The 61,275-nt window shown below is 42.3% G+C and overlaps 3 protein-coding genes across 6 annotated transcripts; 1 reads left to right on the top strand and 2 right to left on the bottom strand.

The window, feature by feature from the left end:
• Positions 1–9,569: 9,569 nt before the first annotated feature.
• nfs1 (NFS1 cysteine desulfurase) lies at positions 9,570–20,759 on the bottom strand. Of its 2 annotated transcripts, XM_023837885.2 has the most exons (14): positions 20,642–20,759; positions 20,282–20,432; positions 19,985–20,061; positions 19,761–19,877; positions 19,368–19,451; positions 19,105–19,257; positions 18,318–18,411; positions 18,035–18,169; positions 14,824–14,981; positions 14,578–14,683; positions 13,791–13,872; positions 13,617–13,700; positions 12,097–12,186; positions 9,570–10,710 (listed from the first exon to the last, which is right to left on the bottom strand). In XM_023837885.2, exons 2-14 carry the CDS (start codon positions 20,388–20,390, stop codon positions 10,647–10,649), a joined length of 1,353 nt encoding a protein of 450 aa, XP_023693653.1. In that variant the 5' UTR covers positions 20,391–20,432; positions 20,642–20,759; the 3' UTR covers positions 9,570–10,646. The 2 variants fall into 2 exon arrangements, with proteins under 2 accessions (XP_023693653.1, XP_023693654.1); XM_023837886.2 differs by lacking the exon at positions 20,642–20,759 and having other exon boundaries at positions 20,282–20,635.
• A 1,290-nt stretch (positions 20,760–22,049) lies between these two features.
• LOC111857226 (pyruvate dehydrogenase [acetyl-transferring]-phosphatase 1, mitochondrial) lies at positions 22,050–26,085 on the top strand. 2 transcript variants are annotated; one of them, XM_023837849.2, is made up of 2 exons: positions 22,050–22,103; positions 23,573–26,085. In XM_023837849.2, the coding sequence occupies exon 2, from the start codon at positions 23,652–23,654 to the stop codon at positions 25,206–25,208; it is 1,557 nt and encodes a 518-aa protein (XP_023693617.1). In that variant the 5' UTR covers positions 22,050–22,103; positions 23,573–23,651; the 3' UTR covers positions 25,209–26,085. The 2 variants fall into 2 exon arrangements, with proteins under 2 accessions (XP_023693617.1, XP_023693616.1); XM_023837848.2 differs by having other exon boundaries at positions 22,050–22,122.
• Positions 26,077–36,394, bottom strand: rbm39a (RNA binding motif protein 39a). 2 transcript variants are annotated; one of them, XM_023837846.2, is made up of 18 exons: positions 36,075–36,394; positions 34,911–34,966; positions 34,376–34,438; positions 32,412–32,461; positions 32,139–32,330; positions 31,560–31,625; positions 31,398–31,451; positions 31,156–31,273; positions 30,367–30,519; positions 30,125–30,262; positions 29,970–30,035; positions 29,691–29,895; positions 29,456–29,542; positions 29,038–29,070; positions 28,642–28,762; positions 27,071–27,176; positions 26,912–26,990; positions 26,077–26,821 (listed from the first exon to the last, which is right to left on the bottom strand). In XM_023837846.2, the coding sequence occupies exons 2-18, from the start codon at positions 34,911–34,913 to the stop codon at positions 26,721–26,723; spliced, it is 1,635 nt and encodes a 544-aa protein (XP_023693614.1). In that variant the 5' UTR covers positions 34,914–34,966; positions 36,075–36,394; the 3' UTR covers positions 26,077–26,720. The 2 variants fall into 2 exon arrangements, with proteins under 2 accessions (XP_023693614.1, XP_023693615.1); XM_023837847.2 differs by lacking the exon at positions 34,911–34,966.
• Between the last annotated feature and the right edge of the window lie 24,881 nt (positions 36,395–61,275).

Raw genomic sequence — 61,275 nt, 5'->3', positions numbered from 1 at the left:
TCATTAGGAGCATGCCTCGACATTGTCAGGCATGCCTACAAGCACGTGGGGGCCATACAAACTACTGAGTACATTTTCAAGTTGCTGCAAAATGGACTAGCCTGCCGCATCATTTTTTCAGTTTGATTTTCAGGCTGTCTCTGAATTCAGCCCTATATGATCATTTTCATTTCCGTCAAACGATGTGGCATCCTTTCATTCAACAACAACAACAACAAATTTATTTTTGTATAGCGCATTATCACAACATTACATTGTCCCAAAGCGCTTTACAGCATCCCCACCCAAAGCCCCCAGTGAGTAAGCCATAGGCGACAATGGCAAGGAAAAACTCCCCAGAAGGAAGAAACCTTGGGAGGGACCAGACTCAAAGGGGGAGCCCATCCTCCAGGGGCCGGCAGGGAGTCAAATACAGTTAACACATTCCTAACACATTACCCAGTCAACATACTGTATAGATATCCAGCATGATTGTTTTCAAAATATTTTAGAGCTGTATATATATATATATACAGTATATGTATACATATGTATTTTAACATGCTTTGGTCAAAACTGATATCACAATGTCAAAACTCTTCAGACAGCTTTTCATCGCTTTCACACAAAATGCATTCAATTACCACATTTTACAAAATTTATGAACTCTCTTCTCATTCCTACTAGACCAACTGCAGAACACTATACATTTGCAGCACATTTTTCAAATGCCAACAGACTGTTAAAAACATATTCAGAACAAAATGATGGCAATTTTTGTGCATTTCTGCAGTAAGCATATTGCAATATATAGAAATTTTTAGCAGAATTTTTACAAGAAAATGAAAGAATCATTCCAAAGCCCTACAATATAGAGAGGCTCATTTCCTTTTTGGATGATCTGCATTATCAACTTGTGCCAGCGGAGGAGAGAAGGTGAGGGGCAGGAAACTCCCCTTGGTTAATATGTGGGATAATGTGGCATTTCGTCACTTTGCTGCAGTCACAGACTGGTTTGTTGCATATTCCTGGATCTCAGTACTATTCCTGGCACCATTCATCCCCTTCCTAAAGCCCATAGGGGAGTTTTTCTCTGTGTGGAGATGGAAGGTTCATGACCGCCATCCACATGACCAGGTGGTGTGTAGAGACACTTCCCCTGGAGACTGCCAGGGTTGGATTAGATATTCCAGAAGATACTTTCCAAGACGCATCTCCAAACAAGATATAAGACTGATGCTGATGAGAACTTATGGCCAAATACAATGGAGAGTGAAGTCTATAGTGATTCTACAATACATTTTGTTGATTTTTTCCACAAGTACATTACATTTTATATGCTATGATATAGAAAAAACCTATAATTGAAGCACATTTAATCTGAGAAAAAGGAAACAAACATTAAAGCTATGAAATAAATATATTCATGTGCATTGAAACAAACTTGATAATGAGAGAAAATGTGATTATGGTTTTTTTTTCAATTGCTAAGATGCATTCTGCAATACTGAAGTCACTTTCTCAAAATCCTTCAGTCTACAATACCAACATGCACCTGGGCCAAACAGCTAATCTCTACTCCAAAATGCACTACAGCCACCAAAACCATTAACCAAAAGTTAAACCATGCCTCAAAAGATGCTCATACCACCAAAGCATTAGCACTTGATGTCTGCCTTGAAGAACACTATATCACACACAAAAGAATGGCCTACAAAACACTAACCACAGACAGCGTTGCATAAAATATAAAAAGGTTCATCATTAAAGGATCATTTTTAGAGTAAATCTGGATTTTATTTTTCATACTGTATAGTAAATACAGAATATTCTTTTGGAAAAAAATACTTACTGTCAATACTACAGACAGAAACAAAGAAATACACACCTTTGGTCCATGACTGTAACAATACTATAGCAGTAAATTTCTAATCTATCTGCTTCTATGGATTCGGCCGCAAGTTCTCATCGACATCACATCTGATGTCCTCTCTAGTGATACATCGTGGGTAATATCTCCTGGCATAGCTGATCCATCCTGTCATAAACCTTTCACCTCCATTCAGAAAAGAATTCCTCAATGGGGATTAGGAAAGGGGAGTATGGTGGCAGAAATTATGAGGACATCCTTGGGTGTGCTGCAAACCACTCTGTGACTGCACTGGAGTGCTGGAATGCCACATTATCCCACAGCACAACAAATACCAAAAGATTTGTGCTCTCGTTCTCTCTCATCCTCTGCTGTGTTCATAGCCTTGATAGCAATATGGTAATATGGTAAATTGTACTAATATAGTTTTGAATGTATGTTTAATAGTTTTGACAACAGTATGTAAGGATGTGCAAAATACCTTCGAAAAACATTTTGTTTTAATAGCAGTGGATTTTGAGGCATTTAGTCATTTAATGCATTTTGTATGAAAGCAATGCGAAACGATTGACAGTTTAGCCCACATACACTAATGTTATGCCGATTGTGTGTAGAGTTTTGAGAAAGTGAGTTCAGTATTGCAGAAAGCGCCTTAGCAATTGAAAAAAACTGTACAAAAAAAACGCAAAAGTGTAGTATTCCAGGAAATATTACAGGGGGAAAAAATGTGCATATATACACACACAAATATGTGTGTATTTATATATATATATATATATAGACAGACGCTCCTCTACTTACGAACTTTCAACTTACGAACTTTCAGACATACGAACGAAGAGGACTGTAAGTCCAAACTGAGTTCATTGGGCTCCCATTTCCTGTCCGCAACATCAAAATTTGTTCTACACACCAATTCTGCCTAGTACAAATTCTGGCCGCTACTCCCGCCACGCAGCAGCGTAGCGTGCGTACTCCCAGCATCCCAGCTCTTTGTACTTGCGTATCGGTAAGACATGCTCTATTGAGATCAAAGTTTACTTCGTTTTTATTGCGAAATATTCTGTGCATCCATTATCCATTTTTGTTTTATGTATAATTAGTAATGTGTTTTAGGATAAGAAAACATGTATTGACTTTATATCATACTTACTCATGCATGTAGATTTGAGTACCCTTAAAATGATGTTGAATAACGACTTACGAACATTTCAAGTTACAAACGGCCGTTCGGAACATAACATTCGTAAGTAGAGGAGCGTCTGTATATGTATGTATGTATGTATGTATGTATGTACACACTCACACACACACACACCAGCCACAAGGTCTTATCTACATCACATGTGATGTCCTCCCTAGCAATATATCTTTATTTTTTTTATATAGTGTCAGTTTTACAATATATTTTGGAAGCATTTTGATAGTACTGTAGCAAATAGATGCCATACAGTTTTGAATCTATAATTAACAGTTTTGGGACCAGTATGTAAGCATGTGCAACGTGGCCTCTAAAAGGTTTTATGGTGGTGGATTTTGAGTGAGAAAGGAATCCATGAATTTTGAAGCATTTAGTCATTGACGGCATTTTGTACAAAAGCAATGACAAATGATTCTCTGTTTAAATGTGTGGAGAGTTCTGAGAAAATGACTTCAGTATTGTAGAATGTATTTTAGCAATTGAAAAAAACTGTAATTACACACAAAAATAACTAGTTCGTTTTAATCTACTAAGAACCACAATAAATATTTATACACACTAAACACTGCACGGCATGATTTGGCTGTGGTTTGAGCATGGTTTGGACTTAAGGGATATAGGGAAAAGGTTACACTTTGAGAACCACTGGTCTAAGAAAGTTAAATTTATGTCCATGACTGGAGGTGCTTGCAGGGCTGGTCAATCCTATAAGTGAAACAGACAGGCGTGACTTCATCAGCATTGTAGACACAAAGGCTCGTGCCCCTATAATTACTCATAGCCTTTGTGCTGCCGGCTCAGAGCAAGGCAAGGTATGAGCCAGGCTTAAGTGTGTACACATGGTATGTTTACACATACATTAGGACTGGGAACATCTGTTGTGGAGTATTGTATACCGCCCCCACCTGCATTAACGATTGACCGCTCAGCCAGGGCAGAAGGTGGCAGAAGATGGAGGAGGTGTTGCAGGCCGCTGCAACCACCAGTCTGATTGTGGGTGGTTTCAGAATTTGTGAGAAATCTGAAAAATCACACCATGTGCTTCCTCCTCAACTATCCAAAAAGAAATGAACACTGTCTTCCTGGCTGCATCATTTTCAGCATGGTGTTGCATTTGTGACATTATTAGTTGAAAGAGTTCTAGAATTTGTCACTTCAATTTTTGTATCTTTTAACAAAGGTGAAAAATGGCAGACATGTCCAGGAAAGCTAAGAAAGGTGATTTATATATATATTAAATTAGTCCTCTACATATCAGTGGAGAAGAGCTTCACTAAAAAAAAGAAAAAAGTAACATTCATATCGCATTGAATATTTTACTGCCAATGTATAATCAAAACAATCATTTCCATGTGAAAACAAAAAAAGTGCAGTTGTTCAAAAACGTCTGAAAAAGTATTGTGCATAACAGCACCTACTTTAGGTTTGTACAAGGACCTTCAGAAAAGCAAGACATTTTCTGCCTCACTGATGTATTTCAATGAATTTCCCATGACCTTCTATTCTAGTAGTTCAGGGGCACTCAACAACCACCTCACCCCCAATTGCCAAAATCTAATTCACCTAGTTTTTCCAATTATGATTTCAACACCAAGATGATTGACATATGTTTAACCATTCAGAACATGAGTTCATCCATTAGGCAAGATAAATTCATTTGATTGGCAATTTTCATTGTTGAATGAATACCATGTGCTTTAAGGACACCTGGAACCCATTTATAACATTTCTTAATATTCCATCACAATAACTTTACTAACATATATATATATATAAAAAAAAAATGTGTATATCTCCAGAGTTAACCCCTTTCCCCCCTCCCTCTCTGTACACATATACACACTTACTTGTATAAACTTTTAGTACAAACCCCACACATACACATACATCTGATCAACCTCAGCATCTCTAACTGTAACTGCTTATCTGCCGTGTCCCAGTCTCTCGTAAGTCACTTCGTATTGTCTCGTATTGTCTTGTATTGTCTCTTGTCTGTCTGTCTTTTTGCTTTGTCATCATTGTCGGATCTTGTGGCACTATTTTGCCTCCTGTATGCTTGTTATTTGTTTTATTTTGTTTTATGTTGTATTTCGGGTTTTTGTATGTTATAAATGAGCCCCCCCATCTACCTGGGAAAAAAAAAAGTGAATGTAAACATTTATTCTTTTTTTATGTTGTAATTAAACATAAAGTTGTCCTCCGAAGAGGTGGTGGGCAAAAAAAACAAACCAAAAGAATACCATGAAGCCAGGGCAGGGAGGCTTGGCAGCCCGAACTGCATCTTTCGAGAGAGAGAGAACTTGCAACAAGCTACGGAACCACATTCAAGCAAATACCCCAGGGGAGCCCAAGGGGGGTACAATGAGAACCCCACAAGGACGGATCTAAGGATGTCAACGAACGCAAATGGAAGTATGATCACGAGATGCATCTGCGGCAAGGCCTGTAAGAATGAGCGCAGTCTTAAAATACCTCAGACCAAGATGAAGTGCTTGGTGCGGGTGCCTACAGTGCAGCACATAGGGTCTGACCCTGGTGAGATGCAGGAGTAGCCTGGCCCTGAATCACCCCACAGAGCCCAGCGCCCCCAAGCATATTAAGCTCTGTCATCGGGCCAAGTAGTCCAAAAGTTATGAGTGAAATGGCCCCCAGCCACATCCCCCAGCCAGAGTGGCACTAATTCGGGGAGGATGTGGACATGTGGAAGGGGGATGTGGACAGCCTCCCTCAAGCCATGTCTGCAGTTATTGTGAGTTATAGAGCAGAGTGATTGGAGATGGAGGAGTCCGGCAAAACGCCCTACATTGTGAACTGTAGAGCGGGTAAGATTCATCAGCTGCGACAAAAACTCGGAGCCCTCACAAAACAGTACAAGAATGCAGATGAAGAGGAGAAACCGCCACTTGCTGAGCTCCGGAACACAGTAAGGAGGAAGGTCAGGACCCTGCAGAGAGCAGTGTGGCAGAGGAGAAGGGGCAGGGAGAGAGCCAGGAGAGAGCTACTTTTATAGCCAACCCCAAGGAAGATGCTTGGGAGCAAGAGCACTGGACACCTGACAAGTTCCAAGGAGGAAGTAGATCAGTTCCTCTACCCCACCCAACATGATCCTTTGACAGACCAGGGTTTGGAACAGCAGAGAGCCTTCATTGATCAACCAGGGGTGTAAGCAGTCCCAGGACCAAGTGAAGGTCCTTACAAAGTGTACAAAGTTCAGAGTTACTCCAACTTCCCCGGAAGCTACTGTGAACAATCTGGCATAGTATATATCTATCTTGCTGCTTAGTGTCGAAGGCAGGATCTTCTTCAGCATCCTGTCCCACCGGCTGATAAACTTCCTGCTCAAGAACAACTACGTTGATACCTCAGTGCAACAGGGTGGAACTCCAGGGATGCCAGGGTACCTCGTACACACAGGAATAGTCACTCTGCTTATCAGGGAGGCACGTGAGGGGAAAAGAGATTTGGTTGTGCTGTGGCTAGACCTGGCCAATATATACAAGCCTATACCACACAAATTGGTTGAGTCAGCACTTATTCGGCACCAAGTTCCCAGTAAAATCAATGAGCTCATCTTTCATTATTATAACAGCTTCAGACACCGATCGGAGAAGGGCATTATCACGGGGTGCACTATATCAGTCATCCTCCTTGCCTTAGCCATAAGCATGGTAGTAAAAGCTGCAGAGATGAGTGCAGAGGCCCATCAACTAAGTCCGGTGTGTGACAGCCCCCCTTCAGAGCCTATATGGATGACCTCACAGTCACTACATCCTCTGTACCAGGGAGCATATGGTTACTCCAAGGGCTGGGGAGACTCATTAAGTGGCAGTGGTGGCATAATGGTTAGGGAAGCGCACTCGTAATCGGAAGATTGCAGGTTCAAATCCCCAACCAACAAAACACCACTGAGGTACCCTGAGCAACGTACCACCCCCAAGCACTGCTCCCCGGGTGCTGAATTAGCTGCCCCCTGCTATGTCACGAAAGTCACATATGGGTTAAATGCAGAGGACACATTTCGTTGTTGTGCACTGGGTGCTGTGGTGTGTCAACAATCACAAAAAAAAGTAGGAGAATTTTTTGACCACAGCCTCAGAAATGTGGCAGCCATCTAGACATCCACCAAGGACATCCAGGAAGAGATGAGAGCAGTAATGGATGAGGAAAGAACCAGCAGGATGGCAGGAATGAGGCAGCAGGGAGTTTGGATGAGATGGGAAAGTAAGATGGGAAATGAAGGCTTACTTGGATGGACATCTGGCAAGCAGAGCTCCAGTGCATTAAATTCCTAATCCAAGCTGTATATGACATCTTACACAGCCCTGCAAACCTGTGGGACAAGGCTGATACACCTCTGCTCTGGGAGAGGGACACTCGAACACATTCTGAGCAGCTGTCCGAAGGCCCCAGGGGAGGGTTGTTACTGGTGGCCCCATGACCAGGTGCTGAAGGCAGTTGCTGAGAGTGTCTCCTCAGCCGCAAGAAGAAGCAGACCCACTGTCCCCCAAAGAAGCAGATAACATTTGTCAAGGCAGAAGAGCAGCTGAAACGACAACCTAGAGCCGCTGCAGGTCTACTTTCTACTGCACAGAATTGGCAGAAAATAGTTGATCTAACCAAGCAACTTACGGTTCCGGCACATATCGTGGCAACATCACAGCGGCCAGACATTGTCATTCTCTCAGAGGCTCCAAAGCAGCTTGCCCTGATAGAACTGACTGTGCTCTGGGAAGATTGTATAGAGAAGGCCTTTGAGAGGAACCTGGCCAAGTACCAGGGGCTTCAGGAGGAATGACGGAGACAGGTGTGGCGAAAAATGAAAAACAAGCACAAATTGAATAGAATGTGAACTGAGATCTATTTTCAATAAATCTCGTACAAAATATACCTTTTTTGTCACAGGTTGTACTCCTATAGCCCACTGATAGCAAGGTTTGTTGCTGGGCTTTTTATCCGACTGCCTAGCTGCTTGTTCCCAGGGACGGGTTAGACATTGCTGGTGTTTGTGACTTTCTCTAAGTTATACTGGTTGGCAATGCTTCAGGCGGTGAAATAAGTCTGTAGTAATTCCAGTTTTAGCTGGCCAAGTATTCCGCACAGTTTACAACAGGCCTACACAGCGCCAGTCTGTTACGTGTCGGGCTTTAAATAGCCACAGTACTTCCACACCACCGCCATCTTTTTACCTTGTTTATCCACAATATCTCCCTTTTAAAAGATGCTTTGGCTGCTGAGCTGTTGCCTTTCTCACAGACACTTGAAGTTTCCTTGGAGGGAGCGCTCATCTCTTCCATGATTCACATGCATCAAGGATTAAGGACACCACTACTGAAATATCAATTATTTCGACCTGAATGTTTCACTTTGATTGTGATTTTAATGTTAAAATATCATGTTGTTCATGTTACTTTTAATTTAAATGATAAAATTTGCCCCATGCCTCTGTATGGTATAAATGGCTTTGGAAAATGGATGGATGGATGGATGGATGATAACATTTGCCACTAGCCTCCCTTAAGTTGGGCCAGGATCAGGCTGGGATCATATATTGAAATCAGAAGAAAAAAAGGAAAAATAAAATCAGTGGTATTGCCCATTAATGTGTGTTACAAATCAGTAGCATGCAGCGAGCTCTGCTTACTCAACCAAACATGCTGTGTATTTGTTGGGCAAAGGTTGTCCGTTCATGAAAGACTTTTACATGATTATATTCATAACTGTGATGTGATAAACTGATATGTACCATCAAGCAATATTCCCTATCGGCAGTTTATTGAAGCTCTTCATTCTCTTATGGTTTAAATCTTAAATGACGATAAGTGCCTACTGACAGCTTCACGAAGGGATTTCCAAAAGGGAGACCTTTTGTAGTTGTAGAGTCTCTGCTTTTTGCAGATGATGTGGTTCTGTTGGCTTCATTGGACCGTGACCTTCGGCTCTCACTGGGACAGTTCGCAGCTAAGTGTGAAGCGGCTGGGATGAGAATCAGCACCTCCAATCCGAGACCATGGTCCTCAGCCGGAAAAGGGTGGAGTGCTCTCTCCAGGTCGGGGAGGGAGTCTTTCCCCAAGTGGAGGAGTTTAAGTATCTCGGGGTCTTGTTCACGAGTGAGGGAAGGATGGAGCGGGAGATCGACAGGCGGATCGGTGCGGCGTCAGCAGTGATGCGGGTGCTGCGTCGGTCTGACATGGTGAAGAAGGAGCTGAGCCAAAAGGCAAAGCTCTCGATTTGCCAGTCGATCTACGTTTCTGCTTTTTCTTTTGTTTGTCTTTTTTCACTTGCAGCGCATTTTCATTTTGTTTCTGCTTATTCTTTTGTTTGTGTTTTGTCTCTAGGGGCCACCGTATCTAGGACCCCCGCGACCTCGACTAGACAAGCGGTTTCAGAAAATTGGATGGATAGAGGGTGCTCCAATTTAGACATCATGGTAATAACTTATATAATCAAGATACTGCTCGAGAGAGACTGGATTATACTTCAAACGTTGATTAAAAACAAATGCAGTTTTGAAAAATCCCATGAGTTTTCCAAAACTTTCAGATTTTATTTTCCATACCTTTTCCGGAAAATGTGATTTCTTAATTTTATGATTTTATGTATGAACCCTGCTTTAAGTGATAGTTACAAATATTACATTGTTTCTGACACCATCCGTAAACCCAAAGACTGAACATAAAAATGACTTGCAATCACTGAATTTTGCCGCTTGTATATACAGACTTTCATATATGAAGCAATATTCTCAATAGATTATTCAGACATTTACATAAATCATGGTGAATGCAGGGCTCTTCACTGCCCTGCCCTAGCAGTGCTATGTGAACAGCAGAGAAGCATATGAATAATGGTCATGACCTTGATCATCAATCAAATGCTGTACATATATATGCTATATACACAAAAGTTAAGAGCTGACAACTAAATTGGTGTAAATGTGTGAAATGTAATCAGTGAAGCAGGATGAAGCACTGCACCTCCATTAACAAATGGAGCTAAAAAATAAGGCATAAGTCAAGCAACTGCACTTAATCTCAACCCTTTTCTCAGAAAGTGTTTGAAAATGAGTGATTTAACTCCAAAACAGTCTAAAGAATTCATTCTAATTAAGGCATCAAGTGAATATAATCATTTACTGCAATATAAAAATCCCAGCTTTCCAAAAGTAATACAGACAAACTTATTTCATGTAGAATGCATTAGGAAGGCGGCAAACAGCACCTCCGTGGCTCCAAGATGCAGCCATTTGAATGTTTCCCTAAGACTGGTGCTTGTGTGTGAAGTCATTCGGTGGCCTTGCACTTGGGGTAGACCAAAGCCTTTTGTTCTGTCCTCTGTCCAGCGATGGCAGTCACAGTGCTAATGAGCTGGCCCTTCTACTACATTTATCGTGCAATGGATAAATCTGTCCAACATAAAAGAGATACCACACCCAGGTAATGTATACAGCTCCTCAAATAAAAACGTTGTGCGTGTTTTGCATTTCCTACAGGGAAATACCTCTGGAAAAATATCCTTGTTACTCAGACATAGGATTATAACAAGTTCAAGCACACATAAAACACATTCCCGCTAAGATTGTTGTTCCCACAATCCTTTTCAGTGCTGTGTCCATTTGATGCTCTTCAGGTCAATTCCTTCCTGCACCATTTCCCACAGGGGGCTGTATAGGGGGAAGGAAAAAAAAAGTTTAATGGACCTTATAGATTTCCAGAAAAGCTATTTGTCGAAAGATTTATGTGCAAGCAACGGAATTACAGAAATCAAGTAAAATTTGAGGTTTACATAGTGACCTCTGGAATACAGTATAAACTAACAGGCGGACCGCGGTCCGGACCCAGAAGCTGTCTCATACGGACCTGGATTGACAGCCAAAACAGAAAGTTATGATTTAAAACCTGACAGGATGCTTCTATTTTAACCGGCGTAACTTTTATAGTCTTTTCGGTAGTGGTTTAGCACTAGAACTGCCGTTTCCCACGCCAATGAACATCAAACGCCTTTAACCGCAAAGCAAGACGTAGTTCGGCTTATGCAGGCCTTTCTTTGCGCTGAAGTGCCGTTAGTGTTAGTAGCAGCATCGAAGGTAACACCCGCAACCAAAATGCCGTAATGTTCCTAAGAGAGTGGTTGCTTAATAACAGCAGCGAAGGTAACACCCGCAACCAAAATGCCGTAATATTCCTTAGAGAGTGGCTGATCTGTCCTCAAATTGTAAAGCCGAAAAGTTTTCAAACACAGTATATATTATATAACATGTTGGATAAATAGACGCAATTTACTGGTGATTTGATGTTCGTTGAAGTTTCTGCTTTTTAACATATGTGTAAAGTAATGTTATCTGTTATATAAAACAACTTGGGTGAAACAAAAAATGTACATTTTCAGGGTTGCCAAATCTCAAGCATCTGACATGACACTCACGCTTTCAGACTCACGCTGGAAATCTTACGGCAAATCTATATTATTCCATTATAAAACCTAAAATTAGCTACGTCAAAGGTGTATTTACATGGTTAAATACAAAAGCAGACTATTTACAAGGTAAGAACTGTTACATATTTGTGCAGACTTTAAACATGCACAATGTTCACATTTTATTTATTTTCTCTTATTTTGAAATGCAGCCCTACTTTAATAAATGCACTAACCCGTGTATCTCTGAATGACAATAAAGTAACTATTCTATTCTAAATGAGAGAACATTATACACATCTACAGTCATGCATACATGTTCAGTTCTATGTCATGTGACAATAAATAATGTCAAAAAGTTTCTGAATTGTACTGAATTAATTAGATTTGACAGTCAGGTATTGATTACATGCAAGGTTGATAAAAGTAATAGGCTACTTAAATATATATCACACTAAATAGTTAGACATTATGAGCCTCCAGACCTTTGCTTCAAGAAATTTTCTCTAACTGGACCTCTTTAGATTTTAGTTGAATACCCCTGCTCTATTCTTTAATTAGCAAAAGTCTAAATGCACACGTGTATCAAAACATATCCCTCGTGACACAGTTTACACAAAGGCTCAGCTCTGACCTCATCTCCCTCAGACGCTTGACCTGCCGGATGCACTTCTCTGCTGTGTAGTCGACTTCCTCCTCCGTGGTAAATCTTCCAATACCAAACCTTAAGATACACAGAAGCATTATATTTTAAAAAAGCATTTCTTACTGGAATTTGAAATGTCACTGCAAAAAGACTACAAACTTCTTCCAACAATAATGTAACGGGGGAAAAAAACAGAATAAAATACACGACAACATGTTCCCTAGATGGCTCCCTCCCCACTTCTCCAAAACATCTTTATTAAAAGCCCATCTTTGTGTGACTTGTCTTAATGTAATTAGGCTCACCAGCTCTGCATCTGTGGCTCTCTTCATCAACAGCCACTAAGTGAAATCAGCCATTGTCTTTGCTATCATTATGCAACATTGTTGCAATTTTGGTGTGATTTGTCTCAAAATGAAATAAGACCCAGATCATTACCTAATTCTCAAATTTGATAGATCCCCCCCCAAAAAAAAACACTGGTCAAGTGTTCTTCTCATATAGAATTAAATTCCCCCATGATAAATTCCACCAACCGGGTCACACAGTTCAGGAATAACTTTGCACCCTACAGTTTGAGAACCAGTGACCTACATACACAATGTTCATGGAAAGTTCAATTAAATACTATTAGAGCTACTGTGTTCACAAGATTGAGTCCACTGGTAAAATCTTCCATTTCCGTCCTGTGTCACCTAGTGCTGCCGCTTTAGTTTTGGGGTGATTTGTCTAAAAATGAAATCAGGTGTAAATTTCCATCCATATAATGTAATGGGTTCAAGACTGACTTCAAAGTTCCGCTACTTACATATAAGGCACTCAAAGGTTAAGCACCTGCCTACCTGACAGAACAAATTTATGTTAAACCACATCCTTCAGGCAGGGTTCCTATATTGCGCAATGGTGTGCCAGTTCATGTTCTGGATGATGAATCCTGGTCTGTAAATCAACTCTAAACATATTACTTCAGTTTAGCCTACCCGCAACGTAACACACTAACTATGGCTGCTGGAGCTGCTGTACATGCCATTTTGGTCTACTGTGGTCTACTTGTCCATGAATGTGTCTATGCATGTTCTGACCACCAATGTTCTCTGCCTTCCTTCCCATGTTTTCATACAATTTGTCTCAATATTTACACAGTACTAGATCATCACCCATAGAATGTGTCTGCAAAGGCTGAGCAAGTTTAGAGAAATACTTTGCATTCTCATGCTGACAAGATCAAATGTCTAAGGCAGCCTTGTCTTTATGCAGGGCTGCATCAATTTCGGTGCGTGTTCTCTCAATATTCGATCACTCCCAACGAACATCTTCACCCAAAGTGTCTACAAAGATCTTAGAACATCCATCACATACTTTTTCACACTAACAAGAAAGTGTCTGTGGTAGAGAACTGATCCCAAAACCAGGAAATACAAACAAACATTACTGTCCATAATCAGACTAGAAAGCAAAACTAGTGGTAGTTGTGACTTTCAGAAGATGTTCCATAGCATGGTACAAACCTGATTGAAGAGTGTGCGAGATCCTCATCTGTGCCAATGGCTCTCAGCACGTAGGAGGGCTCCAGCGATGCAGAAGTACAGGCACTGCATGGATGCAAAGGTATATGAGCAACAACACCACCAAAAAAACACCACAAACAAAGTGTGTCGCTGCTACACTGCCATATGACCAACCTGCCAGAGGACAGGGCCACATCCTTCAAGGCCATCAGCAGACTCTCACCTTCCACGTAGGCAAAGGACAAATTTATGCATCCTGCAAAGGGCATGAAAAGCCATTAGCACTGTCTGCTACGGCTTAAGGTGCGGCCACACTAGCGAGAATAAAAATTCTTTTGTCACTCGCTTCCATTCGCGAAAATCAGATTCTTCACTTCCGGTTGCAGAATGATTTCTGACAAAGTTGACCTTAATTGAACTTTGACCTGCAAATTTGCGTAGCTCAACCAATCAGGTCTGGTGTGGGTGAGCTTGACCTTTCAGCTTCACCAGCCATGGACCATGGAGCAACCAATTCTTTTTAACTGCTGATTACCAGAATATAAATGTATTAACAGGAGAGCATTCAAATGGGTCTCAAAAGGTAGAAAGCATATTACAGTGCATGATAGAACATTACTAATTAGCATGCTTCATATCTTGCTTACTGAGCTAGAAGGCTAATATTACATCATGCATTTATTCCACTGTTTGCTACTAATTTCACCAATACTGACTGGCAAGATACAAGGAAAAAAAAATAGTAGTTTTCAAATATATATTTTAAAGGCAAACTTATAAACATTACTCCATAACATCATTGCACCAACAATGTCTTAAAACAAAACGTCACTTCCACTTCTGTTCTGGGTTGTGAAGACGACGCATTTTTATCGCGCTAGTGTGATCGCACCTTTAAGATGGTGGCTCCCCAACCCGGGGCTGAGACTGTCTGTTAGAGACTGAATGAGACCGTTCTTACCTGGATATCTCTGGTCAGGATCTCCATTCACGACTACATCAGGCAGCTCTGACATGATTTTCTGAAGAAGACGCTTGGCCAGCATAGACACCCGACTGTGGTCATACTATGACAGGAGGGGAAAATAAACACAACACAGCATGTTCAGTAGCAGGAGGCGGAGCTTACGTTCTCATGCCGCTCTATGGTACGCCTATTCTACTCTACATGCTCCTTACAAACACCTAAATTGCTAACATGCATTACCTGCATTTCCTGTTGCGCAATTTCACATGCAGCTCCTAGTCCCACCGCCAGGGGGGTGGGGACGGTTCCGGAACGCAGGCCTCGCTCCTGTCCCCCACCAGACTGAATGGGCTCCAGCCGAACCCGGGGCCGTCGCCGCACGTACAGCGCCCCCACTCCTGTCGAGATGCAGGGACACATCACCACCACTACTCCAATGAACCCAGACATCAGCTTTACAAATGCCTACGATTGAGGAAAGAAGTCAGTGGTTTGAGTTATTTTCATACACTGTTGCTCTATACAAGGAAGCCGGGGATCGGGGCAAGCGTCCCTTCAGTAGATGCCTTGTGTGAAATCCTATACAATTGAAAGAACTGAAATGCCGCAACATCTCACCTTGTAAACATTTTAGAGTTTACTATTACCAATGTAAGTTACCCACAAACCAATATAGCCATACATCACTGGCTGAAATTTTACAAGCAAAGACACTGGGATATGAGGAATTAATGAATAATCTTGCTCTACTGTACGAGTTCAAAGTATATCATACATAGCTTGCCATTTAGATAAGATAAATCTTTATTGTCTTTGTCACCTGAACAACGAAATTTAAATGTTATTGACTCAATGTGAGGCATAAAAGTAATAAAAATATATACTTTAAAAAAAAATAAAAAAAGTTTTCAAATATGTATTTTAAAGGCAGACTTATTAACATTATCCCTTACTTAACATCACGGTTATTAACCTTATTAACTACTTTACTTGACATTGCCATGACTTCAACGTATTAAATTTCCCTCTAGCATCTGTAGTATTTGTGCACTTATGGTAATGCTTAATTACTCAAGTCTGTTAAGGTTTGCATTGCATTATTTTGATTTAACGTTGAATACACACAACTTGGCCAACCGTATGTGGACACCTATCCATCACATCTGTATATGCTTGCTGAACGTCCCATTGCAAAACCATGGGCACTAACAAAACAATGACCTCTCCTTTGCTCTTTTAACAGTCTCCACTAATCTGGCAAGACTTCCCACTAGGTTTTGGAGTATGGTTGTGGGAATTTGAGCCCATTGACCATTTGGTCGGACACTAATGTCATGTGAGAAGGCCTGGCTCACAGCCAGCATTCCAATTCCTCCCAGAGGGGCTCAATAGAAATGAGACCTGGACTCTAAGCAGGCCAGTCAAGTTCTTCCACACCAACCTGGTCAAACCATGTCTTTATGGACCTTGCTTTGTACACACTAGCACAGCTATGCTGGAACAGGGAAGGGCCTTTGCCAAACATATAATTGTCTAAAATGACTTTGAACACAAGAAATAACCATTCGGCCCATCAAGCTCATTTGGGGAGAACTTAACTAATAGCTCAGAGCTGTTAAAATCTTATCTAGCTCTGATTTAAAGGAACCCAGGGTTTTAGCTTCCGCTACACTAGCAGGAAGACTATTCCATACTCTAACTACACGCTGTGTAAAGAAGTGCTTCCTCAAATTCGTATTAAAATGTTCTCCCACTAATTTCCACGTATGGCCACGAGTTCTAGTATTTAAACTAATATTGAAATAGCCATTTGGCTGAACAGCATCCAGACCTGTTAGAATCTTATAGACCTGGATCATGTCCCCCTTTATTCTCTTTTGCTCAAGGCTAAACAGATTCAGCTCAGCTAACCTCTCCTCATAAGACATTCCTCTAAGACCAGGAATCATTCTTGTAGCCCTACACTGAACCCTTTCCAAAGCAGCAATGTCCTTTTTAAGGTATGTTAAATTCTAATACTGCCAGGTATCAGCCCAGTCGCTAATTAAATCAAGATCCTGTTGTAGTTTTGTCTGCTGATGACTTAAGATTACCCTTAACTGGAACCAAGAGCCCTGGACCAAACCATGAAAAGCAGCCCCAAACCATGTCCCATCCACCAAACTTTACAGCTGACACTGGCCCCTTTTCCACTCCACTAGTGCCAGTGCTAGCACTGGGGCTGGTGCTCGGCCAGTGCTGAAGTTGGGAACCAGCAAGAGCCTGCCTGCATTTCCACGGACTTGAGAGCCCAGTGGGAACCAGGTGACAACACTACGCCCACGTCACAAACCACGCCCACGTCACAAACCACGCCCACGTCACAAACCACACCCACCACACAAACCACACCCACTTTCCAACATTATTTTGCATTGCCTCGGTTACTCCGCCCACCTCTCAAGATGACACGGGTGCTTCATCCAGACCAGCAAAGGTTTGGTGTCGGTTCGGAGCCGATTTTGCAGCACCGGCGCCATTTTTTTTTTCTGTGGAAAATCGTGGCACTGGTTCCAAATTGGGGATCGGCACCGGAACGACACCGGCACCTTTGCAGTGGAAAAGGGGTAACAATGTACTCCTGGCACCCGCCTAAGTCCACACGACACGTGGCGAACCACTCGCCGCATGTGAAGAATCCTCTTACGTCTTCACAGCACCAGCGGCAAACCGCCCGATGCTTGCAAAAGATGCCGGATGGGTGAATACAATGTCATGAAACAGTGCTTGCCATGAAAATAAATGTGATTGTAAAATGTTTTTCAGCTTGAAACTAAATTAGTTGCATTGCTGGTTTACAAAAAAAGAGCTCTCTTGCTGTTGGGTCTAAAAGTGCGTTTGTAAGTGTGTTTACTTAAGTTTTATTAGCTAAATATGCTTACCAAAACCAACCTGGTATCCCTGTCTCTGCATTTATACACCTCCAAGAAGATTTTTTCTGTATTAAGTTTCAATATGACTTTAAGGTGACGTTAAATAAATAATTAATTATTAGTTCCTCTTACATTTTGTTAAGTGGTTAAGCTCATCACAGACTGAAAATTATATCTGATTGGATGCTGCTTTGCTAGAGGTCAGAGAACTAGGTGAAAGTTCAATGGATCTGAACTTTAAGCAGCACGGCAAAGCAGAAAAAACGGGCGGTGCTTTTCGCCCGAGGCGGCGTCGCTCTCCACATTGACAAACCATGGTGCAAAAATTTTGCTGCTTGCTGTGACGATGCATTTCCGCTACCCCACAGTCTAATAACAGGAGTAGCAGCCGACCAGGGCAGGTCTAACGGTCTCTGACATTCACAAAGCTCTGACCACTTAATTATACTTCTTACATGCATTAATTTGTATCACATTACTCAAGGAAGGAATTTTAATTTTAATTATTATTATTATTTTTTTTTAAACATTGTTGTTACCTTTAGGACCATATATCTTGTGACCGCTGATAGACATAAGGTCAATCTTCCAGTCTGTGACATTGATGGGTATCTTTCCAACCGCCTGCGCAGCATCTGTGTGGAAGAACACACTCCTCGATCGGCAGATTTCACCTGAAATTCGAAGACAAGCCAACGTTCAAGTAAGACGGAATCGCAAACGGTGCCATTTCTATGTAGAACTAGTAGCCAGAAATCAAGGTTAAATAGTGCAGGAAATAAAAAATACATATCTGTGCAAATTCAGCTAAAAGGGACCCACCGATTTCCTTCACTGGCTGTTTCACTCCAATCTCATTGTTCACAGTCATCACTGATACCAGACTTGTATCTGGTTGGATGGTTTCTTCAAGTTGCTGAGACATCAACACAGTCCACAGAATAACAAAAAAGAAAAACAAACTTGGTTTATTTTAAATTTAAAGGTTTTTCAGCCACTACATCCTACAAGACCATCAGTTTGTTTCTCGTAAAATGTGATATAAGAGGGATATTTAATAAAGTCATCTAAATTAGGGGTTCTCAAACTATGTTAAGCAGAGCCACGTTCCACTGGTAGTACCCAAGCTCCCTCTAGTGGTACGCGGAGGTATCTCCTTTTTTAATCAAAATTCACAAAATTTTGAGATCCACTGATTTCAATAATGCCCAGCAGAATCCATTGTTTATTCTTTAAAGTGATAAATCTGCACTGAAACCACTATTAAAAAGAACAGACATAAATTGAAATGACCTAAAATTTGTATTTTAGCATATCTTTTGTATAAATTTAAACAACTTTACTATAATGACAAGAATCCAGCAAATTAGTGTAAAAATAAGAGTTTACTTAGCATGTTGTATGCACATCCAAAATATAAAATATAAACTGCATATGACACACATAACAGGCAGGCTTTGTTTACTAAAACATCCATTAATTGGCCAAACTTCAAAATTCCAATAAATGCAGCTAAGTGGGATGGACTTGCCTCTATGGACTTCCATAGATGACACTCTGCTATACTTATACTTCAGTTGTACTGTAGTTTTGCGGAGAGTTAACTTGCCTTTAGGTCAATCAAGCCATTGCTTTGCACCGGAAGGTAAGTAATGTTAAAACCTTCTGCTTCTAGAATCCGACATGAGTCCAAAACACACTTGTGCTCAATCTGGGTGGTAATTATGTGTTTCTTCTTGGATCTATAAAACCGAGCAACTCCCTGAAAAAGAAAAGCAGCAAAAAAGTTCTACTCAAATATAAAGATTCCGCTATGATACATCGGCCCTGATAAACCTCCAGAGGACACTGCTGTTTATTACCAGCACTTACCTTGAGGGACATGTTGTTTGACTCCGTGGCACCACTGGTAAAAACAATCTCCCTGGGATCTGCCCCAATCAAATCTGCTACTTGCTGTGTCAACAGGGAATACATGCAACACAACAGAAACACAAACAAATTATTAACAAGCAATACATAATAAATAAAAACGACTGACTTTCAGTTTCTCGTTTCCTCTGATGCATGACTTGCAGATTTTTTGTATAAACACTAGTCAGGAAGATAATTATGGAGCCCATTATGTGACAGGGTCGGGAAATATTGTTGTGGAACACTTCTGCGTTCCCTCGTAATTGCTTTGGGTTCATTTACTTTTAAAAATAATATTTCTCAGCCCTTTATGGGCTCCTTAGATAATTTAAGGTTAGAAGGGAAAAAAACCTTTCTGGCTTTTTCCATGGCTCTCTCACTCTCCCACCCATAGGCATGAGTCCTGGAATGCGGGTTTCCATAATAGTTTACTTGATAAGGAAGCATGGCATCCAAAACTCGTGGGTCCTGTAATTAAATAATAATAAACATTATTATTGTTGTTGATGATGATAAACTATGATGCAATACCGTATTTATTAAGTTCAAATCCGTACAATTAACGGGAGACCCACCATTGGAGTTGTAGCTTGAAAATCCATGTAGAGAGGCCGGAGCTCATCTTTTTCTATGTATCTGCTTTTGATAATTTCTATTTAGCACGAAGAGAAACACAAACGTAAGTGGTAACTCCTCTGAAATATCAGACGGAGTATAACGCTGTTCTTAAACGTCATTGTATATGTTTGCGCTTAAACACTAACATGTGCAGGATGCTGAATATTTAGTGCAATAACAGGAATAGAATAAGACTAGCTGAATAGCTAAAGAATAACTGCGTCATATAGCAAAGGGATTGACTAAATACTCACCCTTCTGTCGATGGGCGGCACTGACAGCACTTTCTGTATACTTCCGACGATAGCATGCCGCCGCACTCCTCGATCCCCAAATACTCCTTATTACTGTCTTGCCAAACATTTTTACTGAACCACACAGCAGTGATGCTGACGAGGCTGCTCCCTAATAAACAGATATCAAACACGTTTAGTATGTGTGTGGATATCCCAGTCAGAAGAGACACTTGTGCAATGAAGCTGCCTAAAGTTACAACAGCAAGTACGTAAATTTTACAAAGTGAAATAATCCAGCGATCAGAGGATTGTCACAGCAGAGTGCGGTAACTACTGGGAAAATGGGTAGGTGCAAAATAACAAGAACCTCGAACGCACCTCATAAGGGTTACACAAGTAGCATGGGATGACAGGCAGGAAGGAGAAGGGGAAGGCAGGAAGCGGCCGTGCACCGTGAACTACAACCCGGAAAGTGTTTCTGCAGAGTGTTTATAAGCGGTTTCTAGCGTGATCTTTATTCCTGCATTGCACGACACTCTCTCCCTTGTGTTTAAATATAGACAAACATAGACGGCAATGATAATTAATGATTTTAGACGGTCGAGTATTGTCATGTATTACAACGTACCTTGCGCATTTATACGCATCCCAATATTCATTTTAATCCAGAAAAAGCGCCCCAAATGTAAATGTAACGAAAACTTACCGGATTAATACTAATAAATTATAGATGAATTATATACACTGATAACGAAAATCTTTTGTGTTTGCAATTTGTGTAAACTGTTATGTCAATTTTAGTGGGAACTTTTATTATTGGCAGGAACAACAATAATAAAAAGTTTTTTTTTTAATACAAAATTGTCTAACACATCATATTTGCATGTGTAATGTAGACACACAGCACTGTCGCCTCACACCTCTGGGACCAGGGTTCGAGTCTTCGCCATAGCTCTACATGTGTGGATCGAGCTTGCATGCTCTCCCTGTGTTGTCGTGGGGTTTCCTCCAGGTACTCCGCGGTTTCCGCCCCCGCCCCCCCCCCCCCCCAAAAAAAAAGCATACGGAGGTTAATTGCAGTTACCAAAATGGCAGTAGGTGTGCTGTTGTGAGTGATTGGTGTGTGACTGTGCCCTGTGATGGGTAGGTGTCCCATCCTGGGTTGTTCCCTGCCTTGTACCCACAACCTCCCGGAAATTCTCAGAACCCCCCCGCGACCCTCAGTAGAATAAGCGGTTACAGGACATGGATGGATGGATGTGACTTTTTTACCTCCTGTTTCATGAGTTCATGAACATTGAAGTAGGCCCCTGAAATGAGGAATTTCAGAGAAAAGTAAATTAGTGCATTTTAACATATTTTCAGATATGAAATAAGCCAAATGTATGAATGTATGCTGCCTAAGCATTTCCAAAGAAGAACAGGAAACAGCCTGCAGCAGACGCCAGGCCTTCGCAGGACAGACACTCACACCGTGCAAGGTTTAGGGACAACTGTCCTTTTAAACCACATGGCGCTTGCCTTTTTTGGTGTGAGGAGAATCTGTGACGGAAACATATGTGGACGCAGGGAGAACAAGCAAATGGCACTTACAGAATCGGTGTGAGCCTACATCACACTGAGTTTCAGGTTAATGTTTATTAAACATCGCCGTTTGACTTGTGCAAAGAATATTAAGTAATTCTCAGAAACTGCAGTCTGTAACAGATCAGGTGACTAACAAGCCCTGTGCCACAAATATTAAGTGAGAGAGGACGTGTCCAAGTTAAAATGTAACCACATTATCAAGACATTGGGTTAAACGTGAGGGTTTCAGGAGGAAATGACATGGTTTATCAAGGTAAGACGGCACAGAAAAGGTAAGTAACCCTTCTGTAAGGAGATTTGCTATGTATGCTCAGTGTCTTATTTTAGCCACTACTTATATGTAAAATGTATTTTTTGTTTTGTAGATAAAAATGTAAGTGACCCCTAGTAGTGATACTTTTAGGCACCAAGCTTAATATGTGGATTTTTTCATTTTGATGATAATTGTTAAAAGCCGTGCAGCTTACCTACCATATTTTAAAGCGGAAGCTGTAGCACAAATTAGTCAGTTCCTGACTATAGCTTAAGGTGGATTTGGCTTTTTGCTCCAACTGAAGATATGATTATTAAACATTATCAGCATTAGTCTAAAAAAATCATAGACCTATCTTTTTTAATCTTGTGCACATAATGTAATCATCTTCTTTCGCCGGGAAGTTAGCCTCATACACTGTAAGAAAAAACAATAGCAATTTGTACCTCTGCTTGTCACTGGGGCTGTACCTTCAATTGTCTGCCAGTTGTACCCTTAGCTGTAGGTAAAAGTACCTTTTAAGCTACAGACATGGACTACAGGGTACGTTAGTGTTATTTGTACCTTGGGGATGCTCCTTAGAGTCCATTTCTCTACCTTAAATTAGACTGAAAGGTATGTTTACCTACAGCTAGGGTACAACTGGCAGACCCTACACTGGGGCACAGTCCCAGTAACAAGCAAAGATACAGTTTGCCACTCTTTTTTTTTCTGACAGTGTATTCATGTTTTAACAATAGCAAGTCAGGAGATTTTTTTAAATGACACATTCTTGATGTCTAGTACACAGACAACGATGTACACCAATCATTGTGCTATTCAAGTCCTTTCACTGTTTGTGTTTAATCTTGTTAATAACTATGAAATTAGACTATTTCAGCTGTAACTAGATATTGGTTCAGCATTTAGAGTTAATGGCAACTCTTGCACACCCCGTGCATTTCAAGATATCTTTACGGCGAAGTTTTAATTAATTTTTGAGCGTCGCCATGTGCACCTCACATTCACTTACAGTCAGGCTCCCTGAATGTCCCTTCATAGTGTAATAACTCTTATAATAACTCTAAAACAACATGAAACAGAGATGTCTGTGCTTTGAACAGTTGACTGTGGGGGACAATGCACACCACTTGTATTTCCAGATTATATATTTCCATATATAATTATTACTAAACACAATCTATACATTCAGTGTGGTTTGGAATAAATAAACAAGTTAATAACTCTAAAACCAAAGACATGTCAAGTATAATGTGCTGTAAGCAGTTCAGTATGGGATAGTGCACAACATTAAATGGTCATTTATTGCACAATGAGCAGGGCTGGAGATCATTGCTTTAAAGTTTTATTAATTTCCTGTGTGCACAAGATTAAAAAAAAAAAAAAATTCAGGACTTTGTGGCCCCGCAGCATATCATAAGGTGTGTTCGTATATATTTTTATGACGTATCACTTTTTTATTTAAACAGGTCAAGGACAGTACCTTTCTCCATCTCTTGGACATTTGAAGATCCTCTAATTCTACCTTACGTCATTGTTAGCTGAGCAATGCACAAGTGGAAATCAGTAAACCCACACCGTCTCCGTCAGCTTTTTTTGCGCTGTGATCTCAACAGACTATGCCGCTTCATTGGCCTCTCAGTGTGCAAGGGGGTCTGTCATCCAAGTATAACCCAAAACAGGAAGTATAGAGCTGATTCTCAGACAAATCAGATATCCTTTCCTCAGATTAATCATTTATTTAAATGTAATGAATATAGTTATAAAGTCAATGGGTATGAAGGAAGAAGCAACAGTCCGGTGCTGGGGTTTGACAGCAACCTGTTGCCCTCAAACTCGCCCCCTGAGGACCGGTGGAGTGCCGTCACCTGCCTGCAGAGCAGGGGAATGCTCTTCGGTGTGTTTGATGGGCATGGAGGCTATGCGTGTGCGCAGGCTGTCAGCGAGCGACTTTTCTATTACATAGCTGTGTCTCTGCTTCCACTGAAGACGCTGGTGGACATTGAAGATGCGGTGGAAAAAGACCGGCCGGTCATTCCAATCCTGCAGTGGCACAAGCATCCCAGTGACCATCCCAGCATCGGCAGCAATGCCGGAAAGCGCTACTTCAGCAGCCTACGATCATACTGGCAGGAGCTGATCGACCTTGGCGAGGATGAGGACAGAGATATCCAGGATGCCCTGGTCAAGGCCTTCAGGAGGCTGGACAATGACATCTCCCTGGAAGCACAGGCAGACTTTGGGGAAGACTTTTCATGTTATGCTCCCCTCAGGGTGGCGCTCTCTGGTTGCACAGCATGCATAGCACACTTGGACGGCACCCATCTGCATGTAGCGAACCTCGGTGACAGCCGGGCTATGATTGGCGTCCAGGAAAACAATGGTATGTGGTCAGCTTTGACCATCAGCAATGACCACAACGCCAAGAACCCGATGGAGGTGCGGAGGCTGCACTCTGAGCACCCACGGTCCGAGAAGGCGACTGTGGTCAGGCACGACCGATTGCTGGGACTCCTCACCCCATTCCGGGCCTTTGGGAACATCAAGTTTAAATGGAGCAGCGAGCTCCTTATGCACGTATGTGAGAGGCGTCAAGAGATGCTTTCAGGGAACGACATTGCCAGCATGTTCCCTCCTGAGGCTCACACGCCACCATACCTCACCGCCGAGCCAGAGGTCACGTACCACAGGGTCCGACCCCAGGACAAATTTCTAGTCCTTGCAACAGATGGATTATGGGAGCTGATGCACCGGCAGAATGTGGTACAGGTGCTTGGGGAGCACCTGACTGGAATCCACTGGCAGAAGCCCGTCTCGGGACTGTCACTGACACTGGGCCAGATGCAGACCTTGCTCGCGGAGCGCAAAACGCGGGCCCTCTCTGCTCTCGAAGACGCTAACTCGGCCACCCATCTACTCCGCCACGCTCTGGGGGGCGACGGCTTCGGTACCGTGGATACAGAGTATCTGTTCAGGATGCTAAACCTACCACAAGACCTTGTGAGAATGTATAGGGATGACATTACAGTCACAGTGATACATCTAAACCAGCCAGTGCTTGAAGGCAACTGCAATGGAAGCAAAACAATTGTGAATTTAATCTGAAATTAATTTGCCATTCCTGATTTACTGGAACTGGATTTACACCGCTACCTTAGACTCCTTCAAAGTTACGCCACCAAAACACACTAAGTAAAGCAAACAATGACAAGAAATATTTTTAAGTACATTTTTTATAATGGACACTGTTTGCTATCTTCAGGTTGAATGCAGAACAAACCCTCAAAAGCTGCAAAATTAATGTATAAACATTTCCCACATGGACACCTTCTCAATATAAGCAGTGTTAAAATCTAAGCCAGTTCAACCCAACAGAAGACAAATGAGAGGGTACAATTCAAAGTAGCTATTAAATTAACCCTAACACTTTTCTGATTATGGATTACTCAGCAAATTAAGGAAAGATCAAGAGTAGGCTTTTCAAACTGACTGAAGGACAGGGAGCAGAGGAATCAGAGCAGGACAGATGTGGAATGGGCCAGTTTGGAGTAGCACTTTGTTTCCATAAAATTATTTACATTTCACACTGTTAGGCTGGGTTCTTACGGTGTTTCAAATTGCACAGCTCTTGCTCCAGCTCATTCCACTTGGATTCCAAGCTGACAAGGCGCTTGGATATATCTAACCTTGCATGTCTCACTTTTTTTTTTAAGCATATAATGAGAATGAAAAACTACATTGCCTGATTTTTTTCCCCAATTTTCTTTGAAAGCTGTTTTTTTTTTAAAAAAAACCATGGAAAAATAAGTACACACTAAGCCATTTACTAAAGCATATGGTGTGCCACCTTTGTACATTTCACTAATACAGAATACACTTTAATTCCTGATTCCCCATCAGGAAAAAGCATTCACAATTCCACACAAACAAATTGTGTAATGTATTATGTTCAATTAAATAAAAGCAACTACGCTGAACACAAGGATAAACTTTATTTGAAATAAATTTTAATCAAGTTCTTTACAAAAATCAAACCTTGATTACAAAAGATTTAGAAATACCAAGTGGTTTTTGAATGAGCACAAATAAATCGTCACTAAAGATTCGAGCTCATAGAGCTTAAACATTGAATATTCAGATGGACAACAAATTACAATGTTCTCGCTCCTCTTTTTTTTTTTATTTATTGAGCACAAGTTGTGAGGGGGGGCGGGGAGAAGAGGGGGGGAAATGCCAAAGCTGAAAAGCACAAGACAACTGTATGTACAACAAATTTACAAGCAATGTCAAAACTGTCAATGGCAAGAACAGACGAGGAATACTTAAAACTACTGTGCCTTTATTATACAAGTCAAAACCTCACAATGTTTATCTTTGATGTAGTTGCAAATTAAGCCTGGCTTCTGCCAAAAATTAGAAAATCTCCACAAAACAGGACACAGGCTGAGTGGGAAAGGAAGGCCAAAATTCTCCTGTTAGTAAAAACTATGGAGAAAAATTGCCGTTATTTGCTACTCAGAACTTGAAAGCTGATCCAAGCTCAGTAAAAGCCCAACTGTCGAAAAAAGGATGGGGGTATATTTATATACAGTACAAACAATGCCTCACTTTGCCAAATCATCGCCGAGCCGGCATCAGGAGCTGAGTAGCCACCACAGAGTCTGGGAAGAGATTGTGGTAGGTTGGCAGAGGAACATAGGCTGCCGTTATCATATTTCCTGTGAAAGGAATGAAAGTAAATCAGATCAACCAATAGCATTACTGCAGTCAACATTAAACATTCATTGACAGCACAAACTGGAACATACCTGCAAACCATCTGCCGTGTAAAGCATTCACAGCCGCCATGGCAGCGGGGATGGTGGGGCATTTCACATACACATTACCCTGAAAAACAGGAAACTCTAAGTATACAACACACACAAGCGGCAGCGGGGTGTATCACTGAAGGTTAACTGGACGCTTACTTGAGATGAATTCTTGTCGACGTAAACATGTACAACCCCACCATGTTTGTTGCATTCTTCGATGACATCATCTTGAATTTCAATGTCCCAGCCTGGTTCATCTTCACTGTAAAGCAAGGTGATCAAGCTCCAACTTCCACACACATTTCCAATATACACACTATAACTACCCAATCAATGCAGGGCTAAGTTACCACACATCACAACAAAGGAGGGTTGTTTCACTTGGCTTAAATTACCATTGGTTAATATTAATAAATAATCTGAAATAGTGCTGTCCCAAACAATTTTTTTTAAACGATTAATCTAGCGATTTTTCCCCCCGATTATTCGACTAATCTAACTAATTTTTCACTTGATCTGATGAAAAAAATTGCTTATATTTAAGTTAGTCATTTAATACAATTCACCCCCTCCCCCACATTCACAAATCTGAATTAACATTTCAATTTATTAAAACATTTTAAACATTAGAGCATTATGAACAAAAAAGGCAAATCTTAAGAGATTCATTAGGATTTATGTTAGACTGAAGTTAATCACTGCAATAGGTTTTACTTATTTCAGTACACAAATTGGACTTTAATGTTGAAATAGATAACTAGAGAAACATGTTAACACTAGCAAAGGTAGCTTATAGTTAAGCTTACTTCAGTGAGAAAGGAACGATTTAGGGCACAGTGTGTAAGTACATGACAGAATAAGTAAAAATATAAAATGGCTGAAACAGCATCATTAACGTCAGCTACAGTGGAGGTGCAGAAAAGGTGTCATGACTAAAGTATCCCCAAACTTTGGAAGACCGTGTGCAAGCCTTTCTTGCCACGTATTTCTTCAGAGGTTCTGGAGCTCAGCCATGTTGCCTCATGTGTGGGGTGGCAAATTTCCTTTTTGCAGGGTGGTAGGTGATGTCTCAATATTTATGAGGGAAGTGCTACATGATTGGTCAGTGCATGCCTTAAAAAAATAGTGCGGCGCTACTGGCCCTGGTGACAGACAACACGATATTGGAATTCAGTCTATAATTGATATAGTTTTAACGGTGCCAGCAGTGAAACTAGCTAGCTTATTAGCGGAATAACTTTGTATTGGAAGTGAAAACCATGCCACAGGTCCAATAGATACAATATTGTAGCTCTCGAGTGGCGAAGAGATCAGGTAGACAGTAAAGTCCAGTTATTAGCAGAGTTATTGCGCGATTCTTAAAAGGACTGCATTAACGTGCTCCGTTACAATACACTTGGCGTATGACTAAGTGCATTGCGAATAATCGTCCCAGCCCTAATCTGTACCTAAACTACTGCACCTTTCCAGAAACAGAAAATTACCAACTGTTCTCAGACAGACCACGAACTGCTGACAAACAAAACAAGCAAATCCAATTCAGAATGACTACCATAAGTCACTACAGTTCAATCACACAACCATTAAAGTTACTTAGTAAATCATGTACAACTAGATCCACTACTTGAGCCCACATCTGACTACAGCTGTGGTATGAAAATCAACTACAGGGCTGCCATATCACCTGTGATTAAATAAGAGAGAATAGAAAAAGCCAGGATACATACGACTGAGGGTTGAACATGTTGGAAAGCTGGAAGCACTGCGTGGCCAGTGGCTGTGTTGGCAGGTTCAGAGCAGTGTTCACATTCAGGTTCAGGTTTATGTTCAGTGCCGGGTTGATGGCAGCTGCAAGGGATAAGGAACATTCTCCTTTTCAGTATCAAGGGGATGTCCAAGGCAGACAGGCACAGTAAGGTCCACCACCCAGCGCCAAGAGCGCATTTTAAGTAATGCATTAACTGGTTTTCAGCATCTAACTTCACAACATACTACCAAAGTTCAGGATGGCTGCAGTACCAAATCTTCATACAAGAAATTAAAGGGAGAACCATAAAGGGTGACTACAATTTCTATCCCTCAGAAAAAGCAGTTTCATGCATTAGATATTTAAATCCATTCACCTTCAGTGGGTTGAGTCAACCTTGCTTGCAAATCTAAAGATAAGAAAAAAAATTAAAGCACACTTAGTCCAGTGGAAGACTTGGATGGGATGGAACTGAAGATGGCATGACAGCATACAATGAATGAGACTGTCCATCAATTAAACATGCATGGCTGAAATGAAGGCTCTGCTCCAGTACTTCAACAAGGGGGGGGCGGGGCCACATGAAAGCAAATACTTGGCATGGGGGGCAGATTCAATACGTCTCCATTGCTACTTCTGCCAGGATGGTAATTCTAATCTCCAGAATGGGCCTTCTACTGGGAGCCCAAATTTAGTTACGGACCATCTGCGACCATAGTGAACAAGAACACTACGGGTGTTTGCCATCAGGGATTTAGTCCAGTGAAAATGCAACATGCATGATAAGCATTTACCAGATACAGACGCCATGGCACCAAATGGAATAGAGCCACTCATCTGCAGGGCCTGCTGGGCAGCTGGAGGAATCTGTAAGCCTGTACCTGAGACACCAGAACAGATCCCACAGAAATTTCATAATTATCAAATGCTATATTGATGCAAAAGGGAATGATCACACTAGAACCATTTACAATGACGCATCTACCGTAAAGCAACATGCAACTGCTACAGACTATACTTGACGTTTACCTTCAGCTAGTCTGGCCATCAGTTGCAGGCGCCCAGTGGTTCCCAGGTCAATACCAGTCCTCTCAAGCTCATCGCTGTCCAGGAAGGAGCTGGCAGTTGACGCATCAGTACGTTCAGTCACATGACCCACTTTCATTGGTCGGCCAGCCAACTCGAAGCCATTCAACTGTTCTAAAGCCTTTTTAGCACATTCAGCATCTGCAAACTGTACAGAATAGAAACAGCTTAGAACCTCTGATGCCACAAAGAGCCTCAAAGCAGCACAGCAATTCCACTCACAGTGATAAATCCATATCCCTTGGATCTTCCAGTTTCACTGTCCATCATCAGCTGGATGCTCTCGATCTGGTGAAATGAAGACCAGCATTAGAAACGCACCAACATGAGCTTTAACATGAGGTGAGCCACTATTCCTTTAGCAAAGAGTTGCGTACCCGACCAAAAGGCTCGAAGATCCCCCGCAGCATGTCTTCTGTGATGTTGAAATGCAAGGAGCCCACATAAAGCCTCATGGGCCCGGCGTTACCCTTCTGCAGGTTGTTGGACATCGCAGCAGCCCGGTTCTTCTCAGCCTTTTGGGTTTAATTGTGGAAAGAAAGTCACAGAGAGAAAGCTCATCTTGCAGTCAGCATCCCCCCGCTTTTCCTGAAATGGATCAAACGGGGACAGGTCTTACCTGTGATGCCTGCACGATGATAGGCACCCCCAGGAGCTTCTGGCCAGTCAGACCAATCGCCAGAGGTACAGAATTAGCTTCAACAAATTCAATATAAGCAATCCCCTTTGATCTTCTGGAGTTGCGGTCAGAAATCATCCTCACATCTCTCACCTATAAGAGAAATAAGCAATTGTCTAGACATACGAGGGGTCAAGAAGCAATACAGCCATACATTTAATATTACATTTAATTATCACAAGCTAACTGCACTGTTAAAATAGTATGACTCTTGTAGGACTACTTTCTCTATGCAAGGCTAACAAAACAAAAAAAAAAAAAAAAAAAAAAAAACACACCCCACAGAAATAAATCTGCCCAAATCTGTGGCAGGAGAAACCAAACCTTGGAACAGAAATATGTTATCCCAAGTAATTGGTATCCATTTCTGATTGGTATTAAACCCATGCAGGTATTAGCCCTGCATGTTTTGTAAGTTTCGGTTTTTTAGTCATGGAATTAACTCACTTTCCTAAATGTAGGGCCATTTTCTCTACCATTAATGGCCGGATCTGTCACACATCAGAATACTTATTCACTTCAACTAATACCACGATAGCAGTCGTAACATTTCTACAAGGATAAAAGCATTCCTCACACTTTACCATATACCACAAACATAGCCAAGAAATTTAAGTGAAACTGCTAATAGCTACGCATGCAGTGACACAAAGTAATGCAAAGCATTTTGACTTATGACAGCATTAGATGCCTAATGTTCGCTGATAAATTAATGTTTGTGTGACTGACTTTCCCAACAGCAGAGAAGAACTCCTCCAGGTCACGAGGTCTAATCCGTGCAGCCAGCTGCATGCAGAAAACTGTGCGCGCATCCCTCTCTTCTGGGGTGAGGTTGTCAATTGGCTCCCTTTAAGATAAGATGAGAAACACAAAGCAATGAGGCTAAACCAGCTGCAAGTTAGCAGTAGCTGCTCTATTGCCAACTCAGAATTGTGGGATAATGACTATGGGTATTGATGCAAAGCACTCACCGTATTGGACTCTTATCTTTCCTGAAGGGGCTTCTGCTCCTGGAACGTCTCCGGCTGCGAAAAGCCAGCACCTATGTTATGTGGAGCGTCACACTGACGCACGTCACACGCCCAAACAAGCAGCTAACCACACGAATGTCAGAAAGATGGCATAATAAAAACCTTAGTTTGATGGCAGGTGGTGGGCCGATCTTCCCCCTGGCACCACCGTTAAATTTTGGCCCCGAACTGCAATTAAAAACAAGGTTCATCTCAGTACCAACAGCTAGAATTCATCTACTAAAGGGCAGCGTGACCAAGAATCACAAGCTCTTGTCTGTCACATGAGTCCAAGCTGTAAGCTTTTCCAAACTGCTCATTTCAGTCGCTCAGACAAAACGTTAACCCAAAGCAGCTTCCATGGAAAAAACATATGCATTACAATGCTTAAGCGAACTGCAACAGGACCCTCTGTTTTGATCTGACAACGTTCATGTCAGAAGGTCAGATTCTTAATGAATAATCACCATTTCCCACCTCTGTAAACCCATTTATACTTTGAAGTATCCAGCTTGCACATGGGAGGATAAAGACAGAAGCTGGTTTATCATTCTGCTGACAACTTTAGGCAGCAAGTAAGGGAAAAACACATAGGTGGTCCTAAACCCATATTTCTCATAGTTCTCAGACAGTCGCGGCAGCCATCACAAGTTGGACAGTAACACAGGATGGAAAGTAATGTGACGAGAGTGCAACACATACAAGGGGCTCCTGCGGGCTCTGTATCGGCCGCCGCGCTCCCGGCTCCGAGAGCGACTACGCCGTCTTTCACGGCTGCGGCTGCGCTTTCGCTCGCGACTTCGGCTGCGCTTCTGCTCTTTGTTTTTTTTATGATCGCGACTCTTGCTTCTCCGTTTGTCGCGGCTTCGACTGCGACTCCTACTCCGCTTTTTCCTGTGGAAGACAACATCACCGTGACAGAAGCCGGAGACACACTCCATAGGCAGCTTACACTGCAGCTCACAATAGACTTACTTCTTACTACGCTCTTCATGGCCGTTGGCACTACTGGACTTGATCTCATCCTAAGCAGGGTCGATAGAAGAACATCATGAGGACGAAGAGGTAACATTTCAAGTCGTCAGGGTAAAGGGGGAATGGGAAGAGAAAATACAAAAACAATCATTTAAAAATATTCAAACAAGGCTATAAACTTGGACAAACTTCTAAAGTTGGGTCCTTTTTAACCACTTTGCTCATGTTTCCCCTTTTCTTCTTAATACATTTGTAACAAGTTAAATTCATCCAACAGTCAAGATCTAACAGTGGTTAAACAGAATCTGGTATGCTACCAAAGAAAGCCATGTTTAGTCAGTATTTGGTCAGCAACCCCTTCTGATCAGTACCAAGGCTATCTTTGCCTAAGACCAATGTGGCCATGCTAGCCGACAGCCACTAATCGAGTTCCTGTGGTGGATGCCATTCCAGTGATCTTCACCCATTTTCGTTCGTGGACTGTAAGAGCTCGATGCCACCTCTGTCACACATCTCGCCCTGAAGCAAACAGGGATTCACACTGCTTAGTAATGTCGACTCCCAAGAAATTAAAAAGAAAAAAATAAATCCACCAGCAAACCTCATGAAACTCCCTAGCTGGTATCCAGCAGCATGGAGATGACCCATGTTTGCCACTTTAAAACGGGAAATTTAGACCCCCTTGTGAAGGATTTACATAATACAGCGTTTGCCAACCCGGTCCTTGAGGACCTGCACAGTCCATGTTTACGCTCCCCCCAGCTCCTGGTAAAGCAATGGCTCTCAATCCTGTTCCTGGCACCGACTACCCCCCCCCCTCCCACCAGAATGTTGTCTTTCTAATCCACACAGCTTTCAATCTGCCGCATTCATTATCAACCTATTAAGGACCATATGAGCCCAATTAAGACAGGATTTGAATTAAAACATTATGATGGGGGGGGGGGGGGGGGACCAGGAACAGGACTGAAGACTGCGGTACACCAAAAATGAGAACTGTCTGGCAAAGAGCTGGGAGGGAGCAAAAATGTGGACTGTTCACAGGTCCCCGAGAACTGGGTTAGGAAACACTGACATGATGGACGAGAAATGTGAATGATATTTCCAATACCCAAAACCATATATATATATATATATATATGTATATATATATCTTTTTAAAAAAGCACTAACTTGTGGGTGAGAAAAAAAAACTGCTAAAAATGCATGCAAAAAACTAAGATGCTGATTTACCTTATGTTCAAAACTATTTAAAACCATAACTGGAGGACGGATCAAGGACAGAGAGAGACAGTATTCACATTTTAAAATTCTTGGGGGCCCTGGTCACTTCTGACAGACGGCATGACCAAATGTACCGCTTACTACACTCACTAATTTCAAGTACAATGCACAACAATATGAAACAAAGATGCACTCTGGCAACTCAAAACTGCAAAACTAATTGCATGCATACAAATAATGTAGTCGTATATTGTTGGGACCACCATACCCAATGGAATTGTGCAACTGTAATTGTGCAAAAAAAAAGTTTACCAACACACTTGGAAGGCTAGAGAGCAGGGTAAGATCTACTATGTAAAAATTTGAATACTGTCTCCGAAGCACGTCTTTTAATGTGCCTGTCATCTTCTGTATTCACCTTACTGCAACCAAACAGGTGCTTGGACGTTCAAAGACGAGTTTTTTTTTTTTTTTTTTTTTTTACCTAGGGGACCACAGTACATCAATACATTGCGCAATTACTACCTTACTTTGAAAGTTCACACTGGAATTCATGGGAGTAGAGGTGAGATATCGTTAGGCAAGTCTACAAAAAGAGATAGACGGGCATTTATTCATAACTCTGAATTGAAACTACTGCATCACATAACAACAACAAGTTTTCCACAAATAAAGGGTCTGGGGAAAGTAGCTTGTAATAGACCAGCAGATTCAGCTCTGCCAAAATCAAATCCACTCACCTTTTTATAAGGCGCTTCAAGCATAGCTTCGATATCAAAATCGTCTGCCATGTTGGAGTCACCCTAGGACAAAGAAAATTGAATAATCAGCTTCAAAAGAATCCAAAACTTATGGTCATTTAGTTAATGGACTCTGCCACAAGAACTTCCTCATTTGTAAAGCATTACAAGACATCAATGCAGGCAGGGAAAGTCATCTTAACTTCCAAAAAGCCAGCTAGTAAGAGGCTTAAATCTGGGTGATATTGCAATGTGACTCAGTAGTAATCACCAGCATAAGCAAAACTTTATGCCAAGTTTTAGCCCTTCTTTTTGTAGGCATTATATTGAAAATAAACTTTTGAAGACTCAAGAAAAATGACTCAACATTTATACTGGCACAGAGTGAAATTCAAAATTGCATAAGCTGCATTATACGTCTGCATTTAAGAATGTAGTAGTACTACCAAAGTAGTTGAAGTTCATTTTGACTTCACACTGCAGACAATAGAAATGACTACAATTAACTGTATATAAACCTCATATGGATTCTTACCATGTGTAGTTTATTATGATGACTACGCCTGTTACGAATTGGATACAGACAGTTTCCTACAAGTAAAACAAAAAAAAATGTTCAATTGAAAAATGAGCTCTTTAGATTCCACATATCTAATAATCAGGTGTGGTTCAAAGGAAGCCACCGAAAGCACACTCCAAACGATTCAGATCTGTCTATAAGTGTTGTTTATACTGATCTAGCTGGTTATTTTGCAAGTCAGTTGGTGTTTGACAGGCAAATGTGTTGTGCAGCTTCAACAGAACAGCAGACAAACCCAATAATATGTCAGCAGTGTTGCGAGATGCACATTGAACACACACAGCTCCAGCATACCAACTGTTACGCCAAAATATCAAGAGACATATCGCAAATAAATAAAAAACGCGTTCTTGCAGGACCCAGTTGAAACGACTGCAACGCTATAATCTATAAATAGAAGGAACATACCACTAGGTAGAGACCCCTTTTCATGCCATTTCACTGGGAATCTAACCAATACTCATCTCGTTCGATTAAGTCCACGAGATCAAATCCACAATTTCATTAGATTCGTAGACCACCATATGATTTAACTTACGTCTTGTAGCCACCGAATATCTCCATATTAATTACGCAATTACACAATACTACATTTCAACTACAGCTTTAGTAACTTTGTGCTATGCATAAGTCTTGATAAGACTAAATCGACCTAATAATCGGTAAACATGTTGTGAATGTGTTTTAGGCGGCTAAGATCCTGAAAAAAACAGGTACATCGGCTACTCTGCATTATGAGATATTGGGTTAGGCAAGACAACGTCCGGAAAACACAGCGACATCAGAACAGCGTACATTAGTTTAGGGACAATTCAGTATAGCAAACGAAATCTAAACTTGTTCTTTATCCTCCATTTCTTCTTATACTGCATTTAGTGGACATTAACTGTTACCTTACGATTTGCTTGCTTAATCTGAACTGCCTTCATATAAATCAAATAGCTAGCAGGATAAAAGCTGGCGACGGCAAAACTGCCCGTTTTCATTATACAGAGAATGGCTACACCGAGGCAATGTGTACACGAGTGTTTCGTAACCAAAACACATTTTTTTCCATTCCAAACAACCAAATTAAATACAGCTAAAGTGTTACTAAGTATCACATGTGTAGATTTTTACCTTATATCGCCTCGGTGCAGTGGTTCTGCTTTGAAGAGGGTCCCAAACGATCGTTGTTTCCCCTTTACTTGTTAGCTAGGCCTCGTTTGACCTCCGGTCGTTATTCTTTCGCTCGCTTTGTTTACAAAATGTATAGTTCACGAAACAGTTACAGAACCAACACGATTCCTACCACTGATATCGGCTCTACTGGCTCGTTTATTCGAATTACGCACTAGATGATAATAATGTATATAATGACGCTCACTAAGAGCTCCCTTTAAATGAAACGACGACTGGACGCTCCTACGGGTCCCTCAAAATGGCGCCCGTAACTAACCTACACGGGGTCTCCTTATCCGAACTGCAAGGACTTATTGGGCTGTCCGCCAACCGAAATATCACGAGACTACAAATGGTCGCGTGCAGCCAACACTATTCGCGACCAAATTTGCGCTTTTAACGTACAGTATCTACATTTACTACTAATGAGTTAAGATGGGAAACTTAGCTTGTTCCAAAGGGAAATCTATGATAACTGAACCGTTCTGGTTCTTGCCCATTAAATAGTCAGCCATGACTTGGCGGGTTGAACAATGTCACAAAGGCTGCAGGGCATTAATATATTATGCACAGCTCCTAGGGTTAGCATTTATATTAACACAGTCGATGTATGATTAAATAACACATTTCCTTAATGATTTATTTGAGTTTATAATTTAATGTTTCAAAATTGTTCTACACCCATAAAACGTTATGCACAACCAAATTTCAACATTTGAGAAACCATTTTAAATATAAAACTTAAAAGGTATAACTTGCAGCACTTTGAGTTCCATTTTTACTTTGAACATCAACATTGTTATATTCAAGAGTAGCCCATCTGACATGAACTGTCATAAAATACAGACACATTGAAATATAAATTTAAAAATGAACAAATTCATGACAAAATGAATGCCTCATGAAGTGTTAACCAAATATACCAAAATATATTTGGAAATAAGCTTCTAATTATGCATGCTTCATAATGGTATGTTAACAGACATATGGAGAATTGTCATAATAAATGGACTTACTCATACCTATAAAAGCTCTGTGGTCAGTCTTGCTTGAACTACTCTTCTTGGCCAGATTTATCCAATTCAAGGATTAGACATTGCTGATTTCCCCACTGCATAGTACTTATGCAAATGTATGCATTACAGCTGGGGAACACACTGGCTAGGATGCCAATGCATCACAGAGTACACACTCACTCACTCACTCACACATTATGAATTATTTTAGAGATAAAATCTAACTACATTCAAGTGAAATCTGAGGCACCTATAGAAAAACCACACAAGTGGAAACATGCAAACTGCACGGATAGAGCAGTACTAGGATACAAAACCTCAACCCAGGAGGTGTGAGACAACATTGCAACCCACTAAGTCATTGTGTTGCCCAGTAATAATCTGTAAAATGTAACTGAAAAATATGTGCGCTTCAGAAGATGAGGATCCCATGATCTGTGGCATTTCACTTGGAATTCAGTGGATGAACTACAGCTACTACTTAAATCAGTGGTGGGCAATGTTATCCAGAAAGGGCCGCTGTGTATGCAGGTTTTCGCTGCCACTCCCTCATTAGATTACTAATTAGAGGACTGATTGACTGCAGAGTACTTACTGACCTAAAGGTTATCCCAAAAACCTGTGTACACACTGGTCTATTCTGGATGACATTGCCCACCCTTGTGTTGAAGCAAAGGAGATCTGATTTGTTATGCTGGGGCTGGGCCTTTGCTTCACTGTTACATGGCAAAAAATCTGTAATCCCCACTCCCATATGAACCTGCTAATAATAATAACAATAATAATAATATTTAATAGGGCTCTGTGCCTATTATTGGAAAGTTGCCAGTTCAAATCCCCTGGTTGCCCAAATGACTTCACTGTTGCACAATTAAGCAAGGTCCTTAACCCCAATTACTTCAGGAACTGGCTAACCCTGTTTTCTCAATTAAATGTTACTTTGAATAGAAGTTTCTGCTAAATAAAAATGGTAAATGGTAAATGGACTGCATTTATATAGCGCTTTTCTACTCCTGCGAGTACTCAAAGCCCTTTACAATACATGCCTCACATTCACCCATGCATACCACACATTCATACACCGGTGTAAATAAGTAAATAAAAAAGTAAGTCAGTAAATAAATTTTTTTTGTTGCTGTTGTTGTTGTTGACAATGTTAATCAGATTACAGTTTTTCAAGCTTGTCTCCATGTCCACTCAAAACTTTTCACACTGTAAGCTGTACAGTTAACTTTTTGTACAAAATGCACTTCAACTACCAAAACACTTCATACTTCACCTAAAAGTGATTAATGCTGTCATAACTATAGCATAAACTCTCTCTTATAAGATTACGCTGTCACTTATTGTACAACCCCAAATCAGAAAAAGCTGAGATGGCATGGAAAATGCAAATTAACAAATAAATAAATAAATACAAAGAAAAATGCAGTAATTCTGAAATGAACTTTGACTTTTGTTTCAGTGCAGACGGTATGAACTCGATATTTCATTTCGTATTTCATAATATACATCACCTCTCCTGGAGCCGACACCTTATCGTGGTGGAGGGGTTTGCGTGTTCCAGTGATCCCAGGAGCTAAGTTGCCCAGGGCTTTATGCCCCTGGTAGGGTCACCCAAGGCAAACAGGTCCTGGATGAGGAACCAAAGTGCGGCTCACAAGACCCCTTATGATGAGAAAAACAATAGATCCATGATTTCCCTTGCCCGGACGCGGGTTACTGGGGCCCCCCGCTGGAGCCAGGCCTGGGGGTGGGGTTCGATGGCGAGCACCTGGTGGCCAGGCCTGCATCCATGGGGCCTGGTCGGGCACAGCCTGAAGAAGGCACGTGGGCCCCCTCTCCAATGGGCTCACCACCCATAGGAGGGGCCATAGGGGTCGGGTGCAGTGTGAGTTGGGCGGTGGCCAAAGGCGGGGACCTTGGCGGTCCGATCCTTGGCTGCAGAAGCTGGCTCTAGGGACATGGAATGTCACCTCTCTGATGGGGAAAGAGCCTGAGTTGGTGTGCGAGGCTGTGAGGTTCCGACTAGATATAGTCGGGCTCACCTCGACGCACAGCTTGGGCTCTGGAACCAGTCTCCTTGAGGGGGGTTGGACCCTCTTTCACTCTGTAGTTGGTCGTGGGGAGAGGCGCCGGGCAGGGGTGGGCATACTTATTGCTCCCTGGCTGGGTGCCTGTACATTGGGGTTTACCGGAGTGGACTAGAGGGTAGCCTCCCTTCGCCTTTGGGTGGGGGGATGGGTCCTGACTGTTTGTGCTTATGCGCCAGACGGCAGTTCAGAATACCCCCCCTTTTTGGAGTCCATGGAAGGGGTGTTGAAGAGCACTCCTCCTGGGGACTCTCTTGTTCTGCTGGGGGACTTCAATGCTCATGTGGGCAAAGGCAGTGAGACCTGGAGTGACATGATTGGGAGGAACGCCCCCCCCGATCTGAACCCGAGCGGTGTTTTGTTATTGGACTTCTGTGCTCGTCATGGATCGTCCATAATGAACACCATATTCAAGCATAAGGGTGTCCATATGTGCACTTGGCACCAGGACACCCTAGGCCGCAGTTCGATGATCGACTTTGTAGTCGTGTCATCGGACTTGCGGCCACATGTCTTGGACACTCGGGTGAAGAGAGGGGCAGAGCTGTCAACCGATCACCACCTGGTGGTGGGTTGGCTCCGCTGGTGGGGGAGGAAGCCGGCCAGGCCTGGCAGGCCCAAGCGTATAGTGAGGGTCTGCTGGGAACGTTTGGCGAAATCCCCTGTCAGGAGGAGCTTCAACTCCTACCTCCGGCAGAACTTCTCCCATGTCCCGGGGGAGGCGGGGGACATTGAGTCCGAATGGGCCATGTTCCGCGTCTCCATTGTGGAGGCGGCTGACCGGAACTGTGGCTGTAAGGTGGTCAGTGCCTGTCGTGGCAGCAGTCCCCGCTGGTGGACACGGATGCCGTCAAGCTGAAGAAAAGAGTCCTATTGGGCCTTTTTGGCCTGTGGGATTCCAGAGGCAGCTGACAGGTACTGGTGGGCCAAGTGGAATGCAGCTTCGACAGTCGCAGAGGCAAAAACTCGGGTGTGGGAGGAGTTTGGCAAGGCCATGGAAAACGACTTCCGGACGGCTTTGAGGAGATTCTGGTCCACCATCCGGCGGCTCAGGGCAGGAAAGCGGTGCAGCATCAACACTGTTTATGGTGGGGATGGGGCGCTGCTGACCTCAACTCGGGACGTTTTGGGTCAGTGGAGGGTATATCTCGAAGACCTCCTCAATCCCACCGACATGCCTTCCAACGAGGAAACAGAGTCTGGGGACTTGGGGGTGGACTCCCCTATCTCTGGGGTGGAGGTCGCTGAGGTGGTTAAAAAGCTCCTCAATGGCCGGGCCCCGGGGGTGGATGAGATCCGCTCAGAGTTCCTTAAGGCTCTGGATGCTGTGGGGCTGTCCTATTTGAGACGCATCTGCAGCATCGCATGGATATCGGGGGCAGTGCCTCTGGACTGGCAAATCGGGGTGGTGGTCCCCCTCTTTAAGAAGGGGGACCGGAGGGAGTGCTCCAACTATTGGGGGATCACACTCCTCAGCCTCCCTGGTAAGGTCTATTCGGGGGATCTGGAGAGGAGGGTCCGTCGGATTGTCGAACCTCGGATTCAGGAGGAGCCCTGTGGTTTTCGCCCTGGCTGTGGAACAGTGGACAAGCTCTATACTCTCCGCAGAGTTTTGGAGGGTTCATGGAAGTTTGCCCAACCAGTCTACATGTGCTTTGTGGACTTGGAGAAGGCATTCGACCATGTTCCTCGAGGAGTCCTGTGGGGAGTGCTCCAGGGGTATGGGGTGCCGGGCTTCCTTATAAGGGCTGTTTGGTCCCTGTATGACCTGTCAGAGCTTGGTCTGCATGGGCGGCAATAAGTGGGATTCGTTTCCGGTGAGGGTTGGACTCCGTCAGGGCTGCCCTTTGTCACCGATTCTGTTCATAGCTTTTATGGACAGAATTTCTAGGTGCAGCCAGGACGTTGAGGGTGTCCGATTTGGTGACTTCAGGATTAGGTCTCTGCTTTTTGCAGATGATATGGTTCTGTTGGCTTCATCGGACCGTGACCTTCGGCTCTCACTGGGATAGTTCGCAGCTGAGTGTGAAGCGGCTGGGATGAGAATCAGCACCTCCAAATCCGAGACCATGGTCCTCAGCTGGAAAAGGGTGGAGTGCTCTCTCCGGGTCGGGGAGAGTTTAAGTCCAAATGGAGGAGTTTAAGTATCTCGGGGTCTTGTTCACGAGTGAGGGAAGGATGGAACGGGAGATCGACAGGCGGATCGGTGCAGCAGTGATGCGGGTGCTGCATCGGTCTGTCATGGTGAAGAAAGAGCTGAGCCAAAAGGCAAAGCTCTTGATTTACTAGTCAATCTACGTTCCTACCCTCACCTATGGTCACGAGCTATGGGTAGTTTCCTCCATAGGGTGGCTGGGCTCTCCCTTAGAGGTAGGGTGAGGAGTTTGGTCATTCGGGAGGGACTCAGAGTAGAGCCGCTGCCCCTCTGCAATGAGAGGAGCCAGATGAGGTGGCTCGGGCATCTGCTTAGGATGCCTCCTGGACGCCTCCCTGCTGAGGTGTTCTGGGCATGTCCCACTTGGAGGAGGCCCCAGGGAAGACCCAGGACATGCTGGAGGGACTGTGTCTCTCGGCTGGCCTGGGAACGCCTCGGGATTCCCCCAGAGGAGCTGGAAGAAGTGGCCGGGTAGAGGGAAGTCTGGGTTTCCCTGCTGAGACTGCTGCCCCCGCGACCTGACCTTGGATAAGCGGAAGATAATGGATAGATGGATAATATACATCAATTCCTGCATTTCAGATCTGCAACACATTCCAAAAAAATGTTGGGACGGGGGCAATTTAAGGGCTAGTAATACGGTAAAAAAAAACTAAATAATGGTGTGATTTCAAACAGGTGATTGTAAACATGATTTGGTACAAAACCAGTATCCACAAAAGGTTGAGTCTTTGAGGCACCTGGGATCATCCATATGAGAGCTGAAATGAAAGGCAGGGTTAAACGAGGAACAGGTGAGGAGGCCAGGAACGTCCACAACCGCTCTGTGACCAATGATGTTTCTTCCCCTTCCCCTTCCTGGTTTTGGTAAGGTTGAAGCCAGCATCATCCATGAAAATGAACTCATGGGAGATTGCATCCGCATCCATTTCCAGCACTTTCTTACAATAAAAAAGGTCAATATGGCTTAGTCTAGTATTATGTAAACACTAATGTCATCAGTCTTGTACTTACTGTCACATACTTATGCCTCAGATCTTTGATTCTGTCTGCATTTCTCTGAAAGGGTATCATGTAAAGTTGCTTCATGTTAACTTGGTGTAGTTGAAGTAAACGGGTTAGGGTGCTCAGGCTGACTTGCCTGATGTTGCTAAATATCGTATGATCATCTACGATGTGGCTTTGAATTTCTCTTAGCCTTATTTCATTATTTGCTAAAACCAAATTTATAATTGCTGCTTCTCGTTTCTCACTGAACATTTGATTTCTTCCACCACATTGGGCCCATCATTCAATCTTTCGATAAAACAAGAGTAATGTAGTATCCTTTTTCTTTCTAAAGAATGCATGTGCCTTAAAAGTCATATTTACAGTTGTCACGATGTGGGAAGGATGGAAGTGAAGGCAATGAAAGGGCTTTATTCAACCAGAACTCCACACAAGGCAGAAGGAAATGGACCATGAGGGGTGAAAACCGGGTAGCGAGAGTCAGGAGAGAATACAGGGCAAACAGAGGAGCACATGCAGGCAGTAATATTACAATGATTGGACTGGGGAGCTCAGAACTGGGAGGCATTATATACACCACAGACGAGGGAGCAGATGACAGGCACCTGGGATGATCCACACAAGGCCTGTAACGAGAGGCAGGGTTAAACAAGGAATAGGTGTGGCTTGTTAGAACCACAGAGAGAACGGGGGGAAAGGCATGCGTGGCGTGACAGGACCCCCCCCCCCCCCCCCCCAACACATGCACTCTGGACAATGCGAAAGCCCAGAGAGAGGAAACCTACAGGGACCACGGAGGGCAAAGGACTGAGGGGAGCTGACACCGACAGACACAAGCTGGACCAGACGGGGCAGGGACCCATGAAGGAAACATGCCCTAACAGGATCTAGGACAGACAAGACAGCAGTAGTGTGCAGAAGACGGGACCAGAAACGAAATCCAAGACCCGACAGGACAAGACCACAATGGAGTAGGGACATGGATCATGGTCAGGACAAGGAGGAACTAGGACTAGGACGGAAACACAGTGGTACAACAGGGGAACTCATACGGCACATATCAGAGCAAGTGTAACACTCAGACAAGGGCACCATATAGACGGGAATCAAAGTGGAGTATGGAGCTGGACAAGACAGGAGATGTGGGGAACGAGTGACACACCAACCAAAGGGTACACAAGTAGAGGGTCATCAGGGACAGGGACTGACAAACTAAGACTGAGATAGGCCTGGGGTAACCAAAGGCAGGATAGGATCTTGGGGCAAAAGACTGGGCTAGGGGTTCTGTTGGCCCTTCAAACAAGGCAAAGACCCCAAGGAGTAATTCCTCCTGGGGCTCAGACGAGTAGTAGGTCCCGGTCAGGCCACAAGGATGGTAGGGTTGGAGCCCAGAGGTATTATAGGGATAGGAGCAGGGGAGCACCACCAGGACTGTGGGGTCAGGACCAGAGACAGTGGGGGAACCTGTAAGGCGAGAACAGGAACAAAGACAGACACAGGAACTGGAGGGGTCAGAGTGATGGTAATGGATGGTGTGCCCCCGCCTCCCTCTATGGGAGACAGACACGGCAAACCCTCTTCTTGGAAATCCATTGAGAACAGAGGCCCACTCTGGATGGGAACCTGGTTGGTTGAAAGCCATGGCAGGAACCAGGGGCTCTAGCATAGAGTCCCGAGCCAAACCTAGAGGGTTCCAGTCTAGGTCATCCAAGGGCTCCGGGTACCCGTCCTTGGAGCTGGCAGCAACCTGAAGGTCATACCCAGGGCTGGAGACCAAAGGAGAGTCAGGGCCGAGGCAGGAGGCCAATAGAAGATCAGGCTCAGGGCTAGAGGACAAGCAGGCAGGGCAAACACGTCGGGATAGACAAGGCCAGGAGAAGGTCGCTGGTGGGTGCAGTGGTACAAGGCGGAGGCCACAAGCAAGAGCTGGCAAGGCAACAGTCGCAGGCTGGCAGGCTGTAGGCAGGAATCAATGTCTGGGGGTAGGATGCAGCCAGAGCACCAGGTGGAGGGCAGAGCAGATCTGGACCTCTGGGGACAGGCAGAGATCTGACACCTCAGGGAGCAGGTGGTGTTCAGGCGGGAAGGATGGAAGCAAAGGCAGGGTTTTTGGATTACATATGCAGAGTGTGTGCTATGTTGATTTCATACCTATTTTCAAGGCGATATGTCCAAAAAACAGAGGCAAGAGTAAAATGACTCAAATTGGGCTCTATTGTCTGTCCAGCCTCTCTCATTGTCAACCCATGATTTATGACATGATCAACTAATGTTGTCCGGATCTCATTCGAAAGTGCTGGTCTTCTTTGTCCTCCTGCAGCTCTACCCCTACATCTCACTCTTCCTCAATCTCTTTCTGCTGCTTCCATTGTTGTTGCAAAATTGTTGTAAATCTGGGGTCTTCAAATTTGAGCAATTTCCTCTGGGATCAATAAAGTTTTTCCGATTCTGATTCTGAAATTCTGATTGTTGAGTTAACTAATTAGCAGTTAGATGCTTGGCCAGGTGGCATGTGTGAGTGGCCAGTTGGCTCAGTGCTGTGGTTGTTTGAATGGCTGTGTTTAGGAATGGCAAAAAAGTGACTTCGTGCCAGATTCTTGTGTCTTACTTAGAGACAAAGCCTCATCCACATCACAAAATGTTTTCTCTTCTAAGGCAGCAAGGGAAATATGCTCGGCTGTGTCTTCTCCAGGCTTGGATGGACTCTAAAGTATAGTGCAAGTGCATAGTGTCCTTTGTCTGTCAAAATGCAGCATATTTCAATTTACAGTGCTCTAAATTTCATTAGGTTTTGAGCTGAAAGTTAACTGCTTTGAACAGATTATCTAAACTGAAAAATCGGCTGTAATTGTACAAAGTTTTGCTGGTGGCGAACACTGACTGAGAGAAGTATTCATGAAATTTGGGGGAAGTGGTGATTGAATGCATATTGTGTCAAAGCAATGCAAAAGTACACATAGTTCAGCTCACATAGTCCAATGGTACGGTGCATGTGTTAAGGGTTTTGAAAAAGGGAGTATGGCACTGAAACAAGTCTGAAAATTTCCTCCAGGTACTTTAGTCTCCTCCTACCATCCAAATACTGTATAATTTGTCCACCTTGTGAAGGACTCACTTTACATCCACGTAGTTTCTTTGTTTTGTGTCATGTACTGGATAAACTGATGAAAATCTTTGTAATATGTGGAATGTCCACTAGAGGGATCCATGTTATCACATCTTCTGAATACGCTACAGAATTACACAATGCATGCTAGTGTTCAGTTACATCTGTGAAATTAGAAGTGTCTTTAAAAGTGGTTTATTAATGAAATGTAATTGTATGCCATGAGACAAATTCTTTCTACACGTTGCACTATGTATCCACACCCTTGTGTTCACCCCCTGTCCTGTTTTTTAACTTTAAGCACTGTGAAGACCCTCCCCTTGTTATTTGCTTTTTATATGTTGCTCCATGGTCCTGGGGGAACATTATTTCATGGCACCGTAAACATGTATATGGATGGTATGACAATAAAGTCCATTCTGACATTTATTTACCAGTCAGCAATATTAAACTGTACTGTTAGTTTGGTTGGGTGGCAAAACATGAAAACCTAATTTTTCAGTAAGGATTCATCAACTTGTTAGTTTGGATGGATAGTTACATAACACTTATGTGCTTTACCTAGGTGTACAGTTATAAATGACAGACTCTTTACATATATTTTATGTTTTATCTTATATCTTCTATATGTTACATGTTATATATCTTATGTCTTCTAACCACTTGTGCTGATCGGAGTCATGCCGATCTGGATAAACCCATTAACCTACCTTATGTCTTGGACCTGTGGGACAAAATTTGTGTGATAGAAGCAGAACATACGATCTCCACACACAGAGAAATATTACAGCAGTGTCGGACAAAATTGAAACTTCTCTCTAAGTCTTGGAATTCTCAACATAGCCAACTGATAACAGTTTAACAAATTCAAGCGAATTGGTTAAGTATTTAGCAGAAAATCACCAGACATACATTATATTGCCAAAAGTATTGGGACACCCCTCCAAATCATTGAATTCAAGTGTTCCAATCACTTCCATAGCCACACGTATATAAAATCAAACACTTCGTCATACAGATTGCTTCTACAAACTTTTGTGAGAGAATGGGTCGCTCTCAGGAGCTCAGTGAATTCAAGCATGGTACCGTGATAGGATGCCACCAGTGCAATAAGGCCATTTGTGAAATTTCCTCCCTACTAAATATTCCACGGTCAACTGTTAGTGGTATTATAACAAAGTGGAAGCAATTGGGAACAACAGCAACTCAGCCACGAAGTGGTAGGCCAGGTAAAATCACAGAGCGGGGACAACGCATGCTGAGGCACACATTGTGCAGAAGTCACCAACTGTCTGCAGAGTCAATAGCTACAGACCTCCAAACTTCATGTGGTCTTCAGATTAGCTCAAGAACAGTGTGTAGAGAACTTCATGGAAGGGGTTTCCATGGCCGAGCAGCTGCATCCAAGCCTTACATCACCAAGTGCAATGCATAGTGTTGGATGCAGTGGTGTAAAGCACGCCACCACTGGACTGTAGAGCAGAGGAGACGTGTTCTCTGGAGTGATGGATCATGCTTCTCTGTCTGGCAATCTGATGGACGAGTCTGGGTTTGCCGGTTGCCAGGAGAACGGTACTTGCCTTGCATTTTGCCAAGTGTAAAGTTTGGTGGTGTAGGGATTAGGGTGTCACGGTTGTTTTTCAGGGGTTGGGCTTGGACCCTTAGTTCCAGTGAAAGTAACTCTAAATGCTGCAGCATTCAAAGCCATTTTGGACAATTTCATGCTCCCAACTTTGTGGGAACAGTTTAGGGATGGTCCCTTCCTGTTCCAACATGACTGCACACCAGTGCACAAAGCAAGGTCCATAAGGACATGGATGAACAAGTCTGGTGTGGAGGAACTTGACTGGCCTGCACAGAGCCCTGACCGCAACCCAATAGAACATCTTTGGGATGAATTAGAGCGGAGACTACAAGCCAGGCCTTCTTGTCCAACATCAGTACCTCACCTCACAAATGCTCTCCTAAACCTTGTGGACAGCCTTCCCAGAAGAGCTGAAGCTGTTTTAGCTGCAAAGGATGGGCCAACTCCATATTAAAGCCTATGTATTAAGTTCATGTGTGTGTAAAGGCAGGTGTCCCAATACTTTTGGCAATATAATGTATATTCTCAGGTCTTCTGCAGCAAATCCCCGCGATGTGGGGTGCTTGTGGGTAGCTCTGCAGTGACTCTCCTGCCCTGTTTGTCCCATGCAAGTTCCATGGGACTGACATTTGGAGACTGGGCAGGCCAGGTCATGTTGTTGCATGTTTTTGAGGTATGTTTTGGGTTATGATCTTACTAATGAATTAAGTACTGCTCAAAAAGCCATAATCCTTATGAAATGGCATGTCTTTGCAGTTTGCCATGATAGCCATGCTGGTTGAAATGCCATGGATTTGACAAAGATCACCAACACAACCCCAGACCACAACACTGCCTCTCCCATGCTTGACAGTCGGATTCCCACACGAGTAAAACACTCACTCTTTGTGTCATGGATGTAAAGTGAGCCTCTCACTCTTTGCATCTTACCAGTACGTTGCAGATGGACCCTATTATTTAAAATGTAGATTCATTAGTCCACAGTCTTCACTCATGTCAATGGACAAGGGTATACCATTTTGACTGCCATTCACAACAGATGAAGCAAGTTACATTCAGAGGGGACAATTTGCAGTTTAGGAAGTTAGGGATACACAGGTGAAATATGGAACTTAAAATGCACCAGAAGGATAGTTCATGTAACTGGGGAATGCAGTTGTTAATATGATGAATGGATACTGATGACCCATGGTGAGAATGGTAAGATAATTAGTGGAGAGCAGACAGGTAATATGTTAGCATTTTGTCTTACTGTAAATTTGGTTGTAATACTCTGGTGGACAGACAAAAGGAAGATCTCAGGCTGCCACAGATGGAGGAGCCCCAGGGTGAGGATTGTGCTTAGTTTTGGGCTTGATAAATTACTTCTGCAGAGAAGTTCATACCTTGGGGAATGCAGCAGATGTCCCATTTTCCCCCATTACTTAGGGGCAGAGTGGAAAATTTCACCAGAACATTTATACAGCTTAGAAGCAGCAATCATGATGTGAAAATGGTTAGTGGACTGGTCCAGCTTAGAGAGAGCTGTTACTGAAGATGTTATGATTAAAGCTACAGGTTTTGTTACAGCTGTATGAGCATTCCCAGTTCTATCTATCTATTAATAATTTTAATAATGAAACAAGAAGAAGAAGAGGAAGAAGAAGGAGACCATGACCAGGAACAAAAGTTGGATGGACTGATACCAAGACTTATTTTAACAAAGTACTCAAAGCCTTTCTCATCATGCAGCTATCCCTGATTGTTTACTGTGTGATCACAGTGCACAATCAATCTCTGATGCTCCCTGAACTTTCTCTCAGTTGGACTGTGTTCAACGTTTTAAGGAAGAAAGTATGACAGCCGCATTTCGTCACACATTTCGCGCGGCGAAGCAGAGTTTCCTTTAATTGAAAACAAACTTTTTTCCATTGCCGGACAAGCAAAAGGCTCAAAGGCAATGGCAACTCTCCAAAACGTTCATCTGGAAAGCTGATGAAACATACTCCTGACACATTTATTTCTGTTGCTGGCAAAATTTGTTGGTTTTTCCACTGTACAGCGGATATCAAGGCCCGTTTAATGGAAAATCATTTTGGAAAAAACATCTTTGTGTTCCTGAACATTGCAGGTTATGAATAAACACAACAAACATCAACGCCCATCTTTATTTAAAGTCCTCGTTCCTGTGAGCATTGAAAACAGCTGGACTTTCTAGAACTGGTATTTAGTCGGTGGGCTTTGCAAAATTGACTCACAGGGACAGCATCACACACATTCCTTCATAAAGGCAGTAAAGACAGCATAATGACTAAAAGCAAATGCTCGTGAATAGACAGTTTGTTGTCGTTGCTGTTGACTAGATGCATAGAAAAGAAACAGAAGTGTGCAAACAGGGATGCATACAGCTGGCGCACATATACGTATTCACCGTATACAGCGATACTGTATTGCAGCCAGTTTATCAAAACTGATGTTGACTAACGTAGCACAACAGAAAATAGGGTCGTAACGTAGCAAGAAAATACCGTGCATTTTAACCTTTATACGGCTAATTCATACTTCATTTGCAGTATAAACGCGAACAGAGAAAATGCACATGAAATAATTATGCATTTGCGATGAAATTGCCGCATGTATCGCTTTATATGGTGAATGCCTACTTGAGTACCAGTTATACGCATGTCTGTGTATAAATACATATGCTTTATTAAACATCATAAGAGCTGTTGGCCCTTTTTAAGTCTTGTCAGTTTAGGGTGATGGTTTTGTGAATATGTAACAGAGCCTCTTGTGCAGAGTATGATGTATCATAACAAGGCAGGCTTTCGCGATTTTGAAGAACATCTCACAGAGATCTGCATATTTCCACAACTGGTTCCATTTGTTACTGTGTGATGCTGTAAGCTACCAGTGTAGACTGTTTTCTGTCCCTTTCCTAATAGAAAAACCTCTGATGCAATGCACAAGACTACAATATTCTCAATTTGACTTCGCAGAGGGCCTGGTCCTTGGGGTGTCACCAGCTGTCTTTCCCTGCCCTGTAGAGTCTCCTCCTGGACTGCAGGGACTACATAAGATTTTAACACCGGTCTACTGCCACCACAGACGCTCTGGAATGTAAGGCAAGAACTCAAAAACTGTTCAGCAGATCTTTCTCCAGCCTTGCAAAGGCATTGTATGGTTGCCAAACCGGAACTGTGTACAGTTTTTTACAATCGCGTTCACACTTGTCTCAAAACCATGGCTAATATTTCAAAACTCTTCATACAGTGGGCTGTACCAATACACACCTGAGCACATCACTTAACCTTTGGTGCAAAATGCACTACAACCACCAAAACGTTTCACAATTCACCCAAAAGTGACTCATGCTGCCATAACAATGACAAATGCTGTCAGCCAACAACACTACTGGGGCACTCAAATGTTCAATGGGCTAAAAACACTAACAACTTTCAGCATTGCAAATTACATATATAAAGTGTGGCTGTATCCTCCAGTTTGGCATAAATTACTGTCATGTTGCATTGTAAAAATAAAATAAACAAGAATGACTCTTGCGTGTGAAAATTGTAATACCAACCAATTCTGAAATGCTGCAATATATTTCATTAGAAATCATGTAAATGTTGCTGTTTCTTTTTTGCAGTATGTAAATATTTCATTCCTAGCAGAAAATGTCAATCCAAAGATGGCCCCTTTTGTACATATGGCAAATTGGCACTAACCAAACAAATTCCTAGATAGGTTCTTAGCTGAAATTTCAGGCTGGTGTGTGTTTTCATTCAGCTTTCCAGCTTCAACCATTGTAAAATGCTTGGGGTGATCTAGGGCAGGGGACTCCAACTCCAGTCCTGGAGAGCTACTGTCCAATAGGTTTTCTATCCTACCTGGCTTCTGATGAGTCACACCTATACTCAAGTAAATACCAGGAACAGGTGTGGCTCATCAGAAGCCAGGTAGGATAGAAAACCTACTGGACAGTAGCTCTCCAGGACCGGACTTGGAGATCCCTGATCTAGGGGGATGGTGGTGGTCTAGTGGTTAGGGATCTGGGCTCCTATTACTGTAGGAACACTGGAAGATTGTGAATTAAATCCCAGGGGGTGTCACCATTGTGCCCCTGAGCAAGGCCCTTGACCCCAACTTGCTCCAGGGGGACAGTCCTTGTAGTTACCGTACTTTACTATAAGATGCTTTTGATAAAAGTGTCTGCTAAATGAATAAATGTAAATGTTTTACTGTAATATATGTGTTGCCATGCCCACTGTTTTTGCACAGATTACATTGTGTTGCCTTGCAAAAAGGAAAGGGACACTCCATGGCCTCATTCATATAGATGATGTAGATGGTAACGAAGCAGCAAACAAAAAGAAAATTAGGAAATTTCTGCTAAAAGCATAATTATTTGTGTTAGTGCAAGTGCATAGTGTCCTTTGTCTGACAAAATGCAACATATTTCAATTTACAGTGCTCTAAATTTCTAAATTAGGTTTTGACCTGAAAGTTAACTGTTTTGAACAGATTATCTAAACGTCTGAAAAATCTGCTATAGTTGTACAAAGTTTTGCTGGTGGCAAACACTGACTGAGAGAAGTATTGATGAAATTTGGGGGAAGTGGTGATTGAATGCACATTGTGTCAAAGCAATGCAAACCTACACATAGTTTAGCTCACATAGTCCAATGGTATGGTACATGTGTGTACAAGTGATTTGAAAAAGTGGACATGGTATTGAGACAAGTGTGAAAATGATTGGAAAAAACTGTAATAATTTTTTGTAGAGTCAGTAAGGTAGGCTCCTAAAAATGTTTTCTTTAGCCTGCTGTGTTTTCATTCAGTGAAATTTGTCACATGAAGTGCTCCGGGGTTGCTGGGAAAATAGCTTAATTCTACATTTGGCCCCCGAGGTTCATTTTCAACTGTGTGTGTGTGTGTGTGTATGTTTGTGTATGTGTATGCATGTGTGCGTGTGTGTGTGTGTGCATGTGTATGTGTGAGTGTGTATGTTTGTGCGTGTATATGCTTGTGCGTGAGTATGCATGAGTGCGTGTGTATGTGAGTGCGTGTGTATGTGTATGCGTGTGTGTATGTGTGAGTGTGTGTGTACTGTATGTGTGAGTGTGTATGTTTGTGCGTGTGTATATGCTTGTGCATGAGTGCGTATGTGTGCGTGAGTGCGTGTGTATGTATATGAAAAGGAGCGTTGTAGCAGGATAGTCAGCGGCGGAGTAGATGAAAGAGGCCCCAAAGATTTCCCACAAAAATGAAGGGTTTTATTTTGCTATTATTTTTTTTTCTTTTCTTAAAAACCATGCAGGCAACAACAGAGTAATAACAAAAATCAAAAAACCCAAACAAAACACAACAAAACAAACAGGCATAAGTCTGCTAGGTTATGTCTTACAGGACCCTGTTCAAACTAGCCATTACATACCATCTACAACACGTTACCTCCACCATGAAAAGAAAAAACCCTCAAACTGAGGCCTTGGAGCCTAATACAGCCTAAGGCAAGCTGTAGCCCCGCCCACCAGAGGAACCATTACAAAAACTAAGAATCAGAAATCAATTATCTTAATAACAACACTGTTATTCCAAAATAGTAAATCAAATAAACAAATACAAAATAAACAATAACACAAAACTTTGATCACCCAGATGCCCAATATAGCTCAAAAATACATTTTAGGTAATAACAATTAAAACACCCCTTTCCAAATGCCTTCATCCACCAACCTCCCACAAAACCCCTCTATTTTACCCAAGTGGTTCAGTCTCTCGGTTTCCTCACGTAAAGCAAGAAGTTTGAACGTACACTGTTTTCGGAGATGCAATTACACGTTTTATCAATAAATAAAAATGATTTTAACAGCCAGTGTGTTTGTTTGCAATTATTGATATTAGATAGAAATAGCACAGATGAGCAGAACAATGACAATGAATATGAAATGAGTATTTTAGCCAAAGCTGAACGCACAAACATTGCTAAGTTAAAATGCTGGTAGGCCTTTCCCTGCATCTCAACTAACAAATTTGTCCGATGGTTAAGTTATGGCAAACAGTGGTAAATGACATGAATGAAACCAGTAATATAAAACAGCATTAACAGTGAAGGTAATGGGATTAGCGGCTCACAAGCGATAGGTCAGCTGAGGTATTGATGTTTGCCGGCAACTGGCTGCCTATGCGTTGCGTGCTTGTGTACAAGCGTCACGGCTCACTCTTTGAGAAGAGTGATTAGCCGTGTTTAACCATTCATTCAAAATCTGAGTTCAGCCATCAGGCTGATAGAGACACGTGTTTGCCAATATTCCTTCTCGGTTTGTGGCCAAGAACTTTGTATACGCTAAGTGAGAGATTTGAATCAATATGGGATGCGAATTGTCTTGTATTTCCTGTCCACATTGAGTATTTTTTGAACATGGGTGGGTTCTAACCCCACAAAGCACATATGAATTGCACTTCTTCTCTTCAGTATAAACCTTCTTGCATAAAATCATGTGCACCCCAAAAAATGTGCTTGTGGCCACTCCCAGCTTCTATATACCGTTAGTGAATCTGTTAGTTTCTACTGTTATGTCACAGAAAATTTTGGTCAGAGAAATAAAAGAATATAAATATTTATTTATATTATAAATATAAATCAACATGTAAAACAATATAGATAATATAAATGACATCTGCTATAATGGATTGGCGCCCCATCCTATGTCGTTCCCTGACTTGCCCCCATAGCCTCCGGGACAGGCTGTGGACCCCTCACAATCTTGAATAGGACAAGCGGTTACAGAAAATGGATGGTTGGATAAATGACATCTGCAAACATGCACAAATGAATACAAGTGGCCATGTAATTGGTGAGGTAGGATTCTGAAATTTGACAAATAATAGAATGTGTACTGAATAAGTACTTTCAGACCTACATATCACAACAAGGACTGACAGCATTCAGGAGAATTTACATTTCCAGGTGATGCATCCAGTACTTCTAGAAATTGTAGAAGTTGGTGAGTGTGGGATGAGTATGGTTTAGTAGGCGGACCAGATGACTGGGTTGTACTGGCAATAAATGCCACTCTTTCTGACAGCATGACATCTAGTTAAAATAGCTTATTATCTGGCCTTGTTGTTAATGTAGTTTCTGTATTGTGGAGTATTTAACTTACTGAGACCATTTAAGGTCACGCTTCTGTACTGCCTCACAAGTCAGGAAAGCAAATGTCTGGTAACAGACCAGGGAAACAGACATGCAAACGTTTTAGGAAAACTGCAAAAACAGACAACGCAAAGATGAGAAATTCAGATTCTTGAAAGGGATGAGAAGAACGCAGGAAGCATTACACTGAAGCTGGTATTCCTGTTTCCTCTCCAGATGTAGAGATGCTTGTTCTTTTCCACATGTCAGGACTATAATAACAAACCCCTATCAGTCATCTGGTTAATGTGAGTTACATCTGCAGATAGGGTATGGTGCAGTATGGAGTCAAATTCCTTATTTAAAGGTAAAATAAAGTCATTTTTCATGGACAGCTGATCAGTTGTCTGTTCGTGGGCACAGCTTCAGGGTCCACACTTTCAAAACAAAATCAACACAAACCCTGATAAGCACAGAGCGAATTACACAGATATTAAACACAAATCATACACTATATGGCCAAATATATCTGGATACCAGCTTGTCCAACGTCTCATTCTGAAATCAATGTTATTAGTATGAAGCTGGTCAGCCTATTGTTGGTAGAATAGCCTCCTCTATTCTGCGAAAGCTTTGTATTAGATTGCTTGATCATTGATGGTGGGATTTGCTGCCATTCAGGTTGGGTATGTGTGTTGGATGACCAGGTCCCTTTCTGTTGAGTCTGTGCGGGCGACCACTTGTTTTCAGGACAGGGCAGGTAAAGCAGGGCAGAAATGTGGTGAACTGACATGGAAAGATGCCATCCCATGATGGTGCCAAGTGGAATGTCACTAACCTGCTCTGTGCGACCATCCATTCTGCTGCTAATGTTTGCTGCAGGAGGTTGTGTGACTGTGTGCGTAAAACAACACCAGCAATGGGTGTGTCTAAATCACACGATCCCTCTAATTAATAGGGGTGTCCATAAACCTTTCGCCATGTAGTATATAAATATCCATTTTATGAGAATCAGTTACTGACCTGGTCTGAAATTGCAGCCTCTTCGGGAATAAATAGCACCATTCATTTGAATTGAGCATCATTTTGTCTGGGAATTGTGGGCGAATACAGACGTAAGTAACCCAAGACAAATGCAAGAACTGAACTATCCAAGACCAAACGTATAGCTAGAGGCTCAGTCGTGATCCCAAGGAATATGTCCAGAAAACAAAAGTCAAAGCTTTAAAAAAGGCAGCATAAATTTTATAAAGACCTGTTCAAACTTGGATAAGCAACATTTCCATCAAGCCTTAAAGTCACCCAGAAACCAGGAATTTTATACATATTACTGATATTTTACTAATCTACTAGCCATAATGTCCAGAACTAATGAGAATCATCAGTACGAACCTTTGCCCTGTGCACAGATGTATGCATACATTCTATTTCCTACCCTCTGCTGGATGAATGAATGAACAAATGTTGCATTTATATAGCACTTTTCAAGATCTGAAGCACTTTACAGAACCAATGGGGAACCACTTCAAGCAGACTACCATATAGCACCCACCAGGTTGATGGGACGACAGCCATTCTGCCCCAGGATACTCACCACTGGCTAAGGTGGTGAAGGGGCAGGAGAGAATTCACTAGCTAGATATAGGGGATGATTAGGAGGCCAGATTTGCAAGGACCTCAGTGGGCCGTTTTACCCCGGACATCGTAGTACCACCCCTGCAAGTCTGATTCTAGCTACCTGTGCCCAGGGATAACATAAAGGTTATTGGCTATTGGGTGCTGTTCAGGAAGCACTTTGGGCAAAAAGGCACTGCAGACAGGGGTGGAGTCAAATAACTTCTGAGGGATGAACTTCATTGTAAAAACATGGCTGCTTTCCGTATTCCTTTGGCTTCTATAGTACATGGGCAGACCCCCTGGCTGTAGCAACAGTCAGCTGCCAGCTGTGTCTTTTTTGGCAATCTCTGAGGTAGGCGGTGAGATGCCATCAGCCTGTGTGGTGCTGATCGCCCCCTGCTGGTGTAGGGTGAATTCCTGGAAGGCGATCTGGTCCTGGTGCTTTGTTGCAGTCATAAGCGAGAATGAATAATATCCAGATTGGTAATATGTGCTCTGTCAGTCTTTTCAGAGGCTCTGATTCTGTAGCGGCTGACCTTGGCTGACGGATGAAGGAAAAAAAACCTTTATTTGAAGCTTATAATATTAATGTGACATTTATCTTTTTGCTCCTAACCTAAGAAATGTACTTAGCAGAAAAATGCTACAAGTAGGTTAAGGTCTTTTCTCTAATCTTTTTTTTTTTATTATTAATTTTACAGTTTTTTTCAATTGCTTAAGCACAATTTTGAAAATTGGGCCCACATTTTCAAAACACTTCACACTATTAGCGCAACACTACACCCAAGTAGCAGAACATCTCAGATCTTTTGCAAAATGAAACACTATTGTAAAATATCTACATTTTTTTCTAAAAACACTGTTTTGTCATATTCTACACACATGAATATTATTATCTAACTCATTTTGAATCAGACAGACACGACTGCATTAATCCTAAAACACTTTTAGCATTTCTAGTTTCCTAATGAAAAAATTACACAAAATATGTTCACCAAACACCACATTAGATCAAATCTGTAAATTTTATTTACTGCAACCACTACAGACATACAAAAAGATTGGGTAAAAAAACTAAACATCTCTCCGTTGCAACTGGCCATCATGAAAGCAATTTTGGACCAGAGGAGATCGGTGGAATGATACATTGTCCCAGGTGACATCAATTTGATTGAGTTGATCTAAAAATGCCAGAACGAGAGCTGTATTGTAAGGACCTAAGGTGGCATGGTGGTGGAGGACTCCATTCTGTGGGATCCCTGCACAGAGGGTAATGTTCCCCCCGGGTTGCCCTGAATTCCTTTAAAATGGTACTTTGTACAGTTGTTTCATCTGGATGTGATTTTTTTTTTTAAGGGTTCAAGCCAGTGTGGAAAGAGATACCTGGTTAATGTTGCCAAAAACTGTCTGGTCACTGACAGTGTTGTTTTAAATTTCCCTGAATCTTTTATTGTGCATTATTGGCCAAAACCATATTTATAACTGCTCTTTCCTGGTCTTCTGTGAACATGGGCCCGCTTCCTCCTAGGCGTTCTCGACCCTCAACCCTATGTTGACAAAACAAAATACATGTAGCCTATACAGTAAGATACCAGAAGGTTCTGAGGCGGCATATACTGTTAGCTACCAATTTACTGTAAAAAGAGGAGATGTTTTTCACCTATGCATCTGATGAAACGTACAGATGCCACTGTATATCTGCTGAGACTTGGCTGGACTGTAAGTCCTCCCTCAATGTCAACCCATGATTTACTATGTGATTGACAAGGGTTGCATGAATTTCATTGGACAAATTTGGTCTTCTTTGTCCCTTCACCAAGTCTACCTCTACCTCTACCCCAACGTCTTCCTTGACCTCTGCCTCCACCTGCTTCTCCACCATGGATGCCTCCTCTCATTCTCACTCTTCTCCTTCCTCTCGTGTCCTCCATGTTTGTTGATGACAGGTTAACTCAGCTGTTCCGTTTTATAGTGCCTAAACCTGATTAGTGTGTCTATAATTGAGCACCTAAGTGTTTGTACACCTGGTGGTTGTATTTAACCAAATGGTTTGTGGGTGTGGTTATTTGAAAGCCAGTGCTTTGAAATGGACAAGTTTGTTTAGTGATTTGCAAATCACCGTGTGTTGAGTTTTGCAAAAAGTGTGACGCTGACAATGTGCTTAGTGTTGTGCAAATCTGGGCCGATGTTTTACTAAGTGAGTGTAAAGTTATGCCAAATGAGTGAGACTTTTTCTTTTAGTGTTTAAGCAATCAGTAAAAACTGTAATGTGTCACTTTGTGCAGTCTTTTATTTTATAACAAAAAAACAGTTTTCAGTGTTATTCCTGATAGCAAATGCAAGCAGAGTTTAAGGAAAAAAGGCTTGGGGTCAAGTTCACTATTCATCTTTTTTGTCTTATAAACTTTATTAGGCTGCATTTTTCTGGGGTTTAATCTCATTCTTTCCATTGTATGCAGCCGCTCACAATCCCACTGACTGCCAACTTTCCGTAATGAGGCGTTTTGCTAGTTGAGCGAGAGACGAGGTGAGCGAGGGACAGAGAGAGAGAGAGAGAGAGAGCGAGCCGAATGTAAATCTCCCTTGGGGATTTGGACAGCATAAACATGACACACATCTGGAGGACGCCAGACCCTTGACATGTTACAAGAACCAGCCTCTCGACGAGCATGGGGGCATTTATCTTCCCCCACGTAACCCGTCCAGCGCCACCGCTCACCCCTTATTCACTTTTTCCATGCTTCTGGATTTACAGTTTTAGACTTAAGTTTTTAAATTGCATGTTTTCAGCGCCACCCCCTTTACAGGAACAAGGTTTTGTATGTTCGTGTCTCGGGGAGGAGTTTTATTCCTTGCAATCCAAGACACTATGTTATACTTCAGGGTTTGGGTGGGTAAGATGTTATTTTGGAAAACTATCGACAAAGGCTTGAGCAGGAAAATTGTTGCAATCAGCCACCAAGAATAGCAAAGCACTGTAACAGAAAGGTGAGCGCTCTTTTCCCGAATTTCCAGAGGATTTCCAGAATACAGTTTTCACCACTGTGTTGATCAGCTAGAAACGATCAAAACTGCAAATGTCATAAAATGTCCAGGATGATCATGACTGCTTAGGTGTTGAGCTGCTTCTGTACAGCATTAAACATTACAGCTCCACACAGAGTGTGGGGATTGCGGGTCATGTGACCATCCCAAGGTTTCTTCAGCAGGAAGTCCTGCACACACTCACAACCACAGGCCCAGAAACTGCTTAACAGCCGTGCGAGTCTCATGCATTTCCTGTGCTTGTGAACAATAGGCAATGAAACAAACAAAATGTAATAATTATGCAGTAAAACATTTCATACTGAGTGGCTTACACATTTTAACAGCTGAATATTTTTAAATCAACCAATTAAAGTTCAAATATTAAGATAAATTCCAGAATAACAATTGTTATTATTTATTTCACTACCTCACTAAATTAGTTACCATTATGGACCCATATTTCCCAAAGCAGAAAAAACAACAGCAGTAATAGGAAGACTTACTGCAGAGCTTGTTTTTGATGTAAAGCAATTTTGTGTATTAATGATTTACAGTCTGCTGTGTAATTTCAAGTTGGAATTAATTTCTTTATGTATCATCTGCGTCATATGTCTCTTTGAACAAAAGTGTTTGCTAAATAAACAAATGTGCAGTTTGCTTCTGTTGATATTTAGACATTTTTAAACATAATGACATAATTATGACTAACTATCTTATGGTTATGATATTTTATTGAATAAGTCCTGGGTTTGAGTTTGAAAACTTTTTATGTATATATTACAGATGAGTCACCGTCATCATTGCACATTATAAAATAACAAACCTTCATAAATGAGAGGCTGTGTTTATGTATTCTGGGAGGATCGTGTTTGTTGTGTGTGTGTGTGTGTGTGTGTGTGTGTGTGTATGTCTGGGGGGGTGAGCTGGTGAGGCAGAGGTTGTGTGCCGGGCTCAGTTTTTCCATTACTAAGAGCGAATCAATGCACTGAGCCTCCAGTCAATCCCCCTGCCCCTCACCCCCGCCCCCCCAGCGGAGGCAGGGAGAGTGGAAAGACGTGACCTGAGTCTGTCAGTTCTGCTCGGCCCCTGATATGGGCCTGGCCCCAGGCCGGACACTTCCCGAGCAGGGCTGTGTGAGCGCACGCTGCTTCACAGATCTCAGGCTCGCCATGCACACGCATGCACATGCACGCCTGCAAGAACACACACAAACACACACACACACACACACAAACACACATACTACCCAGCCTTAGCCTTAACCATAAGTAACCAAACTAAATACAAGACTTTTGACTATTTCAGTTTTTTTTTTAATACATAAAACTGAGGTTTATACTGTGGGGACCAGAAAAATATCCTCACATGGTAAAAAGTTACAGGTTTTTATTATTTTGTGGGGAAAGCTGGTCCCCACAATGTAATAATTACAAACACACACACACTTACGCACACACATATGCATGCATGTGCACTTCTGTACATACACACTTACAACCACAGATACACGTGCAAACATCCACACAACAGCTGGCCTGTGCCATTGTATCTCTGTCAGAGTCAGCAGAGGAATCTTAAGCTAAGATACAAAGCTCAAGTTTTACTGCTATAAACACAACAACCATGATATATATACACAAGCTAAATATGTATTTTTTTGTCCTGGAAAAACATTTGCTTTAAGCATGTACTCTATTGACAATGTTAAAGGAAAACATTAGTGATCATTAAAAATATTGATAATAATTGCATAACGAATAATAGATCATCATGAACCATAATAGAATGATACAAATAATGAGACTAAATATTATTAATACTTAATATTATACGAAAATGATTGAGATCTCCCACACAGCATTTGAAAACAATTACCAGCATATACAAATCCTGTAAGAATGAGCAAACCGATTGCAAACCTAGACTTATGACTGAAATATTACTGCTGTGCCTGCAGTTTGCCATTTGCCAATGATAAAAATGAAAAATCGTAGTTTTGGTTAGGTTTAGTGGGTTGGGGGGGGCACACCCTGCCCAGTTTTACAAAGTACCAAGTACCCCTTTTGGTAACAGACGATCACTTGAAATGCGCAAGTACTTGCTGAGAACTGGCTGCTCCCTGGCTTCTGTGTGAAGGTGACCTTCTTCTCCGTCTGTCTCTTTTTCATAATGCAGATACACTATAATGTCAGGACAAACACAGCGTGAGGTTTGATAAACAAACAGGCATTGACTTTTACTATAACGGTGATGCTGCACATATGGATTTTGCTCTTGTCACCCTGTTTTGTGGCTTTAACAGCAGTTGCTCTTTAAATTGTAACCATCGAAGAATGCAATCTGACTCACTTACATCAAAATATCCCGGAGAAACCAGCTGTTAGCAAACTGCTTAAAATGAATGTCTTACAGTATAATGCATCTATGAATAT

This window comes from Paramormyrops kingsleyae, chromosome 8 (genome assembly GCF_048594095.1).
Source record: "Paramormyrops kingsleyae isolate MSU_618 chromosome 8, PKINGS_0.4, whole genome shotgun sequence".
NCBI lineage: Eukaryota > Metazoa > Chordata > Actinopteri > Osteoglossiformes > Mormyridae > Paramormyrops > Paramormyrops kingsleyae.
Note: the sequence above shows the minus strand (reverse complement) of the source record. Positions and strands in the feature narration are given on the sequence as shown.

Excerpts from the sequence above, each read along its gene's own strand:
- nfs1 (XM_023837885.2), bottom strand. The coding sequence starts at position 20,390 with ATGTTTGGCAAGACAGTAATAAGGAGTATTTGGGGATCGAGGAGTGCG. Across the intron at positions 14,982-18,034 it reads CAAGATATATGGTCCTAAAG|GAGTGGGGGCGCTGTACGTG; the intron begins GTAACAACAATG and ends GCATCTCGACAG. Across the intron at positions 12,187-13,616 it reads CTCGCACACTCTTCAATCAG|GTTTGGTATTGGAAGATTTA; the intron begins GTTTGTACCATG and ends GTGTATCTTAAG.
- LOC111857226 (XM_023837849.2), top strand. The coding sequence starts at position 23,652 with ATGCACAAGTGGAAATCAGTAAACCCACACCGTCTCCGTCAGCTTTTT.
- rbm39a (XM_023837846.2), bottom strand. Across the intron at positions 29,071-29,455 it reads TGCCATGGCGTCTGTATCTG|ATTTGCAAGCAAGGTTGACT; the intron begins GTAAATGCTTAT and ends TCTTATCTTTAG. Across the intron at positions 27,177-28,641 it reads AACATGTTCAACCCTCAGTC|TGAAGATGAACCAGGCTGGG; the intron begins GTATGTATCCTG and ends CTTGCTTTACAG.